This window comes from Bubalus bubalis, chromosome 16 (assembly GCF_019923935.1).
Source record: "Bubalus bubalis isolate 160015118507 breed Murrah chromosome 16, NDDB_SH_1, whole genome shotgun sequence".
NCBI classification, from domain to species: Eukaryota; Metazoa; Chordata; class Mammalia; order Artiodactyla; family Bovidae; genus Bubalus; species Bubalus bubalis.
In genome coordinates, this window is record NC_059172.1 from 6,729,552 (window position 1) to 6,801,640 (window position 72,089).

Here is a 72,089-nt window from a genome sequence, read left to right on the forward strand (position 1 = left end):
AAAAATGTGTGGCCCTGTCTACATACAAAGCAGTTTCAAGATAAATGCACTCCTTTTATTCTTTTTTGTCTTAATTCATTAACTAACAAACATTTTGAGCACACAGTATGTATCAGACGTTGATAGTTGCTGGAGTTGCAATGGTTAAAAAAAAGAGAGAGAGAGAGAGAGAGACAGAGTCTCGAGACCTGGATTCTGCCTTCTAAAAGTTTAAGATCCATCGAAAAACTCCCAAGAGGGAGTAAAAACTTATAACGAGGTGTTATAAATTAGTTTTAGTGGAAGGACAAGGTACCATGAAATGTGTAAGGAATAGAAATTTGTACAGCCACTGTGAAAATCAGCATGGAGGTCCCTTAAAAAACTAAAACTACCATATGATTCAGTGATCCAACTCCTAGGAATATATCCAGAGAAAACCACAATTTGAAGGGATGCATGCACCCCAGAGTTCATTACAGCACTGTGTACAATAGCCAGGACATAGAGGCAACCTAAACATCCATCTACAGAGGAATGGATAAAGAATATGTGGTACATATACACAATGGAATATTATAAAAAATGAAATAGTGTCATTCACAGAGATGTGGATGGACCTAGAGACTCTCATACAGAGTGAAGTAAGTCAGAAACAGTAAAACAAACATTGAATGATATCACTTACATGTGTAATCTAAAAAATGGTACTGCTGCTGCTGCTAAGTTACTTAAGTCGTGTCCGACTCTGTGCGACCCCATAGACAGCAGCCCACCAGGCTCCCCCATCCCTCGGATTCTCCAGGCAAGAACACTGGAGTGGGTTGCCATTTCCTTCTCCAATGCTTGAAAGTGAAAAGTGAAAGTGAAGTTGCTCAGTCGTGTCCAACTCTTTGAGACCCCATGGACTGCAGCCCACCAGTCTCCTCTGTCCATGGGATTTTCCAGGCAAGAGTACTAGAGTGGGGTGCCATCGCCTTCTCCAAAAAAATGGTACAGATGAACTTATTTGCAAAGCAAAAATAGAGTCACACATATAGAGAACAAACTTATGGGCACCAAGTGGGGAAGGGAGAGTGGAAAGAATTGGGAGATTGGGACTGACATATACACTCTACTATGCTTTCAGTGAATAATGTGAAAAGATTTTAAAATTAAAAGATATTGTGGAACACTGGGAAAAAAAAAAAACAAATAATAAGAACCCACTGTATAGCACAGAGAACTCTATTCAGTGGTGACCTAAATGGAAAGGAAATCCAAAAAGGAGGGGATATATGTATATGCATGACTGATTCACTTTGCTATACAGCCAGAAACTAATACAACATTGTAAAGCAACTATACTCTGATTAAAATTAATTTTAAAAAAGAACTATGAGGATCTGTAGAAATGTGTGTGCCAAGTTTACTTCTTAAATATTAGTAAAATAAAGTGTTCTATAGGTTTCCTCACATATGAAAAATCTTTTAAGAATCAGAAGCCAAATTATATGATGTAATTATTATAGAATATGTTGTTGGTACCTTAACATAAAGATACCAATATTTTCAATTCTTATTTTCATAAGTCACGTGTACACCCATGGCAGATGCATGTTGATGAATGGCAAAACCAATACAATATTGTTAAAAAAAATAATAAAAAAATAATTTAAAAAAATTATGAATGTGAGTGTAGTTTGGCATATCTGCAACTGTTGAGAGCAGTGAATAGCAACAAATCAAAGCACAAAAACATACGGATGAGTTTGTGGTGGCAGCAGGCTGGTCTGAGGAACATGGGTACATGGACGCAAAGGAACAGTGAAATAGAACTGATAGAAGAACAGTATTTTAACTGTTTTAAGGATAATTAAAATTGTCTTGTGATATAAGTACCAGAACTTCAAGAGAAAAAAGTTAAAGTAGCATAAGCAATGAAGTGCAATGTGAGTAGAGATCACTGTTACAGCTGACGAACCAATGATCATCTCTGGGACCATCTGATCATGCTCAATGGGAAACTATGTGAAGTGTTTTTTTAATAAATATCACCAGTTTCATTACCTCATTTCTGTCCCAACTGTCTGGAAAAGACACCCTAGAGTTGCATGTAATGATTAAACAGTATGTGGACAAAGAGTCATATCTCAGTATGGGTCTCAGGGCTACCACTAACCTTAAGCTGGGTCAAACATGCCATCCCTTCACCCATGCAAAATCTACACTTTCTCCAAAGAGTGAAATCCTGGCCTGGCAAGGAAGTCCACATTCAAAATGAATTCCTTCCTTGGATACTCATTTCTCAGTCAAAGGGCTTTTTTGTTTTAGAGAGCTCATTACCCTTTTTATAGTTAGTGCCTGACATAATTAATGATTGCATGTGAACTTTTCCAGTTCAAATCACTCTGTTCTGTTCTCTGACTGGACCCCACCTAACACAATATGGAAAATAAATAATACAATGCTAGTCTTATAAGCATGCCATAAATAGTATTTCTTTTACTGTACAAACAAGATTTAATGAACAAGAAAATTCACACCAAAAAAATCTATATTGAGGCCAGAGTCCAAAGTAAAGGAATATCATTAGGCACTCTTTTTAATAATCAGTAGTAACCAACACATCTCCACGTTACATAATAAGACCGATGCAAAACTCTAGATTTGTACTTTTTAGCTTCTGAAGATATTTCCAGATTTCCTGTTAACAGATAAGTATTTATTGATTGAGAAGCATTAAGTTGTGATAAGGAGAGTGAGAGATGGGAGACAGTAAGTCTGGATTCCAACCCAAGCTTTAGCTCTTGTGCTTAAGTGGCTATCAGCTAGTATTATTCATTCTACTGTTAGATTCGATATATTCATCAAGAGGCTTGGACTAGAGTACCTGTATTACTTCTATCTGTAATGTTTAATGATTCTGTTTAACTATTATCTGAACGCACTTTTTTCTTCCAGAGTTTCTTCATAGCACGTTTTACCTCAGTATTTCTGAGGGTATAGATTAAAGGATTTAACATAGGGGCCACCATAGTGTAAAAGACAGCAACAGCTTTATCAATGGGCAGAGTGGTGACTGGGCGAAGATACACAAAGATACAGGGCACAAAAGACAAAACAACTACTGTGATGTGAGAGACACATGTAGAAAGGGCTCTGTGCCTCCCCTCCAAACTGTATGCCCTTAGGGAGCGCAAGATGACCACATAGGAGACCAACAGGAGGAGGAAGTTTAACAGGCAGATGAACCCACTGTTGGCAGCAACAAAGAGACCAAGGATGTGGGTGTCCACACAGACAAGTTTCAACAAAGGGTACAAGTCACACATGAAGTGGTCTATGACATTGGGGCCACAGAAGGGCAGCCGGACTGTAAAGAGGACCTGAACGGTTGCGTGGAGAAATCCTCCAGTCCAGGCCACCCCCAGCAGGAGCACGCATAGCCTGTGGCCCATGATGGCCGTGTAGTGCAGAGGTTTGCAGATGGCCACGTAGCGGTCATAGGCCATCTCTGTGAGCAGGATGATCTCAGTAGCACCAAAAATGTGTTCTGCATAGACTTGAGCCATACACCCATTAAAGGAGATTGTCTTGATCTCCTGAAGGGAGTCCACCATCAACTTAGGAGCTGAAGAAGAAGAGTAAATTGTGTCTATCAAGGAAAGATGGGTCAGGAAGAAGTACATGGGGGAGTTCAGAGCCTGGCTGGTGGTAATGGTAACCACAATGAGCAGGTTGCCTGAGAGGGTTGCCATGTATAAGACCAAAAACACCACAAACACTATTTTTTGCATCTGGGGGTTCTGTGTAAGACCTACTAGAATGAATACAGTCACATTCCTTTCATTCTCCATCTATGCAGTGTGGGTAATAAAACTTCCGGGAAAGAATGCTTTGCCTTAAAAAGAAAAGAAAAAAGAACCGTAAAAAAGTGAAATACACTGAAACTCTGCCTTTTAACAGTACTCTGATAATGTCACAGATGAGTCTTGCTTTTCCCAAAACTCTGTAGGAATAGTATCTTAAAAGTTATTTTAGTTGACCTAGTCTTTTTTTTATTCTGATCTCAAACTATTTTTATAAGACATAGAGTAACCAGAAGAAAGAAATTCAGTTTCCTTGGCCATAGTGTCTGAAATACTTTAATGGAACATCAATTTATTGGAATAATTTGGACATTATAAGTAACAATTTTGGAGGCTAATCTGAAAGTTTATGCACAAAATAACATGAATTTAAAAATCACAAAATAGTCTATTTTACAAATTATGTAAAAATAGGCAAAAATTTAGTGAATATACTTATTGAATTAGCATTTAAAGATTACAGATTTTATATACATCTTTTAAAAATAAAGTTCACCATTGAGGATAATGTTTGCTGTGGGTTTGTCATATATAGCTTTTATTATGTTGAGGTATGTTCCTTCTATTCCTGCTTTCTGGAGAGTGAAATATGTATAATATCATATATGAAACGAGTCGCCAGTCCAGGTTCGATGCACGATACTGGATGCTTGGGGCTGGTGCACTGGGATGACCCAGAGGGATGGTATGGGGAGGAGGGAGGGGGGAGGAGTGTTCAGGATGGGGAACACATGTATACCTGTGGCAGATTCATTTTGATATATGGCAAAACCAATACAATATTGTAAATTTAAATAAAAGAAAATTTTTAAAAAATAAAATAAATAAAAATAAAGTTAAATTTAAAAATTTCACTTATAAAATTTTATATACTTTTCTAATCTATGTTAAAACATATGTATAGAAGATTGGTAAGAAAAACAATTTAATACATTGAGGACATTTGCTCCTGAATGTGAGATTATGGTTGATGTTTTATTTCCCATGTTCTTCAGTATTTTCCAAATTTCTACAGCTTACATAACTAATTCTATGATTAGAAATTAAATATAATCTTCATGTTTTGTCTTAGAGTTCTAAAGCTGAAACTATGTGGTTTTAAACTGATTGTAATATGCATGAGAAAACAGACATAGGGAATTGCATTTTGACACATCATGGGACCCCAAGAAATATCTGAATATAATTAAAGTAACTGCTCTAATGTACTCAAAATTGTTATCAATTCACCAGCTAGACATAGAGTAGGGGCAGGTCTGGGTACTCATTGCTTTGAGAAAATTACTGTGAGGGGTGAGGCTGCCCTGACTGCCCCATGGGTCTCATAATTACCCTAAATCCCATCTTTATTCTATCAAGCAAAGATTATTGACCTCTGCATTTAACTGATACCATTTATACTTGTAGCCAATAAGTCCTCTGAATAATCAAACCGATCAGTTTACTACAAAGTCTATTTCAACTGATTTGATGAGGAATACACATATTATTCAATTCAACTTTAAGGTTGCATATAAAACTAAGTTTTATAGGACATTACTAATGACATTATTAACATTCACTTTTTCTGTATCTCAGACTTCATTATTCTCTTTATATACTCTTAAAGCAAAAAAAAAAAAAAAGCAGTGAAGAGTAAAATGAGTTCTCCCAGTTACACGTGGTCAAGTTGAATAATGAGGTATGGGGAAAGGAAACCTCTTACAGATGATCCCATCAACTCTTCATTGAGAAGCCAGCTATAGAGTTTCAAGCCCCATGATAGTGGTCTCCCTTCTGGATAGGTCAGTGCATCAGAGAATCCTTCCAGGGAAGGGAACACCTGAGCAACAAGTTGAATGTACTTCTAATTGCCAGTTCTTCCCTAGAGAAGATGGCCCTTGGGAGAACCAAGAACCTAAAAATACGTTTTTATAATTTCCTGAAGGCCTGTACCAAAGGTTGGATTTCATGATCAAAATCACATAGAAAACCTGAAATATGACTCATTCATTTTTATTATTTCACTTATTGTTTCAGCTTCTTGCAAACCTTGAAGTAATCAGGACATAAGTTAAAAATTGTTCTATCTTATCAAGGTCTTTGATATCCTCTATAGACTCAAACACATGATCATTTTCTTCCTCTGTACTAGACTTAGCTCTGCCTATTAACATTCAAATCCTCTACAATACATATTTTTGGATAAATGAGAAATAAAGTGTTAATTTTACAGAGTAATTCTTTTCTCTCATAAGGGCATTCATACTGCAGTTGATAAGCAAGAACTTAAACAGACAAACTTCCTTCCAAGCAGAGAAACTTTTATCACTTTTTTACATTCCACATTCCACTCACACATTATGAAATATAAACTTTTACTATAAATCTGCTGTTTTCTCATTCTTAATAGAATGCAGAGATTAATTTTCACCATATGATTCTTATAATAATCAATTAATTAAATGTTGTTGGGTTTTTGCTGTGTTCACAGTATACTAACAGTTTTACATTCACTATTCCATTTACAAGACCTTCACAACAATCCTATGAGTTTGGTAAACTATTATGTACTTTAAAGATAAGGAAATGTGGTTAGAAGGTAAACAACTTGCCGGAGTCATGATACCAAAATAAAATAGAGCAGTCTGTATTAAAAAGTCAGGATGTCTACCTCTAGCTCTTTGGAATTGAGCTCTCCAGTATAGGTCTAGTTTACCTCTTGGAATCAGCCATGCCAGAGTTTGGACAAAGCCACCACCAATGACCATGTGTAATCCATGGCAGTTATTTGGCTAAATTATGTGATATACAGTCAGATGTTAATGAGTTCAGGATCTATTTAACAAGTTCAGAATTTTTGTGCCCTAAAATTCTTCCAGTACCAAGGGATAGTTAGAGAGTTTGGGGTGGACGTGTACACACTGCTGGGTTTAAAATGGATCAACACATGGAACTGCACAGCACAGGGAACTCTGCTGTGTTGCGTGGCACCCGGGAGGGGAGGGGAGTCAGGGAGAAAGGGCGCGTGTATATGTGTGGCTGAGTCACCTGAAGCTATCACAACACTGTTAATTGGCTATCAGTTCAGTTCAGTCGCTCAGTCGTGTCCAGCTCTTTGCAACCCCATGAATTGCAGCACACCAGGCCTCCCTGTCCATCACCAACTCCCAGAGTTTACTCAAACTCATGTCCATCGAGTTGGGTGATGCCATCCAGCCATCTTATCCTCTGTTGTCCCCTTCTCCTCCTGCCCTCAATCCTTCCCAGCATCAGAGTCTTTTCCAATGAGTCAACTCTTTGCATGAGGTGGCCAAAGTACTGGAGTTTCAGCTTTAGTATCAGTCCTTCCAAAGAACACCCAGGACTCATCTCTTTTAGAATGGACTGGTTGTAAAGTTTAAAAAATAAAATAAAATTAAAAAAAAAAAAAAAAAAGAAGAAAAAAAAAAAAAAAAAAAAAAAAAGAATGGACTGGTTGGATCTCCTTGCAGTCCAAGGGACTCTCAAGAGTCTTCTCCAACACCACGGTTCAAAAGCATCAATTCTTCGGCACTCAGCTTTCTTCACAGCCCAACTCTCACATCCATACATGCTATACCCCAATACAAATAAAAAGTTTAAAAGAAAATTCTTCCAGCACCTTGCATTTTATCAACTCATATGCTCTTTAAAGATAAGGAAGCTGAGGCCCAGAGAGGAAACACGGCAGATGAGTGGTAAATAAAAATCCAAGTCTTTTAATGCCCAACACAGTGATTTTTTATGCCACCACACCTTACCTCCCATAAGATGACTTAAGTCCAGTGTATACAAAGGGGAAAGAAAAATCACCTTAAGCTGACCAAGAAAACTAACTTTCATCTCTTATCTTCAGCAATATGTGTCTTGACTCTCTAAGAGAAAGGTCTAAGTCTTAGGTCAGGGATGCAAAATTTCAGTTATATTGCAGGGACCACATCCACTTCAGCAGAAATAAGATCTTGCCTGGTTAGAAGATCCAAGAAAGTTTGAAACTAATCAGAATAAAAAGTGCCTCAGAACTTGGGGTTTAATGTGTATTCCCAACCACAGCAAAGGGTACGTTTTCCCTTGTAAATGCTATAAATTTATACATTCTCAATTTGAAATTCAATATGAGCTGACAAATTCCTTCAAAAAACATAACCTAAATGCTGACCTTCCCCTCAGTCCCATGCGGACTTAAAAATTGTCTTCAGAATCCACGGATTGCAATCCTAATCTGGATAAATTATAAGTAAATCCATATACAGGAAGGAGAACAAATATTTTTGCTAAAGATCCCAGAGTATCTAAAAGTAATCCCCTGTAAAATATCAGAGAATAAATTTTTAATGATTTTCACTGTAAAAATTCCTTGAAAAAAAGCAGAACTATAAAAACTCAATAAAAAAAAAAAATCAATTCTAGTTCACTTACCGTGGTTTCCCCTGTAGTTAAGAAGAATGCCCAAGGTATTCAGAAATACAAAATAACCATTACTTGTAATGTCAAATCGTGCATATTTCTCAAGTCCCCACTGCCTGGACAATTCTACAGGAAGCATTTCTGTCAAGATGATACAAATTTATTTAAATGGATTCAGCATGCTCCAATGCCTTGGAAAATCAAGTCAAAAGAAAAGAAAATGCCATGTTGAATTTGAAACCCAAAGTCTTAGGTACTAAGAGGAATCTTCTGATCTTCAGAACCTAGTCTATGGATATATAAGAGACACAAATATTTCTGTTACCTAATAAGCCCTTCTTAGGCTTCTCTTAAAATGAGGAAACATCTTCTCCATGAATCTTAGTGTTTAGAGAGGATACTGAGAACATCAAAGAACCAACCTTTCTATCTAAGGTGTTATCCTCCCAGGAATTAATTATCTGTTTTTTTTAAGATCTTGCCTAGAAGCAGATATTTGGGAGGATTCACCCATGAACAACACATTTTCACCTGATTGGTTCTTTCCCTGCACTTTAACAGCCTGCATTCTTGGTCTTGAAAACTATGTGATAAAGTACTCTTCATGCAAGCCCTTGGGTATCAAGAGCTAAGGCGTGAAGGACTCTAAATGATGCAACCATGGGGTTTCATCCAGGTGGAGTACCCTAAGAAAATTTACTCACCGACTGAGGTCACCAGAGGAGGTTGAGATACATATAGGTTCATGACTATTATATTTTGAGTAACTGACTGCTTAATCATTATAAAATGTCTTTCTTGGTCTATCACAACAATTTATGGCCTAAAGTTTATTTTGTCCTATATTTGCATTGCCTGTTCTTTTACCTCTCTTTTTGTTATTTTTTCCATAATATATATTTCTTGCCACTTTCACTTTCCACTTATCTGTGTCTTTGAATTATGAAGCTTGTAGAGAAAATATATATGAATCACGATTTTGTCCATTCTGCCAATCTCTGCCTATTAGTTGGAGTGCTAAACCATGTCTATCTTATATAATTACTGGTAAGATAGGCTTTACATCTTGCATCCACTCCTGCTAGTCCTTTCCCCTGTGCCAGGTCTATAAAATTCTGGGAAACTTTTGTTCAGGGCTCCCTCAACAATGAGATGACTCCCATATCTGTGCTAATCCACCTGACCCCTGACTACACAATGTTTCACGGGGGATAATGGAACAGGGGGAAGTTGATATTTACTCTAGTTTTAACCTGTCACTTATACTATATCAGCAAATGATTAAGGCTGCTGCTTTCATTTGTGGCTTATTAATTTATTCACTCCTCTGTCATCTGACAACTCCATTCTTTCTTCCACTCAGCTGAGCCCTTGAGTCTATATATAAAATTATGATATCTGTGAATAATGATGGTCTTATATTTTATTTTCCCATCTTTATACCTTTCATTTTATTTTCCTGTTGTATTGTATTGGATGGGCTTCCCAGATGGTGTTAGTGGTAAAAAACCCACCTTCCAATGCAGGAGATCTGAGAGATGCAGGTCTAATCCCTGGGTCAAGAAGATCTCCTGGAGGAGAGCATGGCAAGCCACTCCAGTATTCCTGCCTGGAGAATCCCATGGAAAGAGGAGCCTGGTGGGCTATAGTCCATAGGGTTGAAGAGAGTAGGACACAACTGAGGTGACTTAGCACATTATATTGGATAAGACCGCCAGTACTATATTAAATATAGTATTTAATATATCCAGTGCTATATTAAATTTCTGAGACTTTTCAGAAAACCATGCCCCAGAAATCCACAGATTCTATCCTCTGACTCCTGGTCAAGCCATTACATTAAAATCACTCATAATTATTCATCTCCTGCTTATATCATTTATAGAACAGAAAAAAACAGATGGACACCTGCCAAACTGCTAATCCATGGTATCATCAAATGAGGTGTGGGCATTTTTAAAAGAGGCATTTCAGCTAACCAAATATTTCACCACACACTTGTTCATAAGGATGCATGAGTTTGGTAGCTGTTTTATCTCCTGCCACCACTAAAATTTAAACTTTATGAAAGTATCAATATATTGATTATACAACAATTTTTTTATTATATAACAATTCATAGATTGTAAACTAACTCTAGTTCCTCCTCTAGCAAATCAGCTTTCATCAGATGAATATCATGGGGAGATTTTAATTCAATTTCCTAACATGTTTGATCATCAATATCAGTATTGTCACAGATTTCACTGAAATCAAATTAATCCTACCAATTATACCTCTATTAACCCAAAAAACAGGTACATTATGATTTATTTATTGGCTCCCTTTTTAGCAACAATTATCTTTCTATTATTTGAATTAATTTTCACTCAGATCCCCCATTTGATATAATCCAAGGTTCCCTCTATCTTCCAGTTATCTAAGGCCCATTTTGCAGACTCTATTATGAGTTCATTGGATACTTAGTAAAAATCAGTGCAGTCCATCTGATGCCACTACCATTATAATCCACTTCTCGTTCCACAAGGAACACCACTCTTCATTCTACTCATTGAGTGGATTTACATTTTCCTCTTCACTGAATTGGTTTCTATGCTGCTACTTACCAGACTGAGAGATGGCTTTTCACTCTTGAGCCACCATTTGTAAATAATACTGATTTTAGGCATCCTCCAATAACTGATCATAGGGAGGGACTCCTTCCGCCATGAGGTTTAGATATTCTTCAGGAGGCCCTAATATAGGGCTTGAGGGCAAAGCAGCCATTGCTCACACATGCAATGATTGCCACAGTCACATATTCTTACATTTGATTTCCTATTTGATAAAATAACTCTTCTGTTCATTTCCCGACATACTAGAATGATTATCTGACATAATTCGGGGTATTTTAGATCTCAATAATGTATGTCCTTCAGTAAGAAAAAGCAGTTTCAGGTCAAGTTCAATTACAAGCTAGCAAATCATCCTTCGGTGTGTTCTTTTTAGTGTTTCAGGTAACTGCTCAGTCCAAATCCCACTGATTACCGATAAGTGGCAATTCTGGCATTCCCTTGCGAAAAAGCATTATTCAGAAAAGAAAATAAATTGCTTTCATGACTCTTATTAGGAACACAGAAGCAGCACTCTGAAATGCACCCACATGTGGAGAAAAGGGAAACTTCCTACTAAGTTGGTGGGAATGTATATTGGTGCAGACACTATGGAAAATAGGATGGAGGTTCCTCAAAGAGACAAAACTAGAGTTTCCACCTGACCCAGCAATTCCACTTCTGAGCATATACGCAGACGAAACTAGTTCAAGAAGATACAGGCACTCCTGTGTTCATAGAAACAGTATTTACAACAGCCAATACAAGGAAACAGCCTAAATGTCCATGAACAGAGGAATGCATAAAGAAAGATGTGGTACATATACACAGCAGATTATTATTCAACCATCAAAAAGAATGAAACAATGCCATTTGCCCCAACATTGATGGACCTAGAGATTATAATACTAAGAAAAGTAAGTCAGAAAGAGAAATATAAATACCATACAATATCACTTATATGTGGAATCTAAAAGATGACACCAAAAAACGCATGGGTATATGTATACGTATAATTGCTTCACTTTGCTCTACACCTGAAACTAACACAACATTGTAAATCAACGATACGCCAATAAAAATGTTCATAAAAAATTAAAGATGACACAAATGAACATATCTACAAGACAGAAACAGACTCACAGACATGGAGAACAGACTTGTGGTTGCCAGGGGGAAGGTGGATAGGGGAGGGAAGGAATGGAATGGGAGTCTAGGATTAGCAGAGGCGAACTGTTATAAACAGGATGGATAAACAAGGTCATACTATTTAGCAGCAGGAACTATATTCAATATCTTGTGACAAATCATAATGGAAAAGAATATATATATATATATATTTTCTGAGTCACTTTGCTGTACAGAAGAAATTAACACAGTGTTGTAAATCAACTAAATTTCAATCAAAATGTTTTAAAAAGAATACCCATAGCTTTTTTTCTTAGCTACAATTGTGTCACATGCCTATCCCTAAGTTTATCACTAGAAAGGAGAAAAACAGTCATAATTACTTAAACTAATTCAGAGTCACACTATGAACTGAGGTTGGACCACAGTTTCCCCCAAACACATGGCCACCTGGCACCAGAACAAAGGGAGCTTTGGTTGAAAAAAAAGATGAGAAATAACTACTCTGTGGACAACTAACACTGTCTGCCATACCTAATACGCCTCTATTAATTCTATTAATTACTCCCTTCTCACTCCTGATCTATAACTTTCTCTCTCCTTCCCTGCCCCCTCCCATTTCCCTTCCCTTCCTCCTTCCTCTTCTCTTCCTCTCTTCCAATTTCTCACCCTCCCTCATCTCCTCTCTTTTAGTTCTTCCCACTAGTATTTAAACATGACCAATTTTCTCCCATTTGAAATACAATCATCTTCAATCCCATATCCCAAGACAGTACCTAAGTACCTAATTTGATTCTAATCAACCTATGAGGTACTGTTATTATCTCTCTTTATAAGATAGGGAAACTGAGGCACAGAGAAGTTTAATAACTTAGCCAAGATTACACAGCTTAACCAGGATTTAATAAATGATGATCAATAGTATTATAGTAGTGGAGAAATGCAAAATTTTCTCTCAACTTATTTCAGGAAAAATTTTTTATGCATAAAGCACTAATGGATAATTTTATATGCTATTTTTTGGTGTTACTCCCAATAACCCCTATTTATTTAAGCTGTACTTAAGCTGTTTTCCAGGTTCTGGTAAGTTCCATGACAAGCATAAAATCTTACAGTAAATAGAATTGATTTTCAATACCCAGGTTCATGTCTTTGGTATATTATTTCTCTAGGACTCCACCGTGTCCCATTGATATAGAGTATATCCCTGGTCCTAGGTATGAATATCTGCTCAGTCTTCCCTTCTACTCCGAAAGCATCAGGAAATTTCTAGAATGAAAACTCCCAACAGAGTGCTTAGGAAGACATCCCAGATGGGGGCCAAATGTGGAAAGGAAGATGAAAAATATTCTCTTTACTCAACGGTCCTTTCTGGTCAGTGCTACACAGGGGGTCTGTCTGAGGAATATGTCCTTCCTGCCACTGGTGCTAAAAGCAAAGCCTCTAAATAATGCACAGCTGGTCTGAATCACCACCTCCTCCCCACCCAATCCCAGTGCACGAAACTCATCACAGAATCAACGTCCAGTGCCCTACAATAACATAAGTGTTAGAGCTCAAGCTTAGAAATTAGACCAGCTTGGGTTTCAATCCAACGTCTACTTATTAGCTTTTAGGTCTTGGTCAAAAGATACTCAAAGAAAGCATCAATTTTCATTTACATAAAGTAGGATTAATATATCCCACATGGAGATTACGTGAGAATTAGATGAAACACCACATGTAGCACTGTGATGTACATACAGAGTGCTCATTATCTGTTAGTTCTCACCGCATCCACATTTCCTGAATCTCCTACAACCTTTCTAGGACTCAACTATACTGTCAGATTTTTTAGTGAGAGATGGCTGAACATCCATAGATTTCTGAACTATAATGACTTATGAATCAGTATTCAATTACTTTAAAACGTAACCTTCCTTCTCTCTTAATTTCTGTATTAAGAAATTCCACCAACCAGATTCTACCAACCGTAAGAATAAAGAAGCCATGTGTGTGAGTTGAGACAATTCTTTGCAGAAACTTGAATCAGTCAAGCCATGTGCTCTATACAGAAAGTGACAACAGACACCAGTGAACTTTTGCTTTACACCAAGCACTGCTGAAAGCACTTTACATGTGCTCACTCATAGAAACCCCACAATATCCTGTGGCACGTACTCCTATTGCCCTCTTCTTACAAGTGTGAGAACTCAGGTATAAAGAAAGAGGCTGAGGAACTTGCCCAAGATCACATAGTTAGCAAACAGAAGAGGCCGCAAAACTCTTACACTTGATCATGATTCACTATTCTATTACTAAAAGCAGTTTCTTTAGCCTGGCAGTTGCTCAGTCATGCCTGACTCTGCAATCCCAAGGACTGTAGCCCCCTAGGCTCCTCTGTACATGGAATTCTCCAGGATTGGGTTGCCATTCCCTTCTCCGGGACACCTTCTCAACCCAAGGACTGAACCCAGATCCCCTGCATTGCAGCAAATCCTTTACCATCTGAGCCACTCTAGCCTGCATGCCTTTATCTACAGGGCATTAGCAGTAGAATAGCAGTTTTTCAGGGACTTAGATATTTCCACATGTTATCTTCCTCAATCCCTCCTACAACTCTGTGAGACAGGTATGAATAAGGCTCTTTTGGTTATGGACAGGGAGGCCTGGCATGCTGCGGTTCATGGGGTTGCAAAGAGTCAGACACGACTGAGCGACTAAACTGAACTGAACTGATGAACACTAGGGAGTTCATGCATCCATTATCCCATGACTAGGACCTTCTGTGCCTTCAGTCCCAGAGTCCAAGATCATTTTCTAAACACAGTCATAGGGGGGCTGAAAACCCAGCCCAGATGCCTCTCCCTCGTCTCCTTAATCACAGATGCCATGGCCACAAGAGAGAATGGATAAACTGGTTTGGCTGCCATCTTGGTTGAAGTTGCTAGTTTTAATCCTCTGGGAGTTGAGAGATCAGAGACTCTAACTCCTTGCACTTGAGTAATACTTATTGAAATATTTCCCTGTAACCACACTTGAAAGTGTTGGTAAAGATGAACCCAGGAAGACCATATAAGCATAACCATCCCCAGATCACAGAAGCTGTGTGTTTGTTTGTTTATTTGTTTCTTGACACCATGCACTCAAACTCTTAAAGAAGATCAGCCTTCACTTGTATTCCAGTTAAAAGTAGGGTAAACTGGGCCTGTCATTCATGGCTGACTTCCAGGAGGAAGAGAGTTTTGAGCCAGTCTACTGCTGCTAAGTCACTTCAGTTGTGTCCAACTCTGTGCGATCCCATAGATGGCAGCCCACCAGGCTCCCCCATCCCTGGGATTCTCGCAGTCTGAACAGTAGTAAAATGCAGAAGCCAAAGTAGGCTGGCTGCCAGGTGTGGGACAGCCATGCACAACACAAAGATATCACTGCCCTCATGGTGCTGACTTCAGCGTTTTGTTTTGGGCTTCCCAGGTGGCTCAGTGGTTAAGAATCTGCCTGCCAATGCAGGAGATGAGGGTTCGATCCCTGGCTGGGGAAGATACCCTGAAGGAGGAAACGGCAACCCATTCTAGTATTCCTGCCAGGAAAATCCCATGGACAGAGGAATCTGGCGTGCTACACTCCATGGAGCCGCAAAGAGTCAGAGATGACTGAGTGCCTGATCACCTAAAATATATTTAACAAAATCAGATCAGATCAGTCGCTCAGTCGTGTCTGACTCTTTGCGACCCCATGAATCGCAGCACGCCAGGCCTCCCTGTCCATCATCAACTCCGGAGTTCACTCAGACTCACGTCCATCGAGTCAGCGATGCCATCCATCCATCTCATCCTCTGTCGTCCCCTTCTCCTCCTGCCCCCAATCCTTCCCAGCATCAGAGTCTTTCCCAATGAGTCAACTCTTCGCATGAGGTGGCCAAAGCACTGGAGTTTCAGCTTTAGCATCATTCCTTCCAAAGAAATCCCAGGGCTGATCTCCTTCAGAATGGACTGGTTGCATCTCCTGGCACTCCAAAGGACTCTCAAGAGTCTTCTCCAACACCACAGTTCAAAAGCATCAATTCTTCGGTGCTCAGCCTTCTTCACATCCAACTCTCACATCCATACATGACCACAGGAAAAACCATAGCCTTGACTAGATGGACCTTTGTTGGCAAAGTAATGTCTCTGCTTTTGAATATGCTATCTAGGTTGGTCATAACTTTCCTTCCAAGGAGCAAGTGTCTTTTAATTTCATGGCTGCAGTCACCATCTGTAGTGATTTTGGAGCCCAGAAAAATAAAGTCTGACACTGTTTCCCCATCTATTTCCCATGAAGTGGTGGAACCAGATACCATGATCTTCATTTTCTGAATGTTGAGCTTTAAGCCAACTTTTTCACTCTCCACTTTCACTTTCATCAAGAGGCTTTTGAGTTCCTCTTCACTTTCTGCCATAAGGGTGGTGTCATCTGCATATCTGAGGTTATTGATATTTCTCCCGACAATCTTGATTCCAGCTTGTGTTTCTTCCAGTCCAGCATTTCTCATGATGTACTCTGCATATAAGTTAAATAAACAGGGTGACAATATACAGACTTGACATACTCCTTTTCCTATTTGGAGCCAGTCTGTTGTTCCATGTCCAGTTCTAACTGTTGCTTCCTGACCTGCATACAGATTTCTCAAGAGGCAGATCAGGTGCTCTGGTATTCCCATCTCTTTCAGAATTTTCCACAGTTTATTGTGATCCACACAGTCAAAGGTTTTGGCATAGTCAATAAAGCAGAAATAGATGTTTCTTTTGGAACTCTCTTGCTTTTTCCATGATCCACCAGATGTTGGCAATTTGATCTCTGGTTCCTCTGCCTTTTCTAAAACCAGCTTGAACATCAGGAAGTTCACAGTTCACATATTGCTGAAGGCTGTCTTGGATAATTTTGAGCATTACTTTACAAGCGTGTGAGATGAGTGCAATTGTGCTGTAGTTTGAGCATTCTTTGGCATTGCCTTTCTTTAGGATTGGAATGAAAACTGACCTTTTCCAGTCCTGTGGCCACTGCTGAGTTTTCCAAATTTGCTGGCATATTGAGTGCAACACTTTCACAACATCATCTTTCAGGATTTGGAATATCTCAACTGGAATTCCATCACCTCCACTAGCTTTGTTCGTAGTGATGCTTTCTAAGGCCCACTGGACTTCACATTCCAGGATGTCTGGCTCTAGGTCAGTGATCACACCATCGTGATTCTCTGGGTCGTGAAGATCTTTTTTGTACAGTTCTTCTGTGTATTCTTGCCATCTCTTCTTAATATCTTCTGCTTCTGTTAGGTCCATACCATTTCTGTCCTTTATCGAGCTCATCTTTGCATGAAATGTTCCTTTGGTATCTCTGATTTTCTTAAAGAGATCCCTAGTCTTTCCCATTCTGTTGTTTTCCTCTATTTCTTTGCACTGATCACTGAAGAAGGCTTTCTTATCTCTTCTTGCTATTCTTTGGAACTCTGCATTCAGATGTTTATATCTTTCCTTTTCTCCTTTGCTTTTCACTTCTCTTCTTTTCACAGCTATTTGTAAGGCCTCCCCAGGCAGCCATTTTGCTTTTTTGCATTTCTTTTCCATGGGGATGGTCTTGATCCCTGTCTCCTGTACAATGTCACGAACCTCAGTCCATAGTTCATCAGGCACTCTATCTATCAGATCTAGGCCCTTAAATCTATTTCTCACTTCCACTGTATAATCATAAGGGATTTGATTTAGGTCATACCTGAATGGTCTAGTGGTTTTCCCTACTTTCTTCAATTTCAGTCTGAATTTGGCAATAAGGAGTTCATGGTCTGAGCCACAGTCAGCTCCTTGTCTTGTTCTTGCTGACTGTGTTAGAGCTTCTCCATCTTTGGCTGCAAAGAATATAATCAATCTGATTTTGGTGTTTACCATCTGGTGATGTCCACGTATAGAGTCTTCTCTTGTGTTGTTGGAAGAGGGTGTTTGTTATGCCCAGTGCATTTTCTTGGCAAAACTCTATTAGTCTTTGCCCTGCTTCATTCCGTATTCCAAGGCCAAATTTGCCTGTTACTCCAGGTGTTTCTTGACTTCCTACTTTTGCATTCCAGTCCCCTATAATGAAAAGGACATTTTTTGGGGGGTGTTAGTTCTAAAAGGTCTTGTAGGTCTTCATAGAACCATTCAACTTCAGCTTCTTCAGCATTACTGGTTGGGGCATAGACTTGGATTACTGTGATATTGAATGGTTTGCCTTGGAAACGAACAGAGATCACTCTGTTGTTTTTGAGATTGCATCCGAGTATTGCATTTTGGACTCTTTTGTTGACCATGATGGCCACTCCATTTCTTCTGAGGGATTCCTGCCCACAGTAGTAGATATAATCGTCATCTGAGTTAAATTCACCCATTCCAGTCCATTTCAGTTCGCTGATTCCTAGAATGTCGACATTCACTCTTGCCATCTCTTGTTTGACCACTTCCAATTTGCCTTGATTCATGGACCTGACATTCCAGGTTCCTATGCAATATTGCTCTTTACAGCATCTGATCTTGCTTCTATCACCAGTCACGTCCATAGCTGGGTATTCTTTTTGCTTTGGCTCCATCCCTTCATTCTTTCTGGAGTTATTTCTCCACTGATCTCCAGTAGCATATTGGGCACTTACTGACCTGGGGAGTTTCTCTTTCAGTATCCTATCATTTTGCCTTTTCATACTGTTCATGGGGTTCTCAAGGCAAGAATACTGAAGTGGTTTGCCATTCCCTTCTCCAGTGGACCACATCCTGTCAGATCTCTCCACCATGACCCTCTGGTCTTGGGTTGCCCCACGGGCATGGCTTAGTTTCATTGATCATCAAAATAACTTTTTGAATTTCATTATTTTTTAAAATTTTCATTAGAGTATAATTCATTTTAGTATTGTGTTAGTTTTGGGTGTTCAACAAAGTAAATCAGTTATTATATACACATACATGCACTTTTTTTTTTTAATTCATTTCTCATATGGACCATTACAGAGTTTTGAGTACTTCCTTATGCTTTGTAGCAGGTTCTTATTAGTTATCTGTTTCATATATAGTAGTGTGCCTATGTCAATATCAATCTCCCAAATTTTTTTTAATTTTTTTTTTACTTTACAATATTGTATTAGTTTTGCCATACATCAACATGAATCCACCACGAGTGTACACGTGTTCCCAATCCTGAACACCCCTCCCACCTCCCTCCCCGTACCATTCTTCTGGGTCATCCCAGTGCACCAGCCCCAAGCACCATGTATCCTGCATTGAACCTGGACTGGCAATTCGTTTCTTATATGATATTATACATGTTTCAATGCCATTCTCCCAAATCATCCTACCCTCTCCCTCTCCCACAGAGTCCAAAAGACTGTTCTATACATCTGTGTCTCTTTTGCTGTCTCACATACCGGGTTATCATTACCATCTTTCTAAATTCCATCAGAGAAGGCAATGGCACCCCACTCCAGTTCTCTTGCCTAGAAAATCCCATGGATGGAGGAGCCTGGAAGCCTGCAGTCCATGGGGTTGCTGAGGGTTGGACATGACTAAGTGACTTCACTTTCACTTTTCACTTTCATGCATTGGAGGAGGAAATGGCAACCCACTCCAGTGTTCTTGCCTGGAGAATCCCAGGGACAAGGGAGCCTGGTGGGCTGCTGTCTATGGGGTCGCACAGAGTCAGACACGACTGAAGTGACTTTGCAGCAGCAGCATACTGTATTGGTGTTTTTCTTTCTGGCTTACTTCACTCTGTATAATAGGCTCCAGTTTCATCCACCTCATTAGAACTGATTCAAATGTATTCTTTTTAATGGCTGAGTAATACTCCATTGTGTATATGTACCACAGCTTTCTTATCCACTCATCTGCTGATGGACGTCTAGGTTGCTTCCATGTCCTGGCTATTATAAATAGTGCTGCGATGAACACTGGGGTACACGTGTCTCTTTCAATTCTGGTTTCCTCAGTGTGTATGCCCAGAAGTGGGATTGCTGGGTCATAAGGCAGTTCTATTTCTAGTTTTTTTAAGAAATCTCCACACTGTTCTCCAGAGTGGCTGTACTAGTTTGCATTCCCACCAACAGTGCAAGAGGGTTCCCTTTTCTCCACATCCTCTCCAGCATTTATTGCTTGTAGACTTTTGGATCGCAGCCATTCTGACTGGTGTGAAATGATACCTCATTGTGGTTTTGATTTGCATTTCTCTGATAGTGAGTGATGTTGAGCATCTTTTCATGTGTTTGTTAGCCATCTGTATGTCTTCTTTGGAGAAATGTCTATTTAGTTCTTTGGTCCATTTTTTGATTGGGTTGTTTATTTTTCTGGAATTGAGCTGAAGGAGTTGCTTGTGGTTTTGAGTATCCAAAACATTTGCATCCAGACTCCTAGGAACCAAAGAAGATATCTATAGGCTGATCACAAGCTTAGTAAGAAAAAAATTTGAAAGAGCTAACTTCAGGGAATTGCTACTTCAAATCAACTTTTATTTGTCGCTGATTTTATGGTGTTTGCAATTCCTAATTTTTCTACTTTAACAGTGTGATATTTCCAGGGCTCTAAGTCAGGATAGATCTCAGGTCAAGTGGCTCTTTTTAATACACTTCATCTGGGCACAAGAAGGACTGACAAATCTATAGTAAGATGGCATAAATGGAAATTTCCTCCAATGGTTAGGCTTTTTTCCCATCACTTTCTTTTGAAGCCTAACACTTCAGAAGGTGTCAGACTAAAGAAATTTGTTATCTGAGCTGAGATGTGTGTGCCTCACTCACATAATGATATGAGCCAATAAAGCAAACCTAAAACCCAGTCCATGAACTCAGCATTATTTAGGAATTCTCTTTCAGCAGTCATTTTCAAACCATTAAATAAGGGAAAGGAAATTTTCATTTAAGATAAAAAGTGAATAAACCTTTAAAGCAGCAGTTGTTGATGGGTCAATGATCGCTACCCCCAGGCAAATTATGCTCTACAAGTAACACCTTGTTATGAAATGAGCATGTCACTTATTTCCCAAATGCATCTGGAGAGGTAAGCACAATCTGTGGTTTCTTTATCACATTTTCTCAAGGTGATACTTTGTTGTTGCTGTTCAGTCGCCATGTCCAACTCTTTGCGACCCCATGGACTGCAGCACACCAGTCTTCTCTGTCCTTCAACATCTCCCAGAAAGTGCCCAAGTTCATGTCCGTTGAATCTGGTGATGCCAACCATCTCATACTAGGGTATTCAAATTACAGGTGAGTTAGGTTTAAACACTTCTGTATTCATGCCTGGAGAATCCTGTGGATGGAGGAGTCTGGTGGGCTGCTGTCCATGGGGTCACACAGAGTCGGACACGACTGAAGCGACTTAGCATGCATGCATTCATTGGAGAACGAAATGGCAGCCCACTCCAGTGCTCTTGCCTGGAAAATCCCGGGGATGGAGGAGCCTGGTGGGCTGCCATCTATGGGGTCGCACAGAGTCAGACACGACTGAAGCGACTTAGCAGCAGCAGCAGTAGGTTTAAACATCCATTTCTATTGTCACAGATTTTTATAAATAGTGACCAACATACTGAGAAAAGGAGTCACACAGAATATTATCTCTTTTATTAAATTATTTTTCTTATTATAAAGGTAATATATTCTCTTTGTAGGAAATTCAGATCAGAAAAATTTAAAAAGAATACAAAATTTATCTTAAATCCATAATCCAAATAAGCATTATTAGTCTTTAGAGCATTTCTTTTAGGTACTTTTCTATGTTTATATGTCATTTTGGACCATTTAGATCATAATAAAGAAGTTGTCTAGTATCTTGTGTTCTCTACTTAATATTATGTTGGAAGAATTTTTTCACACCATGAATTTTCCTTGTAAATAACCTCTATGTTCACCTGATATTTCATAACTATAATTTGCTTAATTTTTCCTCTTTATGTAGAATTTGAATTGTTTTCACTTTTTCATTATCTTACAAAATATGAAATATATATGCACAGTTTTTGTCCATAATCTTTATACAGAATAGATTCTGAAGAATAAGGAGTACTGGATCAAGGGGATGACCAATTATAAAGCTCTTATTATACAAAGTCAAACTTCTTTCCAGAGTATTTTACATCAACACAGTACTAATATAATTATCATAAAGTTCTGCTCAGTTTCCAATTTAAAGTATTTCACTGTTTTTAAATTGCTTTTCCTTAATGGCTTATGAAATAGGGATTTTTTTAAGGGATCTAATGTTTTTTCTAAGAATTTTCTTTTTATTAAAAAGTTTTGTTAATTTTTATAATTGTGTAGGTAGAACATTTTTTTGTAAAAACTACATCTATGATAATAGTTATCTATCATACTTGTTGCAAATAGTTTTCCAATGTGTTCTATACCTTTATGTAGTTAAATCTGTTAGCTTTGTCCTAGTTTTTATACCACTGAATTTTGCTTAAAATGCTCTTCCCCACCTAGAGATTAGATAGATATAGATATAGATATAGATTTGTTCTTTTGATTTTCTGTTTTTGAAGAAATCTGTTTTACTGAAAGTCTTTAATGCATGCTACCCTTTTTTCTCTCTTTTTCTTTTTATTTTGTGATGGCATAAAAGATAAGCTTTATTTGAAAAATATCTATTCAGTTGTTAAAAAATCTTTTATGAACTACACATAATATTTCTTCAAACTTTCTTTAAAAATAATGCCCTTTTACAGTTTGACCATACTTGCCTCTTACTGAGCTTGTCTGCTCATTTATTTCATTCATTTTTTTTAATATAAAGTTATTTATTTTAATTTGAGGCTAATTACTTTACAATATTGTGGTGGTTTTTGCCATACATTGACATGAATCTGCCACGGGTGTACACATGTTCCCCATCCTGAACCCCCCTCCCACCTGCCTCCCCATCCCATCCCTCTGGGTCATCCCGGTGCACCAGCCCTGAGCACCCTGTCTCATGCATCAAACCTGGACTGGCAATCCGTTTCACATACGACAGTATACATGTTTCAATGCCATTCTCCAAAACCATCCCACCCTCTAAAAAAAAAACTGAATTCATTTATAGTCTACTAGTTTTCTATTATTTAATATATTGATTTCTGCAGTCAACTCTTTCTGAATACAATTAGTTGCTTTTCTAACCTCTTGAGTTGATTACTTAATTTACTTATTTTCTCTCTTTATTTGTGTTCTTTCTAAATAGTAACTATAATAATCAAGTATTTCAAGGATAAGAATAATGATATGTCTGTTTCTTCACTTTTACACTCATCAAAAATTTGGAATATGTGGAAAGTTATGCATTTTACTTTTAGCATAGCATTTGACCTATATAATAATAATATTCTTCAATTCCTCCATACCATCTGTTATTTTTCTTAATTTGTACATGAGAAAGTTTAGATGCAGTAAGACTAAGGTTGGTACATAACATCACATAGCTGCTAATCAGTGAAAACAGAATTTAGAAATACCTGACTGCACAGAAACACATGCTGGTAAACAAATTGTAATGCTTTAGTTTCCTTACCTTAAAAGTACCTGTTTTCTAAAGAGATCTAGAGAATTTTTCATAGTCTTCCCTAAACTGAGCTTGATTTTCAAAATTCTTCTGAAACCTAAACATGATAAAAATTCCCCAACTATAAAGAAAGCTGGGTGCCAAAGAATTGATGCTTTTGAACTGTGGTGTTGGAGAAGACACTTGAGAGTCCCCTGGACTGCAAGGAGATCCAACCAGTCCATCCTAAAGGAGATCAGTGCTGGGTGTTCATTGGAAGGACTGATGTTGAAGCTGAAACTCCAATACTTTGGCCACCTCATGTGAAGAGCTGACTCATTGGAAAAGACCCTGATGCTGGGAAAGATTGAGGGCAGGAGGAGAAGGAGATGATAGAAGATGAGATGGTTGCATGGCATCACTGACTCAATGGACATGGGTTTGGGTAGACTCCAGGTGTTGGTGATGGACAGGGAGGCCTGCATGCTGCGGTTCATGGGGTCACAAAGAGTTGGACACGACTGAGTGACTGAACTGAACTGAGTGAATCATAATGTTTTGCCGGGAGCCCGAGAGACATTCCACTCGTGACAAAGGTCATGAGGAAGGGGGCTCGGCATACGCAAAGGCGGGATCGAGCCTCGGGAGTGCCCCCGGATATTCTCGAGCATCTACCCCCCAAAAACCAGAGTCTGCCTACTTTATTGCTTTGTGCTCTCACCTCTGACTTTACTGGGGGCTGTCCCCCACCACCATCTCACTCTCTCTGTCAAAGAGTTAACTTACAGCTCCAATTAATAAAGTTCCTGGGCAATTAGGAGTGTTTAAATCCAAACCCCTCAGATGGCTCTCTAACTCGCCTGACAAGTTTACCCGGACACCTACAGCTATGCATACGATTGTTTACAGTCTCCCAGCCTCCAGAGGCACGGGAAGCTTAAGATATTCAAATAGCTTAGAGCCTCTCAGAGAATTAGAAACTGTCAGAATAAAACTAGTAAGAGATTTCATTGATGAGCCAATGTTTGTTGCCAAGTTTTCACATCCCTTGAATTGTATCCTTGAATGTGCATTAATTAATATAGTTGGTATGTAGAAAAAATAAGTAGTGGCCTGGTGTTAGTAACTTTAGACCCTTAAGGTAGTAAATTCTTTCCTTTGTAAACCCATTACACATCCACCCTATAGGAACGTAATCTTATCTTTGGAGGATGGCGCCAAACCTTAAAATAATTACTCTTAGAGAAAATAAGTCTTTGTTGATAAGTCCTTGTCAAGAGTCATAAAATGTTAATAGGCCTCTGGCCAGAAGATGATGTAAATCACCTAAACCATTTGTATACGATAAATCTGCAGGAAAGAAACCCTGGTTTTTGATAAGCATCAAAGACTGCTGATTTTGCATCCCCTATTGTCCTCTATGTGTAACTTAGGGTATAAAAGCCCCTGTTGAAAATAAAGCTATGGGCCTTGCTCACCAACGCTTGGTCTCCCCATGTCATTCTTCCCTTTAACTTCTAGCTGAGTGTCCATCTGGAGCGTGGATGTCCTCTGCGACCATTTATTTGCCTGGGCTTCTAAGACCCACTCGAGAAGGTGTCTAAGGTGGGGCACCTTCCGCTATTCAAGAGGGCGCCTGCGGCCTCCGTGGTCAGAGCTAACCTGGTGTCACGGGTTATATTGATTTTCCGCGTAAACCAAGCCACTCAGCTTCTTTTCTCCACTGAATTTTCCTACTGAGCTATCCTCATTCTATTCCTCTTTATTATATCTAATTAACATTTGAATAGGTCGCCTAGCCGTCTCTCCTTCGAAGACCCTGGATCAGCCGGGGCTGGACCCCGGCAATGTTTCAAATAAATCTAGGGGATATTGCATTGCATCATGTTATTTTATCCTCTTCAGAATAATCTTTTTTCTTCTTGTGTGATGGTATCTTAGAAAGTTTTATTTGAATGTAATATAAATTCACAAATCTAACTGCTAGTTATACCTCAAAAGTGAAAGTGCAGTTGCTCAGTCATGTCCGACTCTTTGTGACCCCATGGACTGTAGCCCACCAGGTTCCTCTGTCCATTGGATTCTCCAGATAGGAATACTGGAGTGTGTTGCCATTTCTTTCTCCAGGGGATCTTCCCTAGCCAGGGATTGAACCAGGGTCTCCTGCTTTGCAGGCGGATTCTTTACCACCTGAGCCACCAGAAAAGCCCTCAGTTATACCTTGTTAAGAAGTATACCTTAACTGGCAACTCGTTTCATACATGATATTTTACATGTTTCAATGCCATTCTCCCAAATCCTCCCACCCTCTCCCTCTCCCACAGAGTCCATAAGACTGTTCTATACATCAGGTTCGATGCACGATACTGGATGCTTGGGCCTAGTGCACTGGGACGACCCAGAGGGATGGTATGGGGAGGGAGGAGGGAGGAGGGTTCAGGATGGGGAACACATGTATACCTGTGGCGGATTCATTCTGATATTTGGCATAACTAATACAATTTTGTAAAGTTTAAAAGTTTAAAAATAAAATAAAATTAAGAAAAAAAAAAAAGAAGTATACCTTAGGTAAAGAAGCTATACCTTACTGGAGCCTTAAGGATTCAGTCAGTTCAGTTTTTTCTGAGGTGCAACTACATTACCCCTAATTTTGAGTTGAATTTACCTGATGTTTTATATTCACCCTGAAACAAGTTAAAAGTAAGAATAATAAATTCTACAGCTTAACCTCATCAGCACAAGTGACTAGAGAAGGGAGACAAGGGAGTAAATTCTCATGAACTCAAGCCTCTGCTCCTTTGTATGGGTTCTCTTTTTATTCCTCTTTTCCTATAGGAGAAAATACATGAGCATTTTGGGGGGAATACCCATCAATGTACAATTATAGAAAGATGACTGGAATGTCAACAGTGATAAAACTGTGGTTGTGTATATGAATCTGTATGTGCATGTGTGGGTGAGTGGGAGTGTGTGTGAGAGAGAGAGAAGACAGTTATGTGTTCATTTTGTGGCTAATAATAATATGGCCCAACTTTAAGTCTTGGGCTTATCTACTTGATGTTTTTACCAGTCTTACAAAAAGTAATTCGAGAAACTTACTGAGATTGGTCTAAATTGATCCTCACAATTGTGATCCCTGTGCTATTCTCAGAGAAATCAGTTATCTGAACACCAGACTGGATTCATGGAGCAAATGAAGAATGTGACGGAATTCCTCCTGTTTGGCCTGACACAGAACGCAGATGTACAGAAACTCTTGTTCGCTCTGTTTACCCTCCTCTACTTTCTCACTGTGGCAGGCAACCTACTCATCATTGTGACAGTTACCACTAGCAGAGCCTTAGGTTCCCCCATGTATTTATTCCTGTCTTTCTCATCCTTCATAGACCGCTGCTGCTCTTCTACCATGGCCCCCAAAATGATATTTGACTTACGTGCTCAAAAGAAAGCCATCTCCTTCAGTGGGTGTATGACTCAGCTCTTTGCAGAGCATTTCTTCGGAGGAGTTGAGCTGCTCTCGCTCACAGTGATGGCCTATGACCGCTTTGTGGCTATCTGCAAGCCCCTGCATACGCCATCACAATGAACAGGCAAGTGTGTGGCCTCCTGGTGGCCATGGTCTGGGCCGGAGGATTTCTTCATGCTCTGATTCAAATTCTTTTTATAGTCTGGTTGCCCTTCTGTGGCCCCAATGTCATTGACCATTTCATCTGTGACCTTTTCCCTCTGCCGAAACTCTCCTGCACAGACACTCACATCTTTGGTCTTTTTGTTGCTGCCAACAGTGGGCTGATGTGTATGCTCATCTTTTCCATTGTTATCACCTCCTATGTGCTCATCCTTTGCTCTCTAAGAACACACAGCAGCACTGCAGAACAGCAGAAAGCGCTCTCCACTTGCGCCTCCCATGTTACTGCAGTGGTCTTGTTCTTTGTACCCTGTATGTTTATGTACCTTTGGCCCACAATCACCTTCCCTATTGATAAAGCGGTGGCTGTGTTTTATACCATGGTAACACCCATATTAAACCCTTTCATCTACACCCTCAGAAACTCAGAGGTGAAAAATGCCATGAAGAAGCTCTGGAGCCAAAGAGTAACCTTGGGTAGCAATTTTTGTGAGTAGAGAAGATAAAACAAAATCTATTCATATCTTAAGAACAAGTGTGACTAATAGAAAGGATAATGATTTTGAAGTTAAAAGGTATGACTTTAAGGATATTATTCACCCCTTGCTTTCTGGACTCTTTAATGATTCATCTTTCATAAAATGTCACAATTTGATTAAATGATGACTAAAGTTCTTCAATTAGAAATTTCTTTGCTTCTATAAATTACTACTAATCAAGGGGACATTGTTTTTAAAAAATTATTACTTTTTAATTTTATTTTTTCAGGTTTTTTGGCTACACTGAGTCTTTATTGATGCATGCGGGCTTTCTCTGGTAGCAGTGAGTGAGGGCTTCTCTCTAGTTGAGGTGCTCGGACTTCTCATTGCAGCTTCTTCTCTAATTTCAGCGCACGGGCTCTAGGTATGAGGGCTTCAGTAGTCATGGTGCATGGGCTTTTGTAGTTGTGGCACATGGGTTTAGTTGCTTCTCAGCATGTGGGATCTTCCCGGATCAGAAATTGAACCCATATCCCCTGAAATGGCAGGTGGATTCTTAACTGCTGGACCACCAGGGAAGCCCCCAAAGGGGCATTGTTAATCAACTTAAAGAATCACAGAGGCTGGAAAAACTTTGAGTAACTGTATTCAGTAGAAGCATTCTCTGTAAAGCTTCAGATATAGAGTGTATAACCAATAGGCCAAATAATTAAAATATCTAAACAATAAGTCCTAACAACCAAAATTTTTTTTAATGAGGTTTTAGTCCAAAGTACTGTAGGCAAGGTAGGGCTATTATTGTGAGAGATAATGACCAATGAGAAAAGAATGAGTTTTGAGAAATGAGAGGGACATAAAGACAAGACTCATTTCAAAATTAGTACCAAGTGCTGCACAATTCCAGGGGCACCCTTTACAGTGTAATCTGGGCTGTTCTCAAAATTAATTATTTTCTATGTCTAAAGCTAAGAAAGGATATAAAATTCTTCCAGGCACAACTGTAGAGCCATCTTGCACACATTTCCCAGGCAGTGTTTTGTGGAGCACTGTTTTTGTAAAATATATTCAAAATAGTTTTGGGGGGTGCCGATTTGTGCTTTAGCTAATGGATAGAGAAGTATCTGGTACAAACAAAAATTAACTTGGTGATAGGTGAGTAATAAAGTCAGAAAGTGTGCACATTCAAATTTGAATGGGAAATTTTAGACCAATTGCAAACCAATGAGATGGAAAATCATGTGAGATATAGACAGAGTGCAAGTTTAAAGGAAGGAACCCTGATAAAGAAAGGGTTCCACATGCGTACATTCGTGGTGGATTCATGCTGATGTATGGCAAAACCAATACAATATTGTAAAGTAATTAGCCTCCAATTAAAATAAATAAATTTAAAAAAAAAAAAAAAGAAAGGCTTCCAAACTGGGGCCAGGTCACAAGTCCTGCCAATCCTAGAAAGTCACTTCTACTTTCAGAAGGATTTGATTTAACCCAAATGACTCCATAGGCATGCCTGAGGTGTTCATTGCATATATATTAATATTCAACGGTTTAGCACGTAATTTATTCTAAATAGGAGACTGTGCTGTCACTCAGTTGTGTCCGACTCTGTGACCCCCAGGGACTGTAGTCTGCCAGTCTCTCCTGTCCATGGGATTTTCCAGTCTAGAATACTGGAGTAGATTGCCATTGCCTTCTCCATGGGATATTCCCGACCTAATGATTGAACCTGCATCTCTTGTGTCTCCTGTGTTGGCAGGTGGACCCACTGCACCACCTGAGAAGCCCCTGAAATGGGAGATGATTGGTTTTTTCAAATGTTACCAATCCATTTGCTGATCACTAAGAATCCAAATGTTACTATCATATTTTCCAGCCCCTTTGTTTTTAAACAGGAATTGATGTGTGTCACAGTTAGGCTGAAACATTGAGAAGTCAGTATGCTCCTCGCCAGGACTTTTTCAGTTTCCTTTTTCCTGCTGCAGCAAGCCTGGAAGACACACACCAAGATGGTAGGGCCACTCAGTGAAGCAAGCTACGTTAACGAGTAGCTATCTGGAAGAGTGCTGTCCTAGAGGAGCAATGATCTCTCAGTGAATTGGGCCTGAACAGAACACGAAAGTGTAAGTGTTAAGCCACTGAGAGTTCAGGATTCATTTGTTGCACAGCAAAATGGTCCTATCCTGACTAGTTACATTGAACCATTTCATCTTTTAAAAGACTTATAAATATCAAGGAGAGAAAAGGTTTCCATCACTTTTGCAATTATCTTCATTCTCTAAGCACAGAATGAATAAATGTCCATCTTTACGGAACCAAGTCTAAATAGAGCATTTTCTTCAGTGTAATGCATTACATTAACTGAAGTTTCTAAACCAGAAATTCATACACCATCATGTCTTTCCCTCCACCTGAGATATAAGGCGATCTTGAAGAAAATTATTAACTAGCTATTGCTGCTCAGTCAGTCGGGTCTGACTATTTGTGAACCCAAGGGCTGACTGTAGCCCTCCAGGCTCCTCTGTCAGTGGGTTTTCCAGGCAAGAATACTTAAGTGGATGGCCATTTCTTCCTCCAGGGGATCTTCCCAACCCAGGGATCTAAACTGAGTCTCCTGCAGCTCCTGCATTGGCAGTCAGATTCTTTACCACTGAGCCACCTGGGAAGCCCATTATTAACTAGGAAGGAGCGCCAACAAAAATTTCAACTCTAATGTGAACTACGTCTTCAAAACTTGTTAAGCAAATGTTCTGGCTGTTCCAAACAGTTCCTTCTTCCAACACATTCTTTTTAGTATATGTTCTAAATTTTCACTGATTTCCTATAAACTTTATCCCCACAAAATTTCCATGTATCTCAGGAGGATGCTATGCTCCCCACTTCTCAGGAAAAACCAGGACCAAAACAGAATCTTTCTCTTAATCTCAAGCCTCCTCATCAATAATTGTATCCATATCATCTTTTAGCCCTCTGTTGCAAGCTATTAATAGATATGCAAGGGTTCCTATTTAGTTTTAATGTAGCTATGTGTGTTCTGCATGCAACTGCCTTCTCTCTTCTTAGAAATCTTAGTTTGTTAACTATCAAAATTTTAACCTTTGGTCATTAATCTTTATGCTCTAACCGAACCACCATTCACATGCAATCTGGGGTCAAAACAAGGAAACAGTACCTTTGACTCCAATCTATGTGATCACTTAAATCCCTTCTCAATTATTCCTAACCTCATCCCTACTCTTCCTTCTCCCACCAAATTCTCATTATTAGCTTATTTCCCTTTCTAATACATCCTTTCTTCTATAAATTAGGAGACAAGCTCTTCCTATTGAATTCTCAATCTCTTTGCATGATTTCACCGTTCTATCAACTACCAGATTACACTCAAAGTGTCCTTGTTGTTTTTCAGTCAACAAGTCATGTCCCCCTCTTTGAGGCCCTATGGACTGACCTGAAGTATGCCTGGCCTCCTTGTCCCTCACTATCTCTCAGAGTGTCTCTGGGTCTTGATAAATCTAAGGCATTGGGTCCCAGAAGAAAAAAAAAATAAGAATGATAACAAAAGCAGTTTCCTTCTGATCTTCTTGAAATCAATGATCAATCAGAATTATAGTTATTCTGTGTCATTGCTAGGAAGTTCCCACTATGGGTCAGTCATCCTTTGTCTGCTGGCATCCTTCTCCCAGGACAAAACCCCAACCAACCAGTCAAGCTGATGGAATCCATGTTCTACATATGTGAATAAGTGTTTCTCTAAATTCCCAAGGACTCTGACATTTTCCCCAAAGACAGTCTTTCAATAGGACATTGTTCTGTGGGTAGGGAGCATAACCATTCCTGCTCCTGATCAGTTCCTTAGGTAGAGGAACAACCTGAACTCAAAATGCCCAGTGAATTACATCACTCCAGATAATTCCTGGCAAGGTTGCAATCAACTCCACATCAGAGTCGGAAAAAGAGGAAACAGAAGCAAAGCTCTCCTACTTACAGTGTTTTTCTTCATTTTTGTACAGGGGTATTCTACAAAGAAGTTTGGCTGAGTGTGATTTTCTCAGTCACTTCTGCAGAGAAGCATAATCCTTTACTTTATGTCCTCAAGATTCCCCATCATAGAGTAGGAAGCAAACCGCTATTCTCCCAAACAGATTATGATATATTGACACCTGGATTGTCATGAAAAAAAAAGTTATATAATGATGACTAGGACGTGGGGGGGGGGGGGAGGGAGGAATGACAAATTATTATTTAATGAATATGGAGTTTCAGTCTGAGAAGGTGAAACATTATGAAGATGGTTGATGAGGTGTTTGCACAACAATGTGAAGGTATTTAATGGCACTCAAGTGTGTACTTGCATGTGAGAGTTGGACTGTGAAGAAGGCTGAGCACCGGAGAATTGATGCTTTTGAACTGTGGTGTTGGAGAAGACTCTTGAGAGTCCCTTGCACTGCAAGGAGATCCAACCAGTCCATTCTAAAGGAGATCAGTCCTGGGGTGTTCTTTGGAAGGACTGATGCTTAAGCTGAAACTCCAGTACTTTGGCCACCTCATGTGAAGAGTTGATTCATTGGAAAGGACTCTGATGCTGGGAGGGATTGTGGGCAGGAGGAGAAGGGGACGACAGAGGATGAGATGGCTGGATGGCATCACTGACTCAATGGATGTGAGTCTGAGTGAACTCCAGGAGTTGGTGATGGACAGGGAGGCCTGACCTGCTGCGATTCATGGGGTCGCAAAGAGTTGGACACTGAGTGACTGAACTGAACTGAAGTGTGTACTTAAAATGGTAAATTTCATTCTATATATATTTTATGACAATTAAAAAAAAAATCAGAGAGTGGGACAGACTGAGAGTGAGGGTGGCCGCTAACAGAAGCAACATCATGAACTGTCGAGAACATTGCTTCTCTCTCTGCTCTGAACTTCAGGAATGCATCAGTTTGGTTTAAAGTTAAAGGTAGGTGAGAAAGAAAGATGATTCTGTGCAGTTCCAGCCAACTCTTCATCACTCGAAGCTGAGGGAGAGAAGACTATAGTGGAGTGTCCTTTTTGTAGTTTCTATTCTTTCCCTCTGGATGTCTCTATACACGAGTGCTTAGCTGAGCGTGACTTTTTTCAAAGTTTACTCAGAAAGCATGCTGCTACTGCTAAGTCACTTCAGTCGAGTCCGACTCTGTGCGACCTCATAGACAGCAGCCCACCAGGCTGCCCCGTCCCTGGGATTCTCCAGGCAAGAACACTGAAGTGGGTTGCCATTTCCTTCTCCAATGCATGAAAGTGAAAAGTGAAAGTGAAGTCGCTCAGTCGCAACCCCATGGACTGCAGCCCACCAGGCTCCTCCGTCCATGGGATTTTCCAGGCAAGAGTACTGGAGTGGGGTGCCATTGCCTTCTCCGAAAAGCATAGAGAGCAGTAAAATCACTATACATCCCAGTGGTTCCCTCTGTGTGTGGCAGAGCTACAAGCTCTATAATACATCATGAGGCTGTCACCTAGGTAGTCATCCCAGAGATAGTTTATAATGTTTATGGCTTTTAAATTACTTGAGGTCTGGGAGCTGGGAACCTGCTAGTTAAGTCTCCTCGGTCAGTCACTAATAAATATGTCACAATGTCTGAGGGTAATCTGGCCCAGACTGGCATTTCTACTCTCAGGGTAACCATATAGTACCAAACACTCATGTTTTCAGAGAGAAATCCATTCTCTGAACTCTGACCTATGCCTAAAACCACCCCATATATCCTTTGGCAAGGTCACCAATGTCAAAATGAGCAACAAAATCCTAATATCAAGCTTTGCTCTTATCTTACCTAAGTTTCATTCTAAACTATAGGCAGAAGTGTGTGTGTGAGTCAGTCATGCCTGACTCTTTGTAACCTCATAGACTGTCGCCCACAAGTCTCCTCTGTCCATGGAATTCTCCACGCAAGAATACTGGAGTGGATAGCCATTCCCTTCTCCAGGGGACCTTCCCAACCCAGGGGTCAACAACATCTCCTGCATTGCAGGCAGATTCTTTACCACCTGAGCCACCAGGGAAGCCCATAGCCAGAAGTATATTTTTAACCAAAGCTCAACTGCATTTCTAAAGCTGGTCTCTAATGTTGTTTGTGGGAGTCAAACAGGAGCAAAAAAAAAAGTCCATGGCTGATGCTTTAGCAAAGATTCCAACAGAGCCAATTACTAATCCTCTGAGGACTTGGGAGGTTGATGTATTACCAAACCCTGAGCTTTTTTGAAAGTCTATTTAAACATTTCTCTAGAGTCAATGAAGAAAGAATTACAAACAGGGGCCTTGAAGTAAATAACAGCCACAGAGCCATGCATCAACAAGGTGAAGATCTGTTTGGGAGACCCTGCTCCCAAGGTTAGTACGAGTTAGAAGAATGGATTAAATCAGGAATAAAAGGAGTTCAATCCCCGGGTTGGGAAGATCTCCTGGAGAAGGAAATGGCAACTCACTCTAGTATTCATGTCTGGAGAATAGAGGAGCCTGGTGGGCTACAATCCATGGGGCTGCAAAGAGTTGAACACAACTAAGTGACTAATACTTTCACTTTCACATACATTCTACAATTTCATATACAAGTTTCTTCTTACTTTGAAGAATCAAATTTGAATAATTTGATGTATATATTTGAATAATATATGTTTTGAAGATGCATTTATAATCTCATAAGAAGCCTGGAAAGTGAGTTAAAATTAAATCTGAAAGCTATCAAAGTTTCCTAACTAAAACAGCTTGTTTTCTGAGTAAATCCAGAAAGTGGGAGAGTTGTCTAGAGACATAAGAATTCTACTGTCCTCCTTGTTAGTTGACAGTCTGTTTGCAGCTGCGGGGCAAATGCCTGGTGGGAAGAAAGCGATGTCCGGATTTAATCTAGAAACTGAGGAATCCACAACCAACTGATCCAAGTTAGTGATAGCTAATTCTCTTCCCCAAAATTTAAGACGATTAACTTAGCCAATTTCATTTCACTGAAATATTTGTGGTTAGATTCTGTAAATTGAAACTTAGCCTTTCTCTCTAAAAATGAATTTGGACACAATGATGTGAAAATGTCAATAGAAAATACTGTATGGAATGTTCCCAGCCAAGATGCTGTCGAGAATCACTAAAGTCACTTTTACAAGATTAGGATTAACATTTATGTCTCAGCACCCAACTCCAGTACTCTTGCCTGGAAAATCCCATGGACGGAGGAGCCTGGTGGGCTGCAGTCCATGGGGTCGCACAGAGTCGGACATGACTGAAGCAACTTAGTAGTAGTAGTAAGTAGATTGATCCTGAAGATCTCTGTAATTATTAAAATTCTTTTCCCTTTCCATGATTTCCATGCCACCACATTGAAGTAGTTGTGAGTTAAATCTCTGAAGAATGATTGGCCATCATTGGAGTCATGGAGAGAGAAAAACAGCTCAGGCATAAGCTTTCCTGAAAACTCTAAACTATCTTACTACATCTTTATTGAAACCTGCGAGATCATGATGCTGATTTCTATGCCCAGAAATTTTTGAGGAAAAAAATATGTAGTTATGTTTTGGGCAAGGATTAGGGAAAGAAGAGAGAAAGAAAGATAACTAATAAAATAGCTTATGATCTTGGTTACAACAATGTGTAATCTATCTTGAAACCCTATATACAGTCTCAGTCCCCAGAAAAAGAATGCATTCTTATATATATTCAATATTTTTACATTAGTAATGAAAATTTCAAGTTCATCTTAATTGATAAAAACTTATTCCAAAAGGGGAAATAGTATTATTTCAGGTGGTCCTGACATTTTTGTCTGGTCAATAGGAAACTGCCGGGAACCGACATATTGCATATTGAGTGTATATTGCATATTGCATATTGAGTGCAGCACTTTCCACAGCATCATCTTTCAGGATCTGGAATAGCTCAACTGGAATTCTATCACTGCCGGGAGCCAGAGTGAGGAACTCCGCCCATGACAAAGGTCATGAGGAAGGAGGCTCGGCATACGCAAAGGCAGGATCGAGCCTCAGGAGTCCCCCTGGAAATTCTCGAGCATCTACCCCCAAAACCTGAGTCTGCCTACTTTCTGCTTTGTGCTTTCACCTACACCTCTGACTTTATGGGGGACTGTCCCCCACTACCTCTCTCTGAAAAAGGAGTTAGCCTACAGCTCCAGTTAATAATTCCTGGGTGTGACAGTATTTAACCTACAAACTCCTTTGGAAATCCTCTAGCCTGCCTGAATAGGTTTTTCCGGCCACATGTGATTGTTCAGAGCCTCGCAACTGTGAGAGGCAGGAGATGTTCTAAACTGTCTAAACACAGATTCTTTTGAGTAGTTAAAAGTTTGATTAGAAATTGTATTGGTGAAGGGTTTTTCACTTATTGGGCCAATGTTTGCTGCTAAGTCTCCATACTCTTTACCTACTGTGTCCTTGGCAGTGTATTGATTGATATAATGGGTGTATAGAAATGTAAGTAGTAGCCTCAATGTTTGTAACGTTGGACCCTTGTGTTAATTCTTTTCTTGATTGAGCCCACCTCACCTTTGCCCTATAGGAATGCAGCTTCATCCAATGCTTTTTTGGAGGCTGGTGCCTGACTTTGGAATAATCACCTTTAGAGAAAAATAAGTTTCTTAAAATGTTAACAGGCCTCCTGGCCAGAAGATGATGTCAATCACCTGAACTTTTGCATATGATAAGTTTGAAAGCCTGGCTTCAATTAGATCCAGGAACTGCTGTCCTTGCATGACTCCACCCCTTCCCCCATTATCCTCTATGCATAACTTAAGGTATAAAAACTACTTTGGAAAATAAAGTGCGGGCCTTGTTCACTGAAACTTGGTCTCCCCATGTCGGTCTCTCTCTCAAATTCTGGCTGAGTCTCCATCTGGAGCACGGAACCCGCCATGCTTGCTAATTATGCCTGGGCTTCTAAGATCCGACCGGGGAGGCCTCAGTGTCTCCTCTCCTTCGGGAGAATGGAAGGACGCCTGCGGCCTACGTAAGTGGTGCAAACTTCTTGTCTTGAAGTTTTATTGGTCTCCCGTGTAAACCAAGCTACTCAGCCTCTTTTCTCCACTGAATTTTCCTACTGAGCTATCCTCATTCTATTACTCTTTATATCCTTAATTAACGTTTAATTAAGCATTTGTTTCCTGATCCTCGCCTACGCCGTCTCTCCTTCGAATACCCTGGATCAGCCGGGGCTGGACCCCGGCAGGAAACAGGAAAACTTCTTGACTTATATCATTTCATAGCAAAATGTGAGTAGGGTAATATAGCTAATCCAGAGCATTATTCTATATGCGGTGAAAGAACAATTGCACAGAAAGCTCACTTCAGAAATATTGAGAACTTTTCAGGGCACTTTGCACCACTTACATGTTCACATTCAAAGATGTGGAAAGAGTGAGCATAACTATCTTGTTGAGCCAGACACAACATCCGGGGCCACTGAGTGAATGCTGCTCAAAGAGCTGTTATAAAGAGAGTTTCCTGGCATTTTGAGGGACAAAAACTCCATCTGCAGCTCTGTCTGTGTGTGTGCATGTGTGTTAATTTGAAAAAAAGGAATAACAGGTCACAGAACACAGCTGGTATAGAGTAAGGTTTGATTGGTACTTTTCATGTCTGATACAAAGTTAATTTTTAAAATATTGTGTCCATATACCTATGAATATTCATTCCAATAGACAAGCATTAATATAACTTTATGAAGAATTGTCAATGAAATCTGTCCCCCAGAGTAAAAGAAGGCTATCTTGAGACATTCAGAGCTAAAAAGAAAATTTAGAAGTTAACTGCATGTCAATATTCATAAAAAATATCTTGCTTTTATTGTGGTATTTGTAAGGTATTGTCACAATACATTTAAATTATATGAATCAGGAGAGATTTAAACTCCTCCCATTCTTCTTTACAACTCTCTGTAAAATATCAGAGGTAAGTGAAGGGAGTAGCTCCACCAGTCCCAGGGACCCGGGCTAAAGAGATGATGAAATTTTTTCTATAGAATTTAAAATATCATCACTCAGAAATATTGTGATCTTTCCAGATCAACTATGTGTGTACAATTCAAGATGAACTGAGGGAAAGAATGAGCAACATAACGGAATTCATCCTACTGGGCCTGACCCAGAATCCAGGACTGCAGACACTCTTATTTGCTGTGTTTCTGATCATCTACTTGATCACATTGGAGGGTAACCTGCTCATCTCTGTCACCGTTTTCACCAGCCCAGCCCTCGGCTCTCCCATGTACTATTTTCTGTCCTATCTATCCATGATAGATGCTTTCTACTCTTCCTCCATAGCACCCAAGTTGATCTTTGACTTGGTCTCTGGAAAGAACACCATTTCCTTCAGCGGCTGCATGACTCAGGTCTTTGCTGAACATTTCTTTGCTGGAGCCGAGATTGTCTTGTTGGCTGTCATGGCCTATGACCGCTATGTGGCCATCTGTAAGCCCCTGCACTACCTGACCATCATGAGTCGACCCGTGTGTGCTCTCCTGGTTGGAACGGCTGGGGCGTTAGGCTTTCTCCATGGAGGGATCCAGATTTTGTTCATGGTTCAGTTACCATTGTGTGGCCCCAATGTCATCGACCATTTTATGTGTGATTTAATACCTCTCCTGGAGCTCGCCTGCACGGACACTCACTCTCTGGGGCCCCTCATTTCCGCCAACAGTGGGTCACTGTGTCTGCTAACTTTCCTAATGCTGGTTGCTTCCTATGTTGTCATCCTGTGCTCCCTGAGGACTCATAGCTCTGAAGGGCGTCGCAAAGCCCTGTCCACCTGTGCCTCTCATGTCACACTTGTCATCTTGATCTTTGTACCTTGTTCGTTCCTCTACCTAAGACCCACGACCTCCTTCCCCATTGACAAAGCTGTGACTGTGCTTTGCACCATAGTAACTCCTATGCTGAACCCTTTAATCTACACCTTGAGAAATGCAGAAGTGAAAAATGTCATGAAGAAGCTCTGGGGACAAATAATGAAAACTAGTGATGAATAAATCTTGTGTGGAGTATTTAGGCAAAATTTCTCCCCTTCTTAATTGATTGAACTGGGATGATTCTCCTGTCTGGATCAATTTTCTCTAGGGGCTCATACATTGTAAGCCGGGGTTGATATTCAGAAGGCATAGTACACTCAGTGCTGAGAGCCCACGATAGTCTTAGGAGGTCATGAAATGTTTTAATTTCTTTTACAACAGAAAGAAAGAAATTAATATAATCTAAATGCAGCTTAGATTATAGTCATCTATACAACCATGCAGTCAGAAAAGATAATTTTTAACATTTTGATGGAGGAGAAGACTCAAGAGGAAAAAAGTACCAAAGGTCCACAAAAGTCATAATGTTGCCCTGAGTGTGGGTATGAAACGGATCAACAGCAATATTCTTGAACACCCATTATACCCAGCACCATAGCTAGAATGAAGTTTTACTTTAAAAGAGGGAAGACAACTACAAATGAAAAAAGGACAGAACAGTAGGAAATAAGCTTTCAAAAAGTACATTTATACACTTTTTCTGACCTTTCTAGGCTTGAGAGGTTTATAAATAAAGTAAACACAGCAATAAAAAGAAATTTTTACTTATCACAATCCCAAAAAGATGGCATTTGCACACAAAAGTACTTTTTGAAAATTACATTTCATCATTCCTTGTAGTATACAAGAGTTTACAAAAAGAATTAGAATTGGATGGCATAAAATAAACATAGTTGATAAAGTCCATAGAGCTAAGGCAGAAAATATCTATACATTAAAGTCTGGTTTTAGACACAGACAAAGGAAAAGAAGATTCTCAAGACAAAACAGTGGTTATAGGAAATTTCCAGTGATTTAAGAACAAGTCATGGAACTGTTATGGAACAGCACAAAATCACAAATCTGAGCTAGAGTAAAGAATCCATACCATGTACATAATGAAATTCTAAGAGATTCAAAAATAAAGATTAAGAGCTTTGGACAAAGTAGGCTTAATTTCTCTTATTGTCTCCAGCATTAATTATTCGAGTAAATGTTAGCAAATTGTTTCATCTATTTTTTTCATCTTTAATAAAAAAAAATAGAATTTCTCAGGAGGCTCAGTAGTAAAGAATCTGCCTGCCAAGTAGAAGACACGGGTTCGATCCCTGGGTTTGGAAGATCCGCTGGAGAAGGAGGACTTGGCAGCTCACTCTAGTGTTCTTGCCTGAGAAATCCTATGGACTGAGGAGCTTGGTGGGCTACAGTCTGTGGGGCCGCAAAGAGTCAGGCACAACATCACAGCTAAGAAGCAACAACAAATAGGAAAATAACATTACATGCTTCCTTAAATTGTGCAGATTAAATGATTTCAAGAGGAAAACTGAGTCAGCTAAAAATTAACAAAAATTGCTTAGACTTCGTTTCAACTTTCAGAGATTCCACAAGAGCATAAACTATGCTGGGGACAGTGGTTCCTAACAGAGGAGCCCAAGAGCACTGCTACCATTATTCACTTACCAGGACAGCAGGGAGACCAAACGTCCATCCCAGCCTCACTTCACTCCAAAATGTGTCATCTCAGCCAATAAAAAGTTCTCTGAATGTTGACAGCGAGTGCCTCACCAACTCCCTATTCTGGGATTAAACTCCATTTAAATATCTTTGTAGTGACAAATGGGAGAGCCGGTGGGATCAGCTATGAGATGTTTGAAAGTGAAAGTCACTCACTCATGTCTGACTCTTTGTGATCCCACGGACTATACAGTTCATGGAATTCTCCAGGCCAGAATACTGGAGTGAGTAGCCAGTTCCCTCCTCCAGGGGATCTTCCCAACCCAGCAATCGAACCCATGTGCCCCACATTGCAGGTGGCTTCTTTATCGGCTGAAACACCAGAGAAGCCCAAGAATACCAGAGTGGGGAGCCTATCCCTTCTCCAGTGGATCTTTCCAACCCAGGAATCAAACTGGGGTCTCCTGCGTTGCAGGCAGATTCTTTACCAGCTGAGCTACCAGGGAAGCTTGAGCAGCATCTATTTCAGAAGCTCTCGCTGATAACGGATCCTTTTATCCTGTTTCCATCCTCTGGAAGAAAGAGAAAAAGGGAGCGCTCAGTTGGAGAGACCAAGAGATCAATTTCTGTACAGAGTTTGTGATTTATGGGGAAGACTTCAGAAACTTGTTTTCAGGAGGGTTCCCAACCAAGAATTTGAACATAAGGTGATGCCAGCATTGCATTTCTAATGTTTTTAAGATCTTATTATCAGGTTAGCTCTCACTGTATTTATAAAGGCTTTAAACAATAGATACTTTGCCATAATCTCCTATGAGTGATTATTTTGAAAATATATATATATAAGCAACTGTGTATTTAAAAACTCAAAATTATCTTTTAAACATCTAGTGGTAGTTCCCAAGAAACATGGAATGTCACAGGATGATGTAGAAAGAAGGCTGATGATGGTGATGATGATATGGTAACGCTGGTGGCAATAGCTGTTTACTGAGCCCTTTCTGTGAATAAAGTCTTGACCTGAGCACTCATTCTGTGTGTTTGGGAGGCAACAGATTTCTGACCTTAATTTATGACTTTCTTTAAGTCTCAAGTGGAGAAAACTTCTGTCTAAAATATTTCTTCATTTGAACATAATGGTGAACCTACCCTTGCTGCTGCTGCTGCTGCTGCTAAGTCGCTTCAGTCGTGTCCGACTCTGTGCGACCCCAGAGACGGCAGCCCACCAGGCTCCCCCGTCCCTGGGATTCTCCAGGCAAGAACACTGGAGTGGGTTGCCATTTCCTTCTCCAATGCATGAAAGTGAAAAGGGAAAGTGAAGTCGCTCAGTCGTGTCTGACTCTTAGCGACCCCATGGACTGCAGCCCACCAGGCCCCTCCGTCCATGGGATTTTCCAGGCAAGAGTGCTGGAGTGGGGCACCATTGCCTTCTCTGGAACCTACCCTTAGGATGGGATAAACATCAAAAAATCAATGCTAGTGTAAAAAACATAATTATGACAGCTTTTTATATTTGTGTGTTTACTCTGTGCAAGGAGCTTTTCTTTTGCTATTTAATTCTTATTAAAGCCCAGTAAGTACAGTAATTGGAGAAGGCAATGGCACCCCACTCCAGTACTCTTGCCTGGAAAATCCCATGGACGGAGGAGCCTGGTAGGCTGCAGTCCATGGGGTCGAGAAGAGTCGGACAGGACTGAACGACTTCACTTTCCCTTTTTACTTTCATGCATTGGAGAAGGAAATGGCAACCCACTCCAGTGTTCTTCCCTGGAGAATCCCAGGGATGGGGGAGTCTGGTGGGCTGCCGTCTCTGGGGTCGCACAGAGTCGGACATTACTGAAGCGACTTAGCAGCAGCAGCAGCAGCAAGTACAGTAATATTGATATTTACCTAACATTGTTGTATGTAATATATGGCCTCCCCAATGGCTCAGCAATAAAGAATCACATGTAATGCAGGAGACTTGGGTTCGATCCCTGGGTTGGGAAAATCCCCTGGAGAAAGAAATGGCAAACCACTCCAGCATTCCTGCCTGGAGAATTCCATGGACAGAGGACCTGTGGATTACAGTCCATGGGGTCGCAAAGAGTCAGACACAACTTAAGGAGTAAACAACAAAGGATACTATATGCGAAAGTGCCTAGGACCTGCACTTAGAACACGAAGATGATCAGTAAATGCGATTAATTTTTGTCCTTGTTGTCCAGGCATCAATTTTCCTAAAGACACTAACCCTCCAATATCTGTTTCTGAAATATCCTAACTCCCTTTTCCTCCTGACAACTTGTGGACTCTCTCTAGATGCTAGAAGGACACTAGGCACTTTTAGGAAGTAAGGTGAAAGTCTCTTCCTTGTGAGACCAGAACTGCATTCAAAGGGACTAATTAATGATGGCACCACAGTGTTCTAACCTGTGAATGAGGCAAAAACCAAGCCCCAGAACTGTTTCAGCAAGTGATGCTGTGGGGAGAGGATTAGTCTTCAGAGAAACCTCGCAGTGATAATCACCATGTTATCACACCCACCTTATAAGTCACCCTTTTCAGTGGCAAGAGAAAGATTTTCTGAGACCATGTTGATGAGCATTGTTAGTGGAAAGCAGAGACGACAAGCCAGCTATTTTGTTTTGAGGCTTTTCTCCCTAACCTGAGCCACAGCATTTTTTTGGCTTCTCAATGATAGAGAAAGAAGATACTGGATTATCTACTATTACCTGTTACATACTGTTATCTACTGATTGGTGTTGGTGACACTGGAAAGCACAGAGGAGTGCCGAGTGCTCTGGGTTCCAGCTGCGCCTCCACCACGGACCATCAGTCCAACTTTGGACCATCTGCACCTCATCTGAGTCTTAAATCCACCACCTTTAAAACAGAGACAACTGGAAAGGGTGATTTTAAATGCCGAAAGGTTTTTCAGGAAATAAGAGGGAAATGGATAATGGAACAAATTCTCAGCTGCTTGTGAATGAATGATGCCCTTTTGGGTTTTCTCCTAATACTAGTCTCAGAAACTTTCAGCTCAGATGCATTCCTGCAATCAATAGCACGTCCCCAGTGTGAGATCTGCCTAAATGAGAAAAGCAATTTTAATCTCACGCAGGAGTTTAAGCACATGAAATAGTGATATTTGGGTTGATATGATTGGAGCTGGTCTAGGTGACCCTTCAATAACTCGCCCAGGTCCACCATTTCATGCTGTTAGGATGTAAAAGAACAAAGACAAAACTCCTGACGACATTCTCATGTCCTCAGATCCAGTAAATGTAACTTGTTGTCCATGGCATTGATGACGGTGACTTCAGCAATACCATTGCTGGAGTGGGTGTCATATCCAGGCTCTGTATGAACACTTGATATGCACTGTTTTCATTGTCTGCTCTTTGCAGACTCAGGGTGCAGCAGCATTCTTATTTTCATTTTATAGATAAGAACACTGAGGCTTTGAGAAATTGCCCATGATTACAAGGAAAATAAATGGTACTGGGAATACTCAAACTTAAGTGAGTTTATGTGTCAGGATACTATGGTGAAGCCCACAGACTCTATAGCAGAACTGCCTGGGCGCAAGTCTTAACTCTGCAACTTATTGGCTGACTATGCTTCTGTAAGTTTCTAAATGTGTTTCTCACTTTCTTCCTCTGAAGAAATGAGAAGAAAAATAATAATCTATCTTGTGGGGATGTTATGAGGATTAAATGAGCTTATATATTTAAAGCTCTTAGGACAGTGCTTGCAAAGACTAAGTGTTATACAGATAGCACTTATCACTGCTATTTGTGCTCTTGGCCATAATGTTCTCCTCTGAAAAGGTCATAATCAGATTTGTTTCCTACATAAACTGCATTTGCCTTTGTAGCCAAGCTTAGAAAGAAAGTGTGCAGCTTCCTGATCAATACAAGAATCTTCTCTCCAGCACTTCTTATATTTGTGTATTTCTTCCTCTGACACTCAATGACTCTCCTTTCATTCATATCATACTGAGCATAAAATCTTCAGCAAGTTGGGAGATTTAGTTACTTTAAGAAGATTTATGTTTCCAGGAAAATTCTGAAAGAAATGGGAATACCAGACCACCTGATCTGCCTCTAGAGAAATCTGTATGCAGGTCAGGAAGCAACAGTTAGAACTGGACATGGAACAATAGACTGGTTCCAAATAGGAAAAGGAGTACGTCAAGGCTGTATATTGTCACCCTGTTTATTTAACTTATATGCAGAGTACATCATAAGAAAGGCTGGACTGAAAGAAACACAAACTGGAATCAAGATTGCCAGGAGAAATATCAATAACCTCAGACATGCAGATGACACCACCCTTATGGCAGAAAGTGAAGAGGAACTCAAAAGCCTCTTGATGAAAGTGAAAGTGGAGAGTGAAAAAGTTGGCTTAAAGCTCAACATTCAGAAAATGAAGATCATGGCATCCGGTCCCACCACTTCATGGGAAATAGATGGGGAAACAGTGGAAACAGTGTCAGACTTTATTTTTCTGGGCTCCAAAATCACTGCAGATGGTGACTGCAGCCATGAAATTAAAAGACGCTTACTCCTTGGAAGGAAAGTTATGACCAACCTAGATAGCATGTTCAAAAGCAGAGACATTACTTTGCCAACAAAGGTCCATCTAGTCAAGGCTATGGTTTTTCCTGTGGTCATGTATGGATGTGAGAGTTGGACTGTGAAGAAGGCTGAGCGCTGAAGAATTGATGCTTTTGAACTGTGGTGTTGGAGAAGACTCTTGAGAGTCCCTTGGAGTGCCAGGAGATGCAACCAGTCCATTCTGAAGGAGATCAGCCCTGGGATTTCTTTGGAAGGAATGATGCTAAAGCTGAAACTCCAGTGCTTTGGCCACCTCATGCGAAGTGTTGACTCATTGGAAAAGACTCTGATGCTGGGAGGGTTTGGGGGCAGGAGGAGAAAGGGACGACAGAGGATGAGATGGCTGGATGGCATCACTGACTTGATGGACGTGAGTCTGAGTGAACTCCAGAAGTTGGTGATGGACAGGGAGGCCTGGCGTGCTGCGATTCATGGGGTCGCAAAGAGTTGGACACAACTGAGCGACTGATCTGATCTGATGTTTCCAGAAAAATAATAGATGGTTGGTGGGTGGGATGAGTGACAGTTTTTGTTTAGTCAAAACTTAGACTAGCACAAACATTTCCTTAATATAATTAGGAGAATAAAGCATGAGTAGGAATATTTTGTCAGATGAGATTCTAGTTTACAAGGACATTGGTTAAGACAGAATATCTCTTCTTCCTCCTCCTGTAGCTTCCTTTATGTAGTGAATAGGCAGATAATCATTTAATAGAATCTTTCACTGCTGGTCACTTTTAATTTTTTAACTTTGACTCTTCCCTGTCGATCATAGAAGGACTGGAAGCCTTTAACTAGAAGGATTTCACCAGGTCCAGAGAAAGTAAAGCCCAGACATACATATAATGTGTAGAGCAAGGGGAAAGAGTAATTTAACTTCTTATACATGATACTGCCCGCAGCTCAGGCAGAAGTGGGAGGAAATGAACAAGGAGAAACAGAGAACTTGGGCGTCTCCAGCTGCAACCAAGTCAATGTCTCCCTACTCTACTTCAGTTTGCTTTGCATCAATTTCTGTTACTATTGGAAGCATGACAGAAAATGTAGCAAACCTCATCGCAAGGAAGAAGAGTTAATTCAAAGGGTATGAACTATGCATGCAGAGATTTCAGAAGATCCTAAGTATTCATGGGTTTCTTGAGAGCCATTGTATGCATGTGGAACCCTGCTGAAAACTGTCAGAGATGTTTTCTGGTCAAATTAGAAAATTTATGTCCACCAAATGTTCCATTTAACAAAATAAATTCTAGATAATTAAATAATTATTTTCATATAATAACTTAGATATCTATTACCCAGTGATGCTAAAGTTAACAGACATGCTTACATTTTGTGGTTAACAGGATGAATTGGTACACAAATTTTGGAACAGAACGGGTTAAGAGGGATGAAGAGAAGTGGGTTTGGCTAAACGAAATCTTGTAACATTTTGTGTCTCTCTTGACTTTATAGGCAATGCTGTACTTGCATCCTCAGTGTCCTTGGACTCTATGGACATACCACACAACATCACAGAATTTTTCATGCTGGGACTTTCACAGAACCCAGAAGTACAAAGAGCTCTCTTTGTGGCCTTTTTGACTGTATACGGGATCACAGTTTGCAGCAATATTCTCATTGTGATCACCATCACCTATAGTCCCACGCTGGTTTCCCCTATGTATTTTTTCCTGGCCAACCTGTCCTTTATTGATACCTGTTATTCTTCTTCTATGGCCCCTAGACTCATAGCTGACTCCTTGTATGAGGGGAGAGCCATCTCCTATGAGGGTTGCATGGCTCAGCTCTTTGGAGCTCATTTTTTTGGAGGTGCTGAGATCATCCTGCTCACGGTGATGGCCTATGACCGCTACGTGGCCATCTGCAAGCCCCTGCACTACACGGCCGTCATGACCAGGCATCGCTGTGCCCTGCTGGTGGGGCTGGCTTGGCTGGGGGGCTTCCTGCATTCCCTGGTTCAGCTCCTGCTGGTCCTGCAGTTGCCCTTCTGTGGGCCTAATGTGATCAACCACTTTGTCTGTGACTTGTACCCCTTGCTGGAGCTTGCCTGCACCGACACCTATGTCATCGGCCTGCTGGTGGTGGCCAACAGTGGTGTGATCTGCCTGTTGAACTTCCTCCTGCTGGCTGCCTCCTACCTGGTCATCCTGCGCTCCCTGAGGTCCCACAGCACAGAGGGGAGGCGCAGGGCCCTCTCCACCTGCGGGGCCCACTTCACGGTTGTTGCCTTGTTCTTCGTGCCCTGTATGTTTACTTACGTGCGGCCGTCATCTACTTTATCTATAGACAAAAACATGGCAGTATTTTATGGTATCCTGACTCCCATGTTGAATCCACTCATTTACACTCTGAGAAATGAAGAGGTAAAGAATGCCTTGACAGAGTTCTTCACACAGCAAGATCTTAAATGTAGCTAATAAGTTGGAAAGTAGGAAATAAAATGGCTTTATTTTGGAAAGTGAAACAAACCAAAACCTGTTACTTATTGCCATATACATCTTAATCCATCTTATCCATTCCTTCATCGTCACAGACTTCATTGATTTACTTAGACTTTCATATGAATTGCCTAATTTGATAATAAAACAACTATATGAAATGCATATGGCATGAATGATTATTATTCCTGTTTTAGAAATGAAGAAACCATACCTGTTGATGTGGTTAATTGATTCATTAAAATTATCTAGCTTTGAACTGCCTGAAACAAAACTCAGAATCAGTTATTTTTGATCCATCTTACCGATCTTTGAATGGCAACCTATGCTGACATCATCGGAGTCTGTCTGATAATCAGTTGAGTTATAGAAATGAGAGGCAAAACCCTTAAAGCAAATAAGTTCACTCATCACCATATGTAGTAGTCTGTGTGTGTACAAGTCTGGCTTCTCTTCCTTCTCACCACCATTTATAGCATCAGCAACACAGCTGCTACAACACAGCAGAGGGAAGATCTCTGTTCTGGAGACAGATCAAGCTGAGTTTGAGTCTCAGTTCCCATACTTCTTCATGGCACAAACTAGAGGCAAGTGGCAAAACCTTTATAAGCCTCTGGTGCTTGTCTTGAAAATAGACATAAACATGTCCAAAGCAGTATCATAAGAATTAAATTAGACAATCCATGTAAAGTTTTTAATCCAATTTACGGCACATATGGCCCTCTAAATTTAGCTGCTATTTCTACTTCAACCTTCTGTAACCTTCCATAAAGAGGCTGCTTTCTTTCACTTTTCTATATCTATTTAAAGTTTGAAACACATACTTCATTTAGAACAGACTGGCTTATTTTTCTGCCAGTGATGGAAATTGACATTTCCTTATATATTTACTGACTCTGTTTCAAACTCTGAAGGATCCTAGTGTTCTGGAGTTTAAAACATGCATCCATATTCATTTCATTCCTTTCCTGGAATGAGAGGAATGAAACTCTGACCACATCCATCTCAAGCTGCACCCTTTAGAAGTGTGGACGCCTATAATTTACAATAAGCTTATACCTTGTTTGACAAATGATTTGTAATTCACTGTGCCACAAATATCCATTTTTTACACTAAAAAAGGAAAAACCAAAAAACTAGAAATTAGTATGGAAAAATAATTTTCCTTCTACAGGTATTCAAAATCAGTCTCCAAGAACCATTAAGTTCAAGAGATAATTAGGAAATAGTTATTGCTTTACCCTGAACTTCTATGCATAACAAAAACAACAGTTGCCGAATTCTTAGGCAAAATATTGTCTTTCCTAACTTTACCACATTTTGATGATGTAGTTAATAATAGCTAAGTATAGCAGACCTTGAGCCTTTACCAATTCATTTTTGCTGTTAGATTATAAAAATATAATTGAGCTAATTTTCCAATTAACTACAAAATATGAAATCATTGGGAGGGTTACTAAAAAGTAGCAAGCCAGCTTCCCACAGTTAACTCTCAGGAAGCTTTCTAGAAAAGAATACTTTTGAAATTCAAAAAGCACTTTTCTTTTTATTACAGTTAAAATAGCAAATAGCCAAAAGGACTGATGTAGTGCCCTCTTGTTTTTTGTTGTTCAAGTTGTGATTAACAGCAGCTCAACCATCTTATAAATACTGCTCATTTTTGAAAAATTTCAACCTGTTGGAATAAATACATCAGTAAATACCACCAGGAGTTTTCTAGATGATTTATAAATTATTGCTGATCTTGTTTACAAAGGAAGTGTTATCTCCAAGACTATGTAAAATATTTTTCCTCCTAAACACATATCTCTTTTAGAATTTAGAAAATAAGACTGGCAACACACACACACGTGTGTGTGTGTGTGTGTGTGTGTGTGTGTGTAAATCCACTTATAAGCCCACTACCTAAAGGTAATCACCATCAACATTTTGGCAAATATCCTTTTAATCATCATCATCTTTTTCTTCTCTTCCACTTATTCCTTCAGCTATTTCTACAAATTTGGTTAAGCTTCTACCATTCTAAAAGTTACTCTCTGGGACTAAATTGTTTCTTTGTTTAGTTTACAAGGCATCTTAGGCAAACAAGCATTTCTGATTCTCAGTTTGTGCATCCAACAATGGGCAGTTTAGGGGACTTCCCTGAGGGTCCAGAGGCTAAGACTCCACGTTCCTATTGCCGGGGGCCAAGATTCAATCCCTGGTCAGGGAACTAAGATACCACAACAAAGCCTGAAAGCCACAGCTACTGAGCCCTAGGGCTCTAGTGCCCATAGACCAGGACTAGAGAAGCCCACGTGCCTGAAGCAAGACCCGGTTCAGTTCAGTTCAGTCGCTCAGTCGTGTACAACTCTTTGCGACCCCATGGATTGCAGTACGCCAGGCTTCCTTGTCCATCACCAACTCCCGGAGTTCACCCAAACTCATGTTTATAAGGTTGGTGATACCATACAACCATCTTATCCTCTGTCATCCCTTTCTCCTCCTGCCCTCAATCTTTCCCAGCATCACGGTCTTTTCAAATGAGTCAGTTCTTCACGTCAGGTGGCCAAAGTATTGGAGCATCAGTCCTTCCAATGAATATTCAGGACTGATTTCCTTTAGGATGGACTGGTTGGATCTCCTGCAGTCAAGAAACTCTCACGAGTCTTCTCCAACACCACAATTCAAAAGCATTAATTCTTCTGCACTCAGCATTCTTTATAGTCCAACTCTCACATCCATACATGACTACTGGAAAAACCATAGCTTTGAGCAGATGGACCTTTGTTGGCAAAGTAATGTCTCTGCTTTTAAATATGCTGTCTTGGTTGGTCATAGCTTTTCTTACAAGGAGCAAGTGTCTTTTAATTTCATGCCTGCAGTCACCATCTGCAGTGAATTTTGAGCCCCCAAAAATAAAGTCTGTCACTGTTTCCATTGTTTCCCCATCTATTTCCCATGAAGTGATGGGACTGTATGCCATGATCTTAGTTTTCTGAATGTTGAGTTTTAAGCCAAGTTTTTCACGCTCCTCTTTTGCCAAAATAAATATTTTTTAAATTTTTTAATTAAATTTAATTTTTAATTTTAAAAAAATTTTTAATTTTAATTAAAAAATTTAAAAAGCAGCACAATCTCATCCTTATGACCTTATGAAAGGAGATTGACTATGAAAAGCATTGTATCTGACAGGTGATAGGAGTCTAATGAATTGTCAAAAATATACTTGTGGGATAAAAAGAAAAAAAAAACTGTATCTGACATTATTGTTCCACTGGTCATGGTTACATAGCTATTGCTCAGCTACTTAATAAAAAGTTTACCATCTCTCTTGAACTCCCCTACCTCAAGAAGAGTATTATTTTATTTATATATATTTTAATGGACAACAGCAGAATAAATACATATTCATATCAAATATATTTGCTAATTTTAAAAAATTAACACAGGAAAGTACTACAGTATAAGCCAATTGTTATGTAAAAACTAGTGCAGATGGAGAAGAAAATAATTTCAAAGGAATTTCCTATTACATGGGAATCAAAAAGTTTGGAATCACCACCCAGTCACTAGCTGGTTCTTCTCAGACTCATGCATTTCAGGTCTGTTAAAAGAAAGTCCACTTTCCAATAGGTTAACACATGAAGGCCAAAAGGTTTCAAGAAGAGAATTCTAAAGATTCAAGGGAAACATGAGAAATTTAGTTTATTGGCTGTTTATATTAGGGGGGTGCAAAATGGTTTTGGTAAAGCACTAAGGCTGTGTGGGTCACATAGGCTTAGATTTAAATTCTCATTCAGCCAAACTTTAGATAACTGATCTCTAGCAATATAATTAACCTCTCTGACACTTCGTTTCCTAATGTATGAAATGGGAATATTAATATGACTGCAATTATTGGGCTGTAGTGAAAATTAAATAAAATGAATATAAACCACTTTGCACGGGGTGAAAACATAAGAAAAGCTGTCATAATTTTTACACTAGCATTGATTTATTTACATTCACACCATCCTTAACATAGGTTTACCATTATGTTCAGATGAAGAAATATTTAAGACAGAGGTAAGTTCCACAGTTTGAGACAAATTAAAGAAAGACATAAATTAAGGTCACAAATCTGTTTCCTCCAAAACATATAAAATGAGTGAGTGCTCAGATGAAGACTTTATCCACAGAAAGGGCTCAGTAAACAGGTATCATTATCATCACTATTATCCTTGCTTTTACATCGTCCCGTTTCATTCCAGCTTTCTTGGGGACTACGACTAGATATTTAAAAGATATATGTGATTTTTTTAAAACACTCAGTTGCTTACATATATTTACAAAATGATCACTCATAGGAGGTTATGGCAAAATAAAATATCTATTTTTTAAAGCCTTTATACATACAGTGAGATCTAACCTGATAATAAAGTCCGAAGAACATGAGAAATGAAAAGCCAGCATCGCCTCATATTCAAATCCTTGGTTGAGAAATCTCATGAAAACAAGTTTCTGAGCTCTCCCTCAGAAATCACAAGCTCTGTATGGAGATGGGCCTTTTGGTCTCTGGAACCGAGCTGTCCCTTATCCTCTTTCTTCCTGAGGACAGGATCAGGACAGGATCCTGGAACCGAGCTGTCCCTTCTTTTTCTTCCTGAGGACAGGATCAGGACAGGATCCACCATCAGTGAGAGCTTCTGAAATAAGTGCTGCTCAAGTATCTCACAGCTGATTCCACCAGCTCTCCCACTTGTCACTGTAGAGATATTTAAGGGCATTTTAATCCCAGAATAGGGAGTAGGTGAGGGACTAGCTGTCAATATTCAGAGACCTGCTCACTGGCTTACATGACACATTTTGCAGTGAAGTGAGGCTGGGATGGACGTTTGGTCTCCCTGTGATCGTGGTTAGTGAATAACAGTACTGGTTTCTGGGCTCCTCCATCAGGAACCACTGTCCCCAACATCCCTTATGCTCCGATGGCATCTCTGAAGGCTACGGCAACGTCTGAGCCATTTTAGCTTTTCAGCAGACTCATTTTCCCAATTCAGTTATTTAATCCTCACCACTTAAGCAAGTGCATAATGTTAGTTCCCTTTAAAAGATGAAAAAACAACAACAACAACAAAAAGCAGAGAAGTAAAGCAACTTGCTAACACTGACAAAGCTGATTCACGCTGTAGATGATGAGAAATCAAGAGTTTTTAAGCCAAAGCTCTTAGCTCTGATTTCAAAACAACTGACTGTTTCTAAATCTCTTAGAATTTCCTTACATTTATGGTACAGATTCTTTTCTATAACACAGATGTGTGATTGCTGCCAAGTTCTGGGCACACATTCTTGCGCTTGGTCACTTGGTCATGTCCCACTCTTTGTGACGCCATGGACTGTAGCCCACCAGGCTCCTCTGTCCATAGGATTTCCCAGACAGGAGTACTGCAGTGGGTTGCCTTTCTTTCTCCAAGGGATCTTTCTAACCAAGAACTGAATCCATGTTTTGGGCTTGGTAGACAGATTCTTTACTACTCCGCCACCAGCAAAACCCTCTATGACACACTTGTTCTTAAATCACTGGTGATTTCCCATAAGAGTTGCTTCATTTTCAGAGTCTTCTTTTCCTTTGTTGGAGTCTAAAACTACTTTAATGTACAGGTATTTTCTGCCTTAACTGTACAGACTTAATAAATGATGTTTCTTTTATGCTCGCCAATATTCTATTTCCAAGTCTTTTTGCGAACTATGGTACAATTTTTGAAAGCTACTTCTGTGTGCAAATCCTCTCTTCTTGGGAATGTGATAAGTAAAAAGTTGGTTTTTTTAATTACTGTAGTGGGAGAACATTTATAAACCTCTCAAACCAAGGGTGATCAGAAAAAGTATACTTTGATAAATGTACTTTTAGAAGAGTTTCTTTACTGTTCTACACTTTTTTCATGTATAGTTGCTTTCCCTCTTTTAAAATAAAACCTCTCTAGCTAAAGTGCTTGGTATAATGAGTGTTCAAGAATATTACTGCTGATCTGTTGCATACCCACAATCAGGGCAACATTATGACTTTTGTGAGCCCTTGGTACTTTCATCCTTATAGACCATTTCCTCCATAACATATTAAAAATCATATTTTCTGACTGCATTTTTATATAGATGACTATAATCCAAGTTGAATTTAAATTATATTAATTTTTTCCTGCTGTTTTCAAATTAAAACATTTCGGGGGCTCTTAAAACTATTGTGGGCTATAGGCACTGTGTCAACTATGCCTTAATGGATAGCAACCCTGGCTTACAATATATGAGCCCCTGAAAAAAAACTGATCCAGACTAATACAGGAAATAAATTTCTATAAAATATCATTAGTGTTTTTTTTAAACCTGAATACTTCACATAAGGTTTATTCATCACTAGTTTTCATTATTTGTCCCCAGAGCTTCTTCATGACATTTTTCACTTCTGCATTTCTCAGGGTGTAGATTAAAGGGTTCAGCATAGGAGTTACTATGGTGCAAAGCACAGTCACAGCTTTGTCAATGGGGAAGGAGGTCGTGGGTCTTAGGTAGAGGAACGAACAAGGTACAAAGAACAAGATGACAAGTGTGACATGAGAGGCACAGGTGGACAGGGCTTTGCGACGCCCTTCAGAGCTATGAGTCCTCAGGGAGCGCAGGATGACAACATAGGAAGCAACCAGCATTAGGAAAGTTAGCAGACACAGTGACCCACTGTTGGCGGAAATCAGGGGCCCCAGAGAGTGAGTGTCCGTGCAGGCGAGCTCCAGGAGAGGTATTAAATCACACATAAAATGGTCGATGACATTGGGGCCACACAATGGTAACTGAACCATGAACAAAATCTGGATCCCTCCACGGAGAAAGCCTAACGCCCCAGCCGTTCCAACCAGGAGAGCACACACGGGTCGACTCATGACGGTCAGGTAGTGCAGGGGCTTACAGATGGCCACATAGCGGTCATAGGCCATGACAGCCAACAAGACAATCTCGGCTCCAGCAAAGAAATGTTCAGCAAAGACCTGAGTCATGCAGCCGCTGAAGGAAATGGTGTTCTTTCCAGAGACCAAGTCAAAGATCAACTTGGGTGCTATGGAGGAAGAGTAGAAAGCATCTATCATGGATAGATAGGACAGAAAATAGTACATTGGAGAGCCAAGGGCTGGGCTGGTGAAAATGGTGACAGAGATGAGCAGGTTACCCGCCAATGTGATCAAGTAGATGATTAAAAACACAGCAAAGAAGAGTGTCTGCAGTCCTGGATTCTGGGTCAGGCCCAGTAGGATGAATTCTGTTACATTGCTCATCCTCTCCATCAATTCATCTTGGTCCATCTGGAAAGATCACAATTTTTCTGAATGATGGTCTCAAATTCAATATAAAATAATCCATATGTACAGAATCAATCTATTTGGTGATACATAAATACTAACCACAGTTTTCTAAAGTGACTTTGTAGTTTTCAACAGCATCTTTTTGGGAACGTTGTTGCTGTTTGGTCACTAAGTCATGTCTGTCTGTTTTGTGACCCCATTAACTGTAGCCCGCCAGGCTTTTTGTCCATGGGCTTTCCCAGGCCAGAATACTGGAGTGGGTTGCCATTTCCTCTACAATGGATCTTCCCAACCCTGGGATCAAACCCATGTCTCCTGTATTGGCAGGCAGATTCATCTACCACTGAGCACCAAGGAAGCCTGTTGGGAACATTATAGTGTTTCTTATTGATATTTTCTCATCATTACATCCAAATTCATTCTTAGAAAGTTTAACCCTCATTTCACATAATCTAACTACAACAATTATTTCAGTGAAACAAAATTGGCTAAATTAAGTTAATCTTTCTTAAATGGCAGAAAAAAGAATTAGTTGTCACTAACCTGGATTGGTTAACTGGAGATTCCTCAGTTTTTAAATTAACCACAGTCATTCTTTTCTCCCCACCAGGCACTTGCCCCACAGCTGCAGATAGACTATGTGAACTATCAGGAGGAACACCGGACTTCTTTGTCTCTAGACAGCTCTCTCATTTTCGGGATTTACTCAGAAAATGAACTGTTAGTTAAGAAAGTGGTAGCTCTACGATTTAATTTTGACTCGACTCACTTTCTTGGCTTCTTGTGAGGTTATAAATGCATCTTCAAACATACATTATAAACAATTCTTCAAATCAGGAAAAACTAGTATATGGAATTATAGAATGTATAAGTAAATCAAATCCATTTGATTGGACATGGTTTTCTCAAATCAATTCTGCCAAAGAGTCCTTGGGAGCAATGAGTCCCAAACAGATTTTCAGCTTGTTGATTTATGGCTCTGTGGTTATTTATTTCAAGGTCCTTCTTTGCAATTCTTTCTTCATTGACTGTAGAGAAGTGCTTAAATAGATTTTCACAAAGTACAGGGTTTGGTACATTGACCTGTCAAGTCCTCAGAGGATTAGTAATGCCCTGTTGGAATCTTTACTGCTGTGTCAGCCAAGGACTTGCCTTTCCCCTATCTGGCTCCCACAAACAACAATTAGAGGCCAGAAATGCAGTTGAGCTGTGGTTAAACACATGCCTCTGGCTATAGTTAAGGCTGAGACTTGGTAAGGTAAGTGCAAAGTTTGGTGACAGGTCTTTGTTCCTCATTTTGGCATTGGTGATCCTGGCAGAGGATATATGGGGTGATTTTAGGCATAGGTCAGAGTTCAGAGAATAAATTTCTCTCTGAAAATATGAATGTTCAAAAGGGTATGGTTGCTCTGAGAATGGAAATGACAGTCTTCAAAGTTATGTGCCAGCTTATCCTGGGACCCTGTGACATTTTTTTTTTTCACTTATCAATTTCTTTATTTGTTAAGGATGTTTTCTCTGAATATAGAATTCTGATCGACAGGTTTTGGCATTTTTTTAATTTAAATTTATTTATTTTAATTAGAGGCTAATTACTTTACAATATTGTATTGGTTTTGCCATACATCAACATGAATCTGCCACGTGTGTACACATGAGTGACTCACTGAGGAGACTTAGATGACAGGAGTCCCAGTTCCCAAACACTGAGTAACTTAAAAGTCATAAACGTATAAACTTCCTCTGGGATGTGTACCTAGGTGACAGATTTTCATGGTTTCCGTGGTATTCTCATGACATTCTCTCTACTCAGAGAGAGAATCATGGGAACTTACAGTAAATCCTAGGCTTTCACAGAGTAGACATTGAGAAAATCACACCCAGCTAGTCTCTCATGAATAAAGATGTCCAGAGGCAGAGAATAGAAACACTACAGAAAGGAGGCTCCACCACTGTCTTCTGTCCCTCCGCTTCTGAAGTGATGAAGAGCCAGCTGGAACCCTGCACAGAATCACCTTTCTTTGTTATCAGCCTTTACCTTTAAACCAAATGAATGCATTCCTGAAGTTCAGAAGCCATGCACTCAACTCTGTCCACAACAGTTAACAACTTTGCTCCTGTTTGCTGCCAACCTACTCAAAGTCTGTCCCTCCCCCTTGATTATTTTATTGTCATACAATACACATAACATGAAATTTACCATTTGAAGTGCACAGTTCAGTGGCATTTAATACATTTATTAATACGTTGTCATGTAAACATCTTCATAAGTTTTTCATCTTCTCAGACTGAAACTCCACATCCGTTAAATAATTGCTTCTTATTCCTGCCTTCCTCCAGCCCCTAGAAGCCATAATTTTGCTCTTTTTGTCTCTAAGAGTTTTATTACTTTATGCAATTAAATAAATTGAATTATGCAGTATTTGTCCTTCTATCACTGACTTATATTACTTATAATAATGACCTGAGTGTTCATCCATGTTGCTACAAACGGCAGGATTTCCTTCTTTTTAGAGCCTGAATGATTTTCCACCTAAATATACACCACATTAGAAAATCCATTCATCTACTGATGGACATTTAGGTTGTTTCCAAGTCCTGGCTGTTGTGAATAATGCTGAGAGTGAAAAGTGAAAGTTGCTCAGTCGTGTCTAACTCTTTGCAACCCCATGGACTATACAGTAAATGGAATTCTCCAGGTCAGAATACTGGAGTGGGCAGCCTTTCCCTTCTCCAGGGGATCTTCCCAATCCAGGGATCAAATCCAGGGATCAAATCCTGCCCACATTGCAGGCAGATTCTTTACCAGCTGAGTCACCAGGGAAGCCCAAGAATACTGGAGTGGGTGGCCTATCCCTTCTCCAGCAGATCTTCCTGACCGAGGAATTGAACTGGGGTCTCCTGCATTGCAGGTGGATTCTTTCCCAACTGAGCTATCAGGGAAGCATGAAAGTGAAAGTCGCTCAGTCATGTCCAACTCTTTGAGACCCCATGGACTATACAGTCCATGGAATTTTCCAGGTCATTACTGGAGTGGGCAGCCTTTCCTTTCTCCAGGGGATTTTCCCAGCCAGGGATTGAACAATGCTGAAATGAACTTAATAGTGCAAATACCTCCTTGAGATCCTAATTTAAATTGTTTTGAATAAATACCCGGAAGTGAGATTACAGGACATACGGTACTTCTAACTTTGATTTCTTGAGGAAACCCCATCCTGTTTTCCAAAGGGTCTGTACCAGTTTATATTCCCATTGACAGTAAGACAAAAGTCCCCATTTCTCCACATCCTTGCCAAACCTTTTGTTTTATATAATGGATGTTCTAACGGTGAGGGGATATCTCACTGTGGTTTGGATTTGCATTTCCCTGATGATTAATGTTGTTTAACATCTTTTCATATACTTGTTATTCATATGTATGTCTCCTTTGTAGAAAAACATATTCAAGTCCTTTGCCCATTTAAAAAATTAAACTATTTTTGAGCATGTGAACACTAGGTCAAAGTGAAAGTGAAATCACTCAGTTGTGTCCAACTCTTTGCAACCCCATGGACTGTAGCCTACCAGACTCCTCTGTCCATGGGATTTTCCAGGTAAGAATACTGGAATGGGTTGCTATTTTTCTCCAGGGGATCTTCCCTGGCATTGAACCTGGGTCTCCTGCATTGCAGGCAGACCCTGTACCCTTTGAGCCACAAGGGAAGCCCTTTAGGTACTAGATACCTAAGTTATTATATGAAAATAATAATTTAATTACCTAAAATTCATTTTGTTTCTACTGAATCAGAACATGTGGCAGACATTGATTTTTCTAGTTCAACCTGAGTACATCTCTGACAATTTTCAGCAGGGTTCCACATAGATACAATGGCCCTTGAGTAATGAATAGGATTTCCTGAAATCTCTGTATGTATAGTCCATACTTTTTGAGTTAAATCTTTCTTCTGCTATGCAATGAGGTTTTCTACATGTTCTGTTGTGTTTCCAATAGTAACACAAATTAATGGAAAGTAAGCTGAAGTAGAATGGGGAGACAGTGACTTGGCCGTAGCTGGAGACTTGCCCAGCTTCTCCTTTACCCCCACTTGCTCGCTTACCCCCACTTCTGCCTGTGCTATAGACAGTATCATGAGTAAGAAGTTAAATTACTCTTTCCCCTGGCTTTATACATTATATATACTTCTGCATTTTGCTTTCCTTCAACTTGGAGAAATCCTTCTAGTTAAAGGCTACCCATCCTTCTACAGTCTAAAGGGATGAATCAATGTTTTAAAAAAAAAAAAAAAAGAGTTTTGTGACTGTCAGTGAAAGATTCAATTAAATGACTATCTGCCTATTCACTTAAGGGAAGGAGGAAAAACCAATGCCCTGTCTTAAGCAATGTCCTTATAAATTAGAATCTCATCTGGTAAAATATTCCTAACTACCCTTTATTCTCCTTATATTCAGGAAATGCCTGTGTTTATCTAAGTTTTAATAAAATAAAAACTGTCCCACCTACCAGCAGTCTACTATTTTCCTGGAAACATGAGTCTCCTTAAAGTAGCTAAATATCTCAACCTGCTGAGACTCTGATGATCAGTATGATGAGATGCTTGGATGGCATTGTCGACTTGGACATGAATTTGAGCAAAGTCCGGGAGTTGGTATGGGAACTCCCAGGGAAGCCTGGCATGCTGCAGTCTATGGGGTCTCAAAGAGTTAGACACAACTGAGCAATTGAACTAAGCTGAATGATAAGAAGTGGGGCCTCTCCGGTGGTTCAGTGGTAAAGAACCTGCCTGCCAATGCTGGAGATTTAAGAGGTGCAGGTTCAACCCTGGGTGGGGAAGATCCCCTGAAGGAGAAAATGGCACCCCACTCCAATATTCTCGTCTGGATAATCCCATGAAAGGGGAGCTTGGCTGGCCACAGTCCATGGGGTTGCAAGTGTCAGACACGACTGAGTGTCTGAGCAGTGGAACAGTGTGTGCTAATACCAGATCAATGCTCGATAAACCATACACAATGTGGGGGTATATGTGTTAGGGGTGCAAGTGTGTGTGGTCACATGTGCACACTGGACATTTGTTTCAGAATTTCACACCACATTACAGTTAGTATACAATCATGCTTATGTTTTAGTGTATAAACCTATTCTATACACTTCCATGACTTTAGTTCAGTCGATCTTAATTGTATTCCCTGTTTTCTCAAAGTCCCATCACACTATAGATTCTGTCTGATATCACTGTCAGTATAAATCAGGTGCAGGTGAATCATCAATAACTGTTGTGATCAGTACTCTGATGCACAGAGTTGGAGGACCAGGTGAGTAACATTTCAATAAGGAGATTTTTCTCGTGACTGAGGAAGGCTCCATCTCAAATACAAGTTGGGAAGAGAAATGTGGTGCTTCCATGTTCTGCGGTTTAGGACAAACTTAAGAATTAAAACCATGAAGGGGCATATACTCACTTGCATGGTCAACAACATAGGATATGGATATACTAGGCATAATTTCAAACTTTCAAATCAGCTTTATTCTGAAATTTTTTGATGATTTCTCAACTTTCACAATGACAGTAAGAATTCTTCTCTGAGAGTGACTGGTCATTTCTTTCCCTAGGTTCCTGTATCCTCCATCCACAATTGCTCATTTTTTCCAGAGATTTTTCAGGGCATTTTTCACCTCTGCATTTCTCAGGGTATAAATCAGGGGGTTGAACATGGGTGTCAAAATACAGTAAAACACAGCCACTATTTTGTCAATGGACAAAGTAGATGACGGCCGCATGTAAATAAATATACAGGGCATGAAGAACAAGGCAACAACCGTGAAGTGGGCCCCGCAGGTGGAGAGGGCCCTGCGCCTCCCCTCTGCACTGTGGGACCTCAAGGAGCGCAGGATGACCAGGTAGGAGGCAGCCAGCAGGAGGAAATTCAACAGGCAGATCACGCCACTGTTGGCCACCACCAGCAGGCCGATGACATAGGTGTCGGTGCAGGCAAGCTCCAGCAAGGGGTACAAGTCACAGACAAAGTGATTGATCACGTTAGGCCCGCAGAAGGGCAACTGCAGGACCAGCTGGAGCTGAACCAGGGAATGCAGGAAGCCCCCCAGCCAAGCCAGCCCCACCAGAAGGGCACAGAGATGCCTGGTCATGACGGCCGTGTAGTGCAGGGGCTTGCAGATGGCCACGTAGCGGTCATAGGCCATCACCGTGAGCAGGATGATCTCAGTCCCTCCCAGTAAATGGGCAACAAAGAATTGAGCCAGGCAGCCCTCAAAAGTGATGGCTCTCCCCTCGTACAAGGAGTCAGCAACAAGTTTGGGAGTCATACATGAGGAATAGCAAGTATCAATAAAGGACAAACAGGAGAGGAAAAAGTACATAGGCGAGCCCAAGGTGGGGCTGAAGACAATGGTGATCATGATAAGCAGATTGCCTCCAACAGAGACCAGGTAGACAATCAGAAAGAACACAAGCAAAACCCTCTGCACCTTGGGGTTTTGTGAGAGTCCCAGCATGAAAAACTCCGTGACATTTCTTGGACTATCCATGAATCGTGAGCTGCCACAAGAACTTGGGTGAAGAGGTTTACCAAGAAAAAATTGTTACTACCTCTTATAAGACATTTCAAAAATAAAAAATGGGGGAATTCAATGTGCAACACAATTAAACCAAATCCTGAATCCCAAAGCAAAAACATACATATTATTTTCTGCACTTCAAATCAGTGATTTTCCCAAAGTACAAAACTAAATCATAGACAAAATAACTCTGCAAAATATTACACCTCTTGCTTTGTAACCATAAGAATAAATTCTCATTTTTTTAGATTGATATTTTCAAGGAGTCTTTTATAATAAAAGTTTTATATATATACATATATAAGTTCATTAAAAATAGCCAGTTATGGGAAAATAATTTTCCTAAATATTTTTCATAGCCACACTTCCAACTCCCAATTGTACTGTTCAATGCACCTGGTTATCTTCTATATTTCCTCCACCATCCACTATAACCATGGAAATCATCCTTGACTTTTCCCTTTACTAGTCCATCTTATAATACCAAAATGAATCACTGCAACTTTTCAAATCTTATTCCTTAACCTTCATTCATTCTTCCACTCATTTACTCATTCATTTATTTATTCCATAAACATTTTTGAGTACCTACCACACTGTGGGCTTCCCTGGTGGCTCAAACAGTAAAGAATCTGCCTGCAAGGAGGGAGACCCAGGTTCGATCCCTGGGTTGGGAAGATTCCCTGGAGAAGGGAATGGCTGCCCCACTCCAGTATTCTTGCCTAGAGAATCCATGGACATAACAGCCTGGCAGGTTTTCAAAGGGTCAAACACACCTGAGTAACAAACGCTTTCACTTCACTCTCACCATACCCAACCATAGTGCTCAGCACTAGATTTAGACTAATTAGCAAAGTAAGTTGATGGCTGCTACAATAACATCATAGCTGGTGTCTCCGTCATCTTCCTCACCCAGACACCTGCTCAGTGTCCACACTTCAATCACAATGATATTTATAAAACATAATCATTCAATCATGTCATTATCCAGTTTAAAATTCTTCAAAGACTCCTCTTTATATTCAAGATAAAATCCAAGCATTTTAGTCTCATTACAAGTCCCTGGACCCTGCAAACCCATCCATGTTATCCTTCAGCTCCACTCCCTGTTCACTACTGTGGACTACCCTAAATTTCTGACCAAGTCATGCTCATTCACACCTCATTGCCTTTCACGTGTTATTCCATCACCCCACCTACTGCCCCATCCTATATACCCATTCCCGTTTCTACTGACTGACTCTTAAACATCCTTCAAAATTTCCACAAGGAGAATGGTCTCTTCCCTCACCTTAGTCTAGATTATAAGAACTTCCACTGTCCACCTATATCATCTCCATCCTGGACTTTTGCACAGTATGCTGTGTTGGTTTTCCTCTATCTTCCCACCTTACATTAGGAGCAGCTCAAAAGCAGGAATTTTTTGTGCTGGGTATCCTCACTGCCACACTTGGAGCAGTGTTCAATGAATATCTGTTGAATGACTAAAAATCTAAAACCAAAAAATATAGGAAACTTACAATACCTGGATCTAAGAAGGTTGATAGCTTCCTATTAGAATTTCTATTACATTCTAACACAGCAGGGTGACAGACCCAATAGAATTCTTAAGAGGTCATCTGGTCCGTATTTCTGCATCACCTGGTCTTTCTTCCCCCCGCTTTGATGATATGTGTGTTAAATGCCTAAACAGGATTTTTTAAAGTTCCTGCTGAGAGAAAAGAAAAAAACACAGTGAGAAATTATCTATGATTTCATAATCTGTTCTTTGACTTGGAAATCTCCCACAATCCTCAGTGACCCAGGTTCAAAAGCTGGATGAGGGATTTCATCTATTTATGGGCTACAGCAGACTTCTTAAATCATCACTCCCACACACTTTTCATTGGATCATTCTATTAGGTTAGAAAACTGACTGAGTTTCATAAATCTTTCTTTCTTTCCTAAGTAACACCATTTGGTGTCAATAGTGCCTGACTGAGTCAGGAGAGCTGGGTTCTAGTCCTAACTTAGCCGAGAGGTAACTGTGAGATTTCTTGAAATTCACTTCACCTTCCTGAGCCATAATATTCTCACTTGTAAAGTGAGGGAAACTGAAGGTAAAGAGTGTTATCAAGACAGAGAGAACAAACACATGGACAGGGGCAAAGGGGGGATGGGGTAAATTGGGAGATTGGAATTGACATATATACACTACTATATGTAAAATGTATAACTAATGAGAACCTATAGTATAGCACGGAGGGGGGAAATGTTCAATTAGTTTGTAGGACATATATTAAGTTAACCTTAAAAATGCATTCCAATATGCACTGAGTGTAGACAAATACTCTTTGATCCCACATATATGAGATACCTAGGCTTCCTTGGTGGCTCAGGTGGTAAAGAATCTGCCTGCAATGTGGGAGACCTAGGTTCGATCCTGGGTTGGGAAGATCCCCTGGAGAAGGGAATGGCAACCCGCTCCAGTATTCTTGCCTGGGAAATCCCACAGACAGAGGAAGGAGTCTGGCAGGCTAGAAGTCTGAAAGAAGGACTTGACTTATTCTACATGCACCTTGAAAGATGAGCTATAGGAAATCATAAGGGAAATGTCATATTCAAATTACTTGTAAGCCATGTAAAGCTGGAGTTCATTCACAGCTCCTGAGATTCACAGTAGGTTTGAAAGGCCCACCTGCAATTATTAAACCCAAAAATACATTCTCTTGGCAGCCAGGAAGAAATGGATCTAGCTACAATTTAGCAATGAGAAAATTTATCTTCCATGTTCCACTCTCCTTGCAGACATATCAACCCAAGGCACCGGGAGAAACCAACAGATTGGGACCGGCACTCCAAACATGTGTTGTAGTCTTCTGGTTATATGGCAGGTCATGGGGAGACATGGGGAACCCATCATCTCAGGAAAACTATAACCTGTGATTGAGGTTTCAAGAAAGTTTTGCCTAAATAGAAAGCCTCACTCACCCACCCTCAGTTTAGTATCAAAGAACAGTAGTCTGTTGTTGTATAAAAAAAAAAAAATAGCTCAAATTTACACACAAGAGGGAAAAGTCTTAGTAAAAGGATGGCGGGAAGAGAGGCATTTTCTACAAACAGGAGCTTCTGGGAAAGAGGAGTCAGAGAAAGAGCAATCAAGGAAGAGAGATCGTTTGGGGCTTTTTTGTTTGTTTGTTTGTTTACAGAGAGTAAGAACAAGCACGTATTGATGTTTAATTGTCACTGGTTAGAAGGAAATGGCAACCCACTCCAGTAATCCTGCCTGGAGAATTCCATGAACAGAGGAGCCTAGCAGGCTACAGTCCATGGGGTTGCAAAGAGTCAGGCACGACTCTGAGTCATCACTCACTCTGCAGTAAACTCTTTACACACATTATCTCGCTCAGTCTCCACAATAATCCTTAAAATACATGTGCCATCTTTATAATGAAGAATCTGTGTCAAAGACAATTGGCATACTCAAGCTTACTTCTCATGACCAGTAAGTAGCCCAGTCTGGATTTTAACTGCAGCTATCTATTTGAATACACATCAGGGGTTTAAAACAGAATGACCCTGAAGTATTAAATGGTCAATTGTGATCAACTGGAAATAGCAATAGATTCTGCCAGAATGAGCAGATGCTCACTCTGGGTAAAAAGGAAATTTACAGGCTAAAACATCATTAAACCAGAAGATTCATAGCTGGGGCCCAGAACTTAAAAATGTTATTACATTGAGGAATTCAACCAGATCCAAAGACCAGCCTGTCCTCTTTTAAAAACTGGGAGAGAGAAGTATCAGCCCTTTTATGCTTTGTTATAATAAAGACTGAGACATAGGGTCAAAAAGAACAAAATTTTAAAAGCTCAAAATTTAAAATTCAGGGATTTCCTGGTGGCTCAGTGGTGGAGAATGCAGGCAGATTGGGTTGGCTTCAATCCCTAACCCAGGAAGATCCCACATGCCGCAGAGTGGCTATGCCCGTGCACCCCAACTATTGGGCCTGTGCTCTGGAGCCCAGAAACTGCAACATCTGAGCCTACACCCTGGAGCCTGTGCTCTGATACAGGAGAGGCCACTGCAATGGGAGGCCTGCTCACAGCAGCTAGGGATTAGCCTGTGCAGCAACAAAGACCCAGCACAGCCAAAATAAATAAATACATAAAATTATTAAAAAAAAAAAAAAAACTTAATTCCTTAAAAAAAAAAAAAACTCTGGAATTCTAATGGACACGAGTGATCCAAAGAATATTTTTATTCAAAAAGGAAAAAAAAATTACAGTATCAGGCCAGCAAAGGAACAGTTTAGTGTATTCTAAAATCCCTGAGAGTGGTCAGAGCATTCCCAGTCCCTTTGGGATCAGCTTCCTTACAGACAGAGGTCCACATCTTAGTGGATGAGCACTAACACTTCCTAGAATTAATCAAATCAAATTAAAATAGCACTGAGATATGGGAAGAGCCTTAGATTCTCTATTCATTTACTCATGCATTCATTTATTCAACAGGTATTATTTTAGGTATTGGGCTAACTGATCAGGAAGCAGCAGAGGAAATCAGCTTGATTCCTCTTCTCACAGAGAGCATGGTATTCAGTGCTGTGACAGACATTTGCCCAGGGATTGTCAGCACAAGGATGAGTCCCACCCCAACCTGGAGGCAAAGAGTGGGAAAACTGAATTACTCACAAGTGCTAAACTTCATTCCCTCGGCGCTGAGCATGCTCAGCTTCTCACTGCACAGATAGACTCAACTCTCACCTGGGAACCTTGCTGCTGCCACCCTATGGCCCCTGGAGGACAGCCCCGCAAGTCTCCCATCCAAGTCCATACCAAGTCTATTTTCCATATTTCCTCCACCCATCCAGCTCTCCTAGTCATGGGACCCCTTTATTTCAAGTTCTGCAATACCCTCCTCTATCACTAAGCTCCGATCTTGGACACCCAAGTTGTTGATTAGGGCCCGTAAATTTTAACACACTGATCGTAATTGACACTTCCAGCCTCATCCATAATTGTGAGAGTCATAAACAAAGAAAGTCAAAAGAACTTTTTTTACAGAATGCTGCAGAATTCCAGAAGAAGGTGCTATGGAATTACCAGGTAAACTCACTGATCCTTGCAGATAAGGGTAGCTGAAAATATATCTTAAAGAGAAGCTGAATCTCTTTCAGAAAGAACTTGAGAAATTTTGTATTATCTTGCATCCTTATAATGAGGGGCTGGCAGAGGAGAGGTAGAGAAATCATGCAAAAGAAATTTATAACAATTCTGAATGGGTGTGGGACTTACTACCCTGGACTGGACTATTCTACATCTGGTTCTGATGACAAGTTCTTAATATTATTAGATCCTCAGATTCTGAAATAGCCGTTAATCCATGGAGGTCCCAGCTCTTCCACTCAGACAGTTTGAGCCTCAGTTTCTTCATTTGTAAAATAGGGATGCCAATAATTATTCGCTACCTGCTGTGGATAAGATCAGATGAAAAAAGTAAATGAACAGATTATAGACATTGCAAAGCTTTAGAAAAAAAAAGTTGTTCATTAGTATTACTTACATATTGTTATTTTTTCTTAACTCAAGCCTTGGAAACAGGTATACAATAAGATTTTGAAAACTTTAATCAAAATTTAGAAAAATGAACTTTAGGTTCATTTCAAACTATCAAATGAGTTGTTTCATTGTCTGTTTCCATCGGAAATGATAGGAACTTTGAATTAAATAGAACATATATCAACAATGAAGGAAAACTTACTTGTACAGCAAGGCTGAAGGACTTGAATAATGTGTAGTTTATTTTCTTGCTTGAATACTTCCCTAGAAAAAGTCTTGAAGGTTAGAAATTTCTGAAATATGAGTTGCAGTTTTGGATTCTGCCTGTGGTTCCCAGCATCTCTCTTGTGACAATCACCACAACACTGAACTCACTTAAAGCTGGCTGAGACCTGCTGGCTCTCTGGAGTCAGAGTAGGGAAGCGAGAGGCGGCAACACCACGCTTTAGATGACCCCAGTCCTAAAGCCCTGATGTCTGACCGCTTGGATGCAACCACTAAATGTATAACACCTACCAGAACGGGAACATCTTAATCTCATTGTCCTGGAAACAGGAACAATTGAAAGGAACTGACTCCCTCCTCCCAGTCAGCTGGAAGAAGCTGGCAACGGACCAGGAAGTTAAACATTTCAGTCCTGTGGGACCCTGTCTCAAAGGCTACCACATCTTCTGAGTGTGGACCAGGACCAGCACGTGGAGATACAGAGAAGTGGACAAAGGTGGTCACAAGTGCTGAACCTGTGGCCCCAGGCTGCCCAGCCTCGATGGTCACTCTCTGTTATTAATACTATTCCAATAAAGCAGCTTAACACTCTGCCTTGGATTCCTGCAGAAAATGATTCTGGAGCATCTGGGTTTCTGCTCCAGGTTTCTCCCTTTAGGCAACTTACTTGACATTTAACCTTCTGTGCTTCAGTTTCCTCACCTGAAAAATGGGGCTAAAATAGTGTTTACTTGGGAATTAACAGCACAGAAACTTGTTAAGAGAGCAGATTTTAAATATTCTCACCACACATCCAAAAAAGTGATAAGGAAATGAGGTGTTAACTGACCTACTGTGGTCATCATTTCACAAAATACATATATATATGTGTGTATATTATATATATATATATATATCAAGTCATCACATTGTATACCTTAAACTTACATATGCTACATGTTAATAATATCTTGATGAAGCTGGGAAAAAATGATGCCTACCTCATAAGGTCATTATGAGGATAAGAGGGAGAGTCTGTATCAAATGCTTAGAGCACTGCCTGGCAGCCAGTAACCGCTGTGTAAGTGTTTGCCATCCCTGCTGCTGATAGTAACACCATCATCATTATTATCTTCAGTGTTGCCATTCCCTAACCATGTGCTCAGGCTTCGCTGGTGGCCCAGCGCTGAAGAATCTCCCTGCCAGTGCACGAGACGCAGGTTTGATCCCTGAGTCAGGAAAATCCCCTGGAGAAGGCATCGGCAACCCGCTCCACTCTTCTTGCCTGGGAAATCCCAAGGACAAAGGAGCCTAGTGGGCTGCACTCCATGGAGTCACAAAGAGTCAGACACGACTGAGCGACTAAACAACAACAACAACCACGTGCATCTCGCCGCTTCCAAGCCACTACAGCAGCCTCATTGCAGCATACGGACACTTGACTGAATGATACGACACGAAGAGAGCATAAAGAAAGTTTAGTAATATAAAGGAAATCCCGATGACCTAGAGCGGCTGAAACGGGCGCAGCGGAGGGGAGGCTCAAGAGGGAGGGATCCATACTTATGGCTGATTCACGTTGTGGTATGGCAGAAACCAACCGAACATTGTAAAGCAATTATCCTCCAATTAAAAATAAATAGAACAAAATAAAGGAAATCCTTAGTATCAGGCACCGGTGCTCTCAGCGGCCACCAACCACACCACGTCCATCCTAGGGAGTCTCTAGATCAGGTTGCCCCCATCTCTCGAGGGTGCTTCTTCCAGCCCCATCACAACTGCTGGATCTTCTCTTCCCTCTATCTATAGCCCTACATGTCTACCTCCAGTTCTTTGGAGAGAGAGAAAGAATCACTTAGCATACTTACAACTTATTCACTCAAAATAATCAGCCTTTTACTTTACTATTTTATACTTTATTCTGTTACTAGTATATTTTATTAGGTACAAACAACCTAAACAGTGCAGCTTAGATCTTCTCTGCCTCAACTTATTTTTAGAGATTCAGAGACCTACATTTATAAAAGTCAAATGATAATGGAAATCTTTTTCTTAAAAAATCAGTGGTACCCACTCCAAATATGACTTTTGCTATCATCTTTAGTATGTTGAAAGACTTATTAAGGCTCATTTTTTATAGCGTGAAACTGAAAATCTTCTAAAATGTTCCCTTCACCTCCCCTAGTGGCCATAGACCACCTAGAGGCCCTCTTCCTTCTGTGACTTTTTCAGCATCGCCACTCGCAAACGATGGCCTTCAGGGCTTGGCTCTAAACCTTAGCATGCTATCACACGGTGCCACCTGCTTCACACATTTGTCTCTTTCCTCCTCCCATTGGTCGTTTTATACCCAGAGGGTACATTAGGGAACTGTAAAAATGAAACTATACGCAATCCATTATTTTTTCTTGAAATAGTGGGATATAAAAGCTGGTAGGGACATTTGAAAGTTTATAAATCTAACTTCTCATTTTAAAGAAAAGAGACACACACCTCAGAAAAGGTAATGAAAGTGTGAGGAAATGGTGGAAATTAAGAGCTAGGATCCATCTCAGAAAATCTATAGCCTTGTCAAAGTCACCACACCACTCTGACCTTCATCCCATCCGCTCATCCTTCCATCCAAGAGGAACTGACACATTTGATCTGGACATTCTATACAATGAGGTTTCAGGTTAAGGAGGGTCAGATAGAAAAAAAACAACAACAACAACAACATGGCTTCCTCCCCCATGGCATGGTCAATCTACTAGGCATAATGATTCATTTAGGGTGATATAATTTGGGATCAGGAAGATTTTTCATGATTTCAACAATATAACCTAGGGGCACCTTGGAGTTAAACAGAGACATTACTTTGCCAACAAAGGTCCGTCTAGTCAAGGCTATGGTTTTTCCACTGGTCATGTATGGATGTGAGAGTTGGACTATAAAGAAAGATGAGTGCCAAAGCCTCAATGCTTTTGAACTGTGGTGTTGGAGAAGAGTCTTGAGAGTCCCTTGGACTGCAAGGAGATCCAACCAGTCCATCCTAAAGGAGATCACTCCTGGGTGTTCATTGGAAGGACTGATGTTGAAGCTGAAACTCTAATACTTTGGCCACCTGATAGGAAGAGCTGACTCATTTGAAAAGGCCCTGATGCTGGGAAAGATTGAAGACAGGAAGAGAAGGGGACAACAGAGGATGAGATGGGTGGATGGCATCGCCAGCTCAATGGACATGAGTTTGAGTAGACTCTGGGAGTTGGTGATGGGCAGGGAGGCCTGGAGTGCTGTGGTCCACGGGGTCACAAAGAGTCAGACACGACTGAGCGACTGAACCGAACTGAACTGAACTGAATAGTAAGAACTGTGCTTTCTCTTATCTGTGCATTGAATTTTGAAAGGATTGGCTCATCCATGAACACTTTTTTGATCAGAATGTTGTGTATTGATAGAAGGCAGGGCAGATGTGGTTGTCAGTGTTCATTTATTCTGTAATACACTGCTGCCTTAGCAATCATCAATTCAGCTCAGAGGTCTAAGTGTCCTCATTTCAGAAATTCTCCCAAGTAAGGGTGTTCCTCCACCACTAATGCAGTAGTTGTGCCGCATTCACCCTCTGGGCACCAGGTAGCTGGGGGCATTGTGGGGAGGTGTCCAGAGGTTAGAGAGATGGGGCAGCACAGCAAGAGTTCTATCCAGGACAGCTCCTGGTCTCATGAACAGTGCTCCTCGGAATGGTCCATTCATCCAGTCCTTCCTAGGTGCCCCTATCCCTACCTCTTCCATTCTTCATGTTATCAAATACATTCATTAGCAACTCTATTATCTGTATTAATTGTCATGGGCTAGAAATGCTGTTGTAGTACAAAATAGCCCAAAATTCAGTGGCCTAATCCCAGTGACCACAGCCTTGTTTAATTCAATGAAACTAAGCCATGCCGTGTGGGACCACCCAAGACAGCTGTGTCATGGTGGAGAGGTCTGACAGAATGTGGTCCACTGGAGAAGGGAATGGCAAACCACTTCAGTATTCTTGCCTTGAGAACCCCAAGAACAGTATGAAAACACAAAAAGATAGGACACTGAAAAAAGGAACTCCCCAGGTTGGTAGGTGCCCAAAATGCTACTGGAGATCAGTGGAGAAATAACTCCAGAAAGAATGAAGGGATGGAGTCAAAGCAAAAACAATACCCCGTTGTGAATGGGACTGGTGATGGAAGCAGGGTTCGATGCTGTAAAGAGTAATATTGCATAGGAACCTGGAATGTTAGGTCCATGAATCAAGGCAAATTGGAAGTGGTCAAACAGGAGATGACAATAGTGGACATCGACATTCTAGGAATCAGTGAACTAAGATGGACTGTAATGATTGAATTTAACTCAGATGACCATTATATCTACTACTGTGGGAAAATCCCTTAGAGGAAATGGAGTAGCCATCATAGTCAACAAAAGAGTCCCAAATGCAGTACTTGGATGCAATCTCAAAAACGACAGAATGATCTCTGTTCGTTTCCAAGGCAAACCATTCAATATCACAGTAATCCAAGTCTATGCCCCAACCAGTAATGCTGAAGAAGCTGAAGTTGAACAGTTATATGAAGACCTACAAGACCTTCTAGAACAAACATCCAAAAAAGATGTCCTTTTCACTTTAGGGGACTGGAATGCAAAAGTAGGAAGTCAAGAAACACCTGGAGTAACAGGCAAATTTGGCCTTGGAGTACAGAAGGAAGCAGGGCAAAGGCTAATAGAGTTCTGCCAAGAGAATGCACTGGTCATAGAAAACACCCTCTACCAACAACACAAGAGAAGACTCTACACATGGACATCACCAGATGGTCAACACCAAAATCAAATTGATTATATTCTTTGCAGCCAAAGATGAAGAAGCTCTATACAGTCAGCAAAAACAAGACCGGGAGCTGACTATGGCTCAGATCATGAACTCCTTATTGCCAAATTCAGACTGAAATTGAAGAAAGTGGAGAAAACCACTAGCCCATTCAGGTATGACCTAAATCAAATCCCTTATGAATATACAGTGGAAGTGAGAAATAGATTGAAGGGACTAGATCTGATAGACAGAGTGCCTGGTGAACTATGGATGGAGGTTCATGACATTGTACAGGAGACAGGGATCAAGACCATCCCCAAGAAAAAGAGATGCAAAAAAGCAAAATGGCTGTCTGAGAAAGCCTTACAAATGGCTGTGAAGAGAAGGGAAGTGAAAAGCAAAGCAGAAAAGGAAAGATATTCCCATTTGAATGCAAAGTTCCAAAGAATAGCAAGGAAAGATAGGAAAGCCTTCCTCAGCAATCAATGAAAAGAAATAGAGGAAAACAACAGAATGGGAAAGACTAGAGATCTCTTCAAGAAAATTAGAGATACCAAGGGAACATTTCATGCAAAGATGGGCTCAATA

The 72,089-nt window shown here is 40.2% G+C and overlaps 6 protein-coding genes across 6 annotated transcripts; 3 read left to right on the forward strand and 3 right to left on the reverse strand.

Moving 5' to 3' along the window:
- Positions 1 to 2,888: 2,888 nt before the first annotated feature.
- On the reverse strand, positions 2,889 to 3,818 carry LOC102413474 (olfactory receptor 4C12-like). The gene has a single exon (XM_006057409.3). It carries the CDS (start codon positions 3,816 to 3,818, stop codon positions 2,889 to 2,891), a length of 930 nt encoding a protein of 309 aa, XP_006057471.3.
- A 22,737-nt stretch (positions 3,819 to 26,555) lies between these two features.
- LOC102390312 (olfactory receptor 4C5-like) lies at positions 26,556 to 27,561 on the forward strand. Its single transcript, XM_025265696.3, is given in 2 exon segments — positions 26,556 to 27,002; positions 27,005 to 27,561. Coding segments are annotated over 2 exon segments (939 nt in total). The 5' UTR covers positions 26,556 to 26,620.
- Positions 27,562 to 36,468: 8,907 nt separating this feature from the next.
- On the forward strand, positions 36,469 to 47,216 carry LOC102389989 (olfactory receptor 4C3). Its single transcript, XM_006057417.3, has 2 exons — positions 36,469 to 36,523; positions 46,066 to 47,216. Exon 2 carries the CDS (start codon positions 46,104 to 46,106, stop codon positions 47,028 to 47,030), a length of 927 nt encoding a protein of 308 aa, XP_006057479.3. The 5' UTR covers positions 36,469 to 36,523; positions 46,066 to 46,103; the 3' UTR covers positions 47,031 to 47,216.
- Positions 37,558 to 38,623, forward strand: LOC123329689 (olfactory receptor 4C45-like). The gene has a single exon (XM_044929107.2). It carries the CDS (start codon positions 37,619 to 37,621, stop codon positions 38,537 to 38,539), a length of 921 nt encoding a protein of 306 aa, XP_044785042.2. The 5' UTR covers positions 37,558 to 37,618; the 3' UTR covers positions 38,540 to 38,623.
- A 6,197-nt stretch (positions 47,217 to 53,413) lies between the features above and the next one.
- Positions 53,414 to 54,346, reverse strand: LOC102389650 (olfactory receptor 4C45-like). The gene has a single exon (XM_006057416.4). The coding sequence runs from the start codon at positions 54,341 to 54,343 to the stop codon at positions 53,414 to 53,416; it is 930 nt and encodes a 309-aa protein (XP_006057478.3). The 5' UTR covers positions 54,344 to 54,346.
- Positions 54,347 to 59,988: 5,642 nt separating this feature from the next.
- LOC102412794 (olfactory receptor 140) lies at positions 59,989 to 60,905 on the reverse strand. The gene has a single exon (XM_006057407.4). The coding sequence runs from the start codon at positions 60,903 to 60,905 to the stop codon at positions 59,997 to 59,999; it is 909 nt and encodes a 302-aa protein (XP_006057469.2). The 3' UTR covers positions 59,989 to 59,996.
- Positions 60,906 to 72,089: the final 11,184 nt, after the last annotated feature.

What these genes read in the sequence shown, in the direction of transcription:
- LOC102413474 (XM_006057409.3), bottom strand. Translation starts at nt 3,818, where the DNA reads ATGGAGAATGAAAGGAATGTGACTGTATTCATTCTAGTAGGTCTTACA.
- LOC102389989 (XM_006057417.3), top strand. Translation starts at nt 46,104, where the DNA reads ATGGACATACCACACAACATCACAGAATTTTTCATGCTGGGACTTTCA.
- LOC123329689 (XM_044929107.2), top strand. Translation starts at nt 37,619, where the DNA reads ATGAGCAACATAACGGAATTCATCCTACTGGGCCTGACCCAGAATCCA.
- LOC102412794 (XM_006057407.4), bottom strand. Translation starts at nt 60,905, where the DNA reads ATGGATAGTCCAAGAAATGTCACGGAGTTTTTCATGCTGGGACTCTCA.
- LOC102389650 (XM_006057416.4), bottom strand. Translation starts at nt 54,343, where the DNA reads ATGGAGAGGATGAGCAATGTAACAGAATTCATCCTACTGGGCCTGACC.